The following is a 72089-nucleotide window of genomic DNA, read 5'->3' as shown; positions in this document are numbered from 1 at the left end:
TTTCACAAGCTCAAGTAAAACGTAAGCTTTTAGATTCATGGAGAAATTACCGAAGTCATTCACCTGTTCAGGTAAAACATGAACCCTTTAAACTTATAGTACAATTAATGAAATTGTTTTACTTGTTCAGTTGAAACGTTAACTATTTTATCTGTAACAGTCAGGGTTGGTATTGTTTCGGGTTTGGTTCGACTCAGTCACCAAAAAATGTATACAACACAAAGTTTTGTTTTGATAACGCAAGCTAACCCGCATTACTTGTTATTTGCGTCTCTTAATATAGAGTTAATGCATTTTACTGATAATGCAACTGAACTTGAATTACCAATAAAACTTTATTCCTTACCGAAACAATATCAACACTTTTGCTCACTCCAAAATCATATTCGCCACGAAAAAAAAAATGTAATAGTAAAATTCTACCATAACGTAAAGCAAATTTTAATAACTGAAACACTTTTTCTTTTGTTTCACAGGCAGTATACATTGCACACCTATGACCATTAAAATATGCTTTGTTTTTTGTTGGTTAAAATTTTTTTTCAGTATGCAACAATTTTGAACGTACAACAAGAATTGCTGTTTTTTTTCTTTTTAACTTTTCATTTCCTCCGGTCATTGTGCATATTGCATTAGTATTCACATTTGCTTTGATTCTACACTAGGGTGATAGCCCTAAATTCGAGTATGTTGGTACATTAACATTACATAAGGTTGGAGTCAAAATTATAATTTTAAGGGATAGGGTTAAGGCTACAAATACATAACTTTAGTTCAGTAGTGGAACGAACTCACCGCTTTAACCGCTGATGTTCGTTATCGCAATTGGAGTGCCTGCAGGCCTACATTCGCTGCACTGTGGTCGTCATTGCAGCTGGTTTATTGTAGCCCATCTGGTCGTAGCTGATACGGGTTGCGCTAGTAGTGTTGTTGCCGGTATGGACGCAGCCAATAAGGATGCGCTAGTAGTATTGTTGCCGGTATGGACGCAGCCAATAAGGATGCGCTAGTAGTATTATTTCCGGTAGGAACGCAGCTAATAAAGATGCGGCTAGTATTTGGGTCGGTGGTACCGCCTGTTGTTGGGGTTACCGTTAGTGGCCGCAAGCCTATGTACGTGGCCCCGCTACGTGCGTTGCAACTGGTGTGGCGGTACGTCTGATGGTTGTTGCGGTCGTGGTTGGCGCTTATGCAGGAGTTGGGGGAGGTACTACCGATGGTGATGCCCGTGGTAATAGTAGGCCCCTTTGGTGGTGGTTGGCGCTGTGGTCCGAGGTAACTAAATGACCCGGGTGGCGATAGAGCTTCGTGCTGGCCTTTACGCCGGAGGTAGTGTCCTCATTCGGTTAAGATTTATTACCACCCAAATTATTTTTCATTTGCTGCGCTGCATACAATTGCCACTTGAACATGCCTAATGTTTGAGAGGTTAAATGCAAATCTAATTCTGGCGTTGTTTCATTGATGGGAAAATGTTCACGTTGTGAGTTCCAATAATCATTTATAAATACAATGGGTAAATACGTTTTACCACCATCATCTTTTTGGTGACTATTTGGCCGGAAACTCGTGCGATTTTCTCGATTTTTTATTTCTTACCAATTTTTTATCTTTCTTCGTGTGTATACGGCCGAAAACTCAATGCCTTTCTTCCGCTAGTGATGGCCGGTCTGTCTTTTTCTTGTTGTTCGATATATTTTTATCGCAACTTTCGCCACATCACTAGGTGTGTTCGCGTGAACACGCTCCCAAGTGGATCGTAGCCGTAGACCGTAGCAGCAGACCGTAACAATTTTCATTCTCCCGCTACGCATACATATTTGCAAAAATACTAACAATTCAAGTCATTTATATTTGACTGTCATTTGCCCTCTACGCGTACACGCATTCATTGCACTGCAGAATCCGTATACCCTTCTCTACACAAACAACTCAGCGAACAATATTTTCATAGAGTTGTACATTTGCGCATTTTAGTAAGCAATCGTGACAATTATTTGCCTTCTACGAATAGCGTTACATACGTACATTTATAGAATTTGTTTTTTCCTCGCTCTGCAAGTACTGTAAACAACAACTACAAAAATGTCAGCCTCTGTGAAAACACGGGACTCTGCGTTGAACGCAATAAAAAGGTACATGACAAAAGGCATGGATGGTACATTTTTGTTAGATACCGACCAAGTTGAGAGTTATTTGAAACTCTTGGACGAACAATGGGTTCGATTCAACGCTGCATAGGATGAGGTGCACTTCGCTTGTGGTGCCGATAACGTTGCAGTGGAAGAGAGTACACGAACTCAAGCCGAGACTTGGTACGCTATGGCCTTAGCAAATTTTAGCCGTGCCAAAAAGTGTCACACCGAAGCCTCATCCCCGAATGTAACCCTACCAACAAATGTTTCTACAACCGTGTCTGCCTCCATTCTTTTACCCGAAATGGAGCTACCCACATTTTCAGGCGACTCAACTGAATGGGTAGGCTTTTACGACTCATTCTGTTCACTGGTTGACAGTAATACCGCGCTGTCGGACGGACAGAAAATGCACTATTTACGGAGTTGCTTAAAGGGCGAAGCTTTAAAATTCGTCAGCGGTTTCCAAATTTGTGATGCAAATTACAAGGAGGCATGGGACTTGCTTATGTCGCGTTTCAAGATCATGCACGTCATCGTCGAATCGCATTTCAAAGCTATGGCCGATATTCGCAAAGCAACAAGCGACACCGCCAGCTCAGTAAAAGGTGTCCTCAACCCATATCAGCAGCACATTCGTGAACTGAAAGCGTTAGGCCGACCCGTCGATTTCTGGGACGACTGGCTCGTTCATGAAGTAGTAGGTAAACTCGCCTTCGAAACCAGGAAGCAATGGGAGTTGTCAATTGTTAGCGACGAACCCCCAACTTTCGAGCAGCTAGTAACATTTTTAGAAATTAGGTGCAGAGCAAGCAAAGCTGCTACCAAGCCCACCAAATCTCTTCATGCCACATCCACCCAGCATACGACTAGTTGCCCTTTTTGCAAGGGGGATCATAAGATTTATAGCTGCGAAAAATTCAGTCGTCTGGACGCCACCGCTAAAACAAAATTTGTGAAGGACTCGAGTCTCTGTTTGAACTGTCTGAGTTCGGGACATTTTAAGCCTCGTTGCAATAGTTCGTCGTCGTGCCGCCTTTGTCGACAACGCCATCACACCTTACTCCATGGGACTCCAGCCGCATCCAACATCAGCAACTCCGCCGAAACCAAGCAAACCAGCTCGAACTACGCCGACGCAGGTACTACTTCAGGGAACGATACAACCGCTCTTTCTGCGACCACTTCTTCGGCAGTCAACCCCGCCCCTGAATCTGTATCTTCGTGCCTAAAAACCGATTCTGACCCATTATCTACGAGTAAGACAATTTTGCTGGCTACTGCTCTGGTAAGGATTCGAGACTGTGCTGGTCGCTTTCAGCAAGCTCGTCTGTTGTTTGACTCTGGGTCGCACGCTTCCTTCGTGACTGAGTCGTGTGTTCGTCGTCTGGGCTTACCGAGGAAATCGTCTGCTGCTATCATCACCGGTATTGGTTCGTCTCAAGGAGGGCGCGCTAAAGGTCAGGTTTCGCTTTCGCTTCTGTCCAACTTTTCGAATGATTGCTAGTCAGTAAATGCATTAATTTTGCCGAAAATTACGGGGGATTTGCCAACGCAAACTGTCGCCACAACTGCATGGCCACATATTAAAGGGTTGTCTCTAGCAGACCCACAGTTTATGAGGCCTGGTCGTATTGATTTGCTGATAGGAATGGATGTTATGGATCAGCTTATGTGCCCGGAAATTCGGAAGGGTCCTTGTGGAACGCCGGCGACTCAGCGTACAGTCTTCGGTTGGACGGTTTTCGGCAGTGTTGACAATCCATCTACCCCTTGTTTGCAAACGTATTTTTGTGATGTACAGCTTGAAAGAGCGTTGACTAGGCTGTGTGAATTGGAAGATGCACCGGAAAAAACGCATTTAACTAGGGAGGAACAATTTTGCGAACAGCATTTTCAGGAAACGCATAAAAGGTCTCCATATGGCCGTTTCGTCGTCGAATTGCCGTTAAAATTTGATGTACCGTTGGGAGAATCTAGGAACCAGGCCGTTCGTAATCTTTTGCGTATAGATAGGAAGCTTGCCGCCGATACTGATTTACGTTTGCAATACAACGACTTTATGCAGGAGCTCATCAGCATGAATCACATGGAAGCCGCATCCGCAACGACAAGTCCGACCTTCTACATGCCACACCATCCTGTTATAAAGGAGTCGAGTGTTACGACCAAATTGCGAGTCGTATTCAACGCGTCCGCTAAGACATCGACTGGGTACTCGCTCAACGATGCACTGTTTGTTGGTCCGCAACTGCAACAAACCTTGGTATCCATTCTTCTGCGCTTCCGTACCCACCCGTATGCCGTTACCGCTGACATTGCTAAGATGTACCGGCTGGTATGTGTTTCACCGAAGCACATCGACCTGCAACGGATTGTTTGGCGAAGTGATCCGTCACATCCAATCCAAGACTACAGAATGCTACGGGTGACGTACGGCGTCGCCGCCGCATCTCATTTGGCCGTCAAATCGGCGCAAGAAAGTATACGGTACTCATCAAGTAGTTGCGAAAAGGCTGCGGCTGTCATTCAACGCGATTTTTATATGGACGATTTGTTGACCGGTGCTTCAAGTAAGCATGAGCTGCAGTTGCTGCAAAAAAATTTCTCCGAAATACTTCTCGAAAGTGGGTTTGAACTTCGCAAGTGGGATTCAAATTGCGTGCCGCTAAGGAACGGGATATCCAGCTCTTCGGAAAATATTTCTCACTACCTTGTTGAAGGGAAAGATGTACACGCTTTAGGTCTCGTTTGGAATACGGATGAGGATTATTTCACTTTCGCAATCAACCTCAAGAAACCGCTTAAAATTTTGTCGAAGAGAGCATTTCTGTCGGACGATAGCACGCTTTTCGATCCGTTGGGCATGCTTGCCTCCACTACGATTAATTCTAAAATATGGTTTCAGGACATCTGGCGCGCCGAGTTTGGTTGGGATGAGCTCGTACCGGAAACTGAGCTACAAAGTTTAACCGAGCTGAAAGTGCCTCGTTGGGTAGGTTGCAACGCCTCTGAGTCATCAAGCGAACTGCACGTTTTTTCGGATGCGTCCGAACGAGCTTACGCCGCGGTTATCTATGCACGGAAAGTCCATAGGAACGGTCAAATCACAGTAGGCTTGCTTTCGGCCAAGACCAAGTTAGCGCCAATCAAGTCTACAACACTACCTCGTTTGGAGCTATGCGCTGCCCACCTCGCTTCTAAGTTAGTACGAAGTATTTCACAGAGCTGGAACGAACTCCGCTATCCTTTATACGCTTGGACTGATTCCACTATTACTTTGGCGTGGTTGCAAGCTCATCCCAGCAGATGGGAAACGTTCGTCGCAAATCGCGTGGCCGATATTCAAGGAGTTTTACCGTCTGAGTGCTGGCAACATGTACGCTCCGAACAGAACCCTGCAGACTGTGCATGAGGCATAACACCTCGAGAACTCGTTCAACATCAGTTGTGGTGGTCTGGTCCAGATTTTTTGCATGGCGAAGATCAATTTTGGAAGCAAGCTTCGCAAGAACCGCATTTAACTGACCTGGGCCTACGTAAAAGGGTCGCCGTTCATATTATAGTACCCGAGGACACTTGGTCAGTCATAATTAAATATTCTACGTTTTCAAAATTACGAAGGGTTATGGCTTATGTGCTAAGGTTTACACACAATACTCGCGCCAAAAGGAATCACACGCTTAAACGAACGAGTGGCACCCCTAACTGTCAGGAATTGGCCGAGGCCGAACTAAGATTGATTAAGTATACTCAACGTACTTATTTTGCTAACGAAATTTCTCATTGCAGGGAGCAAAAACCCATTCCCCTGCGAAGTAGCTTGTTGCGCCTGCAACCGTATCTTGATCCGTCTGGTGTTTTGATGGTTGGAGGTCGTCTAAAATCAGTAGACGTCTCGCTTGATGCAAGGCATCCTATCATTTTACCTAAAAACGCTCCGCTGTCGAAATTGATAATTTCTGACATACATACAGTATACCCTACACGCAGGGCCTCGCATAATGACAGTAGTTCTACAGCATCGCTATTGGGTGATTGGCGCCCGCAATCTAATTAGAAGCGTATATCATAAGTGTGTTAAATGTACTTGCTTGAACCGCAACACTTCCGTTCAGTCGATGGGCGACCTGCCGTCGTCTCGTACTACGTATGTTCGCTGCTTCACACCATAGTGTACAAGTACAAGTGTGTTGACTTCTTTCTGACAGGCACTCGCTTAAGTGGGCATAACGGGAAAATCTGGGTTGCCATTGTTGTTTCGGTTGAAAAAGGTCAATTAGGGTTCTGTGCAGAGACGTAAAAGATTGAAACAGGGTTTATGTAGTCACAAAAGTGTTGCTCCTGTTCCACAGCATTTTAATTTTATATCATGGCGAAAAGTGTTCAATTCAGAGTTATTGATTTTCATTAAAAGTTTAATTTATTACGGAGGGTTACTCCTTTAACTGTAAAAAGCAGAGAAAACGTAGAGTTTTTCAAATTATTGTGAAAAACTTTTTAATTTGAATTTCTGTACCCAAGTTCACTATGAAAACTGAAAAATGTACACTTATTGAAAACTCATTTGCACACACAATTTACACTTTGAATTTAATTGTGTTTTTATGCACAAAATTTTGAAACTAAAAACAAAATTTTCATTTGTCAGAAAAAATAAAGAAAAAACTGTCTAATGTCAAAAAACCCTATCGAACTACAAACTGGCTTGTTTGTTTTTAATGAAATACGTTGAATTTTTCTTGTATTACGTTAGTTTTTTCAAATATAGTTCACATACTTTCACCAGTATTGAAACCTTATTGGCTCCCTCGACAAAAAATATAAGAGAAAATACAAGAAAAATACATAGAAAATAAAGGCGGATTTAAACAGACGCTTTGGTTGTGTTGCATTCATAAATTCATCTGTCGGGCGAAGTATCGAAAAATTTACATAAATGCTTTGGTTGCGTGCCTACGCTAAACTATATTTCAAAAAACTAACGAAATACAAGAAAAATACAACCTTTCATTAAAAACAAACGAGCCAGTTTGTTTTTCGATAGGTTTTTTTGACATTTGGCCGTTTTTTCTTTATTTTTTTCAGACAAATGAAAGTTTTTTTTTTAGTTTGAAAATTTGGTGCATAAAAACACAATTAGAATCAAGTTTCTTGTGAAAAAAGTGAACCATTAGAGAAAGAAATAATTTGCGCGTGTTATTTGCATTTTTTTATACTCAGTTGAGCAGAGCTCACAGAGTATATTAAGTTTGATTGGATAACGGTTGGTTGTACATATATAAAGGAATCGAGATAGATATAGACTTCCATATATCAAAATAATCAGGATCGAAAAAAAATTTGATTGAGCCATGTCCGTCCGTCCGTCCGTCCGTTAACACGATAACTTGAGTAAATTTTGAGGTATCTTGATGAAATTTGGTATGTAGGTTCCTGAGCACTCATCTCAGATCGGTATTTAAAATGAACGATATCGGACTATAACCACGCCCACTTTTTCGATATCGAAAATTTCGAAAAACCGAAAAAGTGCGATAACTCATTACAAAAGACAGATAAAGCGACGAAACTTGGTAGATAGGTTGACGTTATGACGCAGAATAGAAAATTAGTAAGATTTTGGACAATGGGCGTGGCACCGCCCACTTTTACAAGAAGGTAATTTAAAAGTTTTGCAAGCTGTAATTTGGCAGTCGTTGAAGATATCATGATGAAATTTGGAAGGAACGTTACTACTATTACTCTATATGTGCTAAATAAAAATTAGCAAAATTGGATGAAGAACACGCCCACTTTTTAAAAAAAAATTTTTTTAAATTCAAATTTTAACAAAAAATTTAATATCTTTACTGTATATAAGTAAATTAAGTCAAAATTCAACTCCAGTAATGATATGATGCAACAAAATACAAAAATAAAAGAAAATTTCAAAATGGGCGTGGCTCCGCCCATTTTCATTTAGTTTGTCTAGAATACTTTTATTGCCATAAGTCGAACAAAAATTCACCAATCCTTCTCAAATTTGGTAGGAGCATAGATTCTATGACGGTAACTGTTCTCTGTGAAAATGGGCGAAATCGGTGAAAGCCACGCCCAGTTTTTATACACAGTCCACCGTCTGTCCTTCCGCTCGGCCATTAACACAATAACTTGAGCAAAATCCGATATATCTTTACTAAACTTAGCCCACGTACTTACCTGAGCTCACTTTTTCTTGGTATAAAAAATGGGCGAAATCTGACCATAACCACGCCCACTTTATCGATATCGAAAATTACGAAAAATGAAAAAAATGCCATAATTCTATACCAAATACGAAAAAAGGGATGAAACATGGTAACTGGATTGGTTTATTGACGCAAAATATAACTTTGGAAAAAACTTTGTAAAATGGGTGTGACACCTACCATATTAAGTAGAAGAAAATGAAAAAGTTCTACAAGGCGAAATCAACAGCCCTTGGAATCTTGGCAGGAATACTGTTAGTGGTATTGCATATATAAATAAATTAGCAGTACCCGACAGATGATTTTCTGGATCACCTGGTCCACATTTTGGTCGATATCGCGAGAACGCCTTCACATATACATCTAAGGGCCACTCGTTTTTAAAACCCTCATTAATACCTTTAATTTGATATCCATATCGTACAAAAACATACCAGAGTCACCCCTGTCCCACCCTAATGGCGATATCTCGAAAAGGCGTCCACCTATAGACCTAATGCCCCCTCCCTCTTAAAATGCTCAGTAACACCTTTCGTTTGATACCCATATCGTACAAACATTCTAGAGTCACCCCTGGCCCACCCTAATGGCGATATCTCGAAAAGGCGTCCACCTATAGACCTAGTGTCCACTCCCTCTTAAAATGCTCAGTAACACCTTTCGTTTGATACCCATATCGTACAAACATTCTAGAGTCACCCCTGGCCCACCCTAATGGCGATATCTCGAAAAGGCGTCCACCTATAGACCTAATGCCCACTCCCTCTTAAAATGCTCAGTAACAGCTTTCGTTTGATACCCATATCGTACAAACATTCTAGAGTCACACCTGGCCCACCCTAATGGCGATATTTCGAAAAGGCGTCCACCTATAGAACTAAGGATTACTCCCTTTTAAAATACTCATTACCACCTTTCATTTGATACCCATATCGTACAAACACATTCTAGAGTCACCCTGGCCCACCCTAATGGCGATATCTCGAAAAGGCGTCCAACTATAGACCTAATGTCCACTCCCTCTTAAAATGCTCAGTAACACCTTTCGTTTGATACCCATATCGTACAAACATTCTAGAGTCACCCCTGGCCCACCCTAATGGCGATATCTCGAAAAGGCGTCCACCTATAGACCTAATGTCCACTCCCTCTTAAAATGCTCAGTAACACCTTTCGTTTGATACCCATATCGTACAAACATTCTAGAGTCACCCCTGTCCCACCCTAATGGCGATATCTCGAAAAGGCGTCCACCTATAGACCTAATGCCCACTCCCTCTTAAAATGCTCAGTAACACCTTTCGGTTGATACCCATATCGTACAAACATTCTAGAGTCACACCTGGCCCACCCTAATGGCGATATCTCGAAAAGGCGTCCACCTATAGAACTAAGGATTACTCCCTTTTAAAATACTCATTACCACCTTTCATTTGATACCCATATCGTACAAACACATTCTAGAGTCACCCTGGCCCACCCTAATGGCGATATCTCGAAAAGGCGTCCACCTATAGACCTAATGCCCACTCCCTCTTAAAATGCTCAGTAACACCTTTCGTTTGATACCCATACCGTACAAACATTCTAGAGTCACCCTTGGTCCAGCTTTATGGCGATATCTCGAAAAGGCGTCCACCTATAGAACTAAGGATTACTGCCTTTTAAAATACTCATTACCACCTTTCATTTGATACCCATATCGTACAAACACATTCTAGAGTCACCCTGGCCCACCCTAATGGCGATATCTCGAAAAGGCGTCCACCTATAGACCTAATGCCCACTCCCTCTTAAAATGCTCAGTAACACCTTTCGTTTGATACCCATATCGTACAAACATTCTAGAGTCACCCTTGGTCCACCTTTATGGCGATATCTCGAAAAGGCGTCCACCTATAGAACTAAGGATTACTCCCTTTTAAAATACTCCTTACCACCTTTCATTTGATACCCATATCGTACAAACACATTCTAGAGTCACCCCTGGCCCACCCTAATGGCGATATCTCGAAAAGGCGTCCACCTATAGACCTAATGCCCACTCCCTCTTAAAATGCTCAGTAACACCTTTCGTTTGATGCACATATCGTACAAACACATTCTAGAGTCACCCCTGGCCCACCCTAATGACGATATCTCGAAAAGGCGTCCACCTATAGACCTCATGCCCACTCCCTCTTAAAATGCTCAGTAACACCTTTCGTTTGATACCCATACCGTACAAACATTCTAGAGTCACCCCTGGCCCACCCTAATGGCGATATCTCGAAAAGGCGGCCACCTATAGACCTAATGCCCACTTCCTCTTAAAATGCTCAGTAACACCTTTCATTTGATTCCCATATCGTACAAACACATTCTAGAGACACCCCTGGTCCACCTTTATGGCGATATCTCGAAACGGCGTCCACCTATGGAACTAAGGATCACTCCTTTTCAAAATACTCATTAACAGCTTTCATTTGATACCCATATCGTACAAACACATTATAGAATCACCCCTGGTCCACCTTAATGGGGGCATCTCGAAAAGGCGTCCACCGATAGACCTAAGGCCCACTCCCTCTTAAAATGCTCAGTAACACCTTTCATTTGATACCCATATCGTACAAACAAATTCTAGAGTCAGCCCTGGTCTACCTTTAGGCGATATCCCTAAATGGCGTTCATCCATAGAACTATGGCCTACTCTCTCTTAAAATACTCTTTAATACCTTTCATTTGATACACATGTTATATAACCACATTCCAGGGTTACCCCAGATTGATTTTCCTTATTTTGTCTCCATAGCTCTCAACTGAGTATGTTATGTTCGGTTACACCCGAACTTAGCCTTCCTTACTTGTTATTGTTAAAAATGTTAATGTAAAAATAAAATGTAAAACATAAACAAAAACATGACAAACTCGCTAATTATGGGGGAATAGTGGTCTCGCTTTTTCATGATAGACATTTTTTTTGTGTTTTGAAGTTCCGATACAGTTTCGTTAGTTTTTTTAGCTTGAAATCCAAGCAAAAATAAAGTAGTGTCATATATGCTTTTGAAGTGACCAAAGCGTTTTATATAATTTTGCCCTTATGCATTTGTGTAAACAGCCTTGGAAGTGAAATTTTTCCATGTTACACGTGTGTCGCTTTATATTTTGACTCTAATTTAAATAAATTTTGCTTTCCGTATGTTTCCGCATTGTTGCAGGGTACAAATCTAGTATTCTTATTTCCGCGGAAATATATGCAACTATTACATCTGTAAATACTACAAAGTTTTATTTAACTATTAAATGCAACTCAGCTTGAAGTACTCTTAGGTACCAAAAATGCAACTCTAGACCTGAGATTTGCATCAGGTGAGCGAGGCTGTTTGTAGTTTTAACGTTTATCGCTTAGTTGACACACTTGGTATAGGTACACTATGCTTCACACGAACTGCTGTAGATTTTGCTGGTCCATACACGTATAAATTTGCACAAGGTAGAGGGTCAAAGTCCACGAAAGGTTACATTTGCTCGTTGATCTGCATGTGTACTGGCGCAATGCACTTGGAATTTGTAGGCGATTTATCGACGACCGCCTTTCTCAATGCTTTCAAACGTTTTATCAGTCGTCGAGGGTATTGTAGTATTTAATTGGAACAAGTGCAGAATACATACATTTGTAAAAAAAAAAATAAAAAATTGAACTTTATAGAGATTTTTATGCTGATTCCAACGGTAATTCTGCGTAGAACATATTTCTGCATAGGCGGCTTTCGGCCGCGCTTATAAAAAATAACCCTGGGCTACGCCATGGCAAGTCCGGATGTGTGGTATAACCGTGGCTACCGCCACGGTGATGTCCTTCTGCGTAGTACACCCTTCTGCGCAGCACCCCAAATAATATTAGACTACAATTATTAAAATTGTTTTACAAAAACAAAATACATTAATAGTGTATGTTTGTTGGCATTTATATCGACGTGCCACCACCTTATAATGTTCTACCAAGATAAAAAGATATTGTTGCGGAGCTGGCAACACTATTCACCACCGTCATTTGTTTTCGTTTGTTTAATTGCAATAACGAAAAAAGCGACAATAGTACCGACGGGTTTTCCGCGAATAACTTTTAAACGAGATAAAAAATGTAGTTTCTGCTTTCGGATTCTGAATCTTGACGCAGATTCGCGTCTTTTGATACCGCTATCGACATGTGCGACCCGAATTTTAAGTGCAGGACTTAAGTTGAAATTTTACTAAATTTGGAAATTAAAAAGCTTATATTTCATAAACTAAGAGTTTCCTAGAGTTGCGGAATATAATTTTGTGATTTTTAGGACCCCCTCTACCCCTACAAATCAGCAAAACTTTGAAAATCGTGGCACCTTATATAAAATCCAACCCCGCTGATATGTTTACCTGTTGTTGTTGGAGTTATATCGACAAACAGACTCCCCGAAGGTTTTCGAAGTGTTATTGATGGTCTTTGCCAGATATTATTCCGGTACGTTCCGGTAACAAGCACGGGTTGTAGGGTTTTCTAACATTTTTCTCAATTGAAAACTGCATTTCAACAAATGAATTGGAGGCAAAATATGTAAGCAAGTATTTTCGTCGTATAGTGAGTGTTTATAACAGTCAAAAGGCGAATTCATACCAGGTGGTGGCAAAGGGAATTCAACCAATTCGCCGTGCAGAAGAATGTCAAGTCAAAAGAAAATTTTCACTGACTTCGATTAACTGACATGTTGTAGTACAAGACGTTGTATGGAAAATAATCAAGAAGAAGCAATCAGCTGGTACTGAAGTCGCAAAATTTTTGTATGTGAATGGGAAAGCCGGAATAAGTTTGAACCATTGTAAACTTTACCAAGTAGCTCAACTAACAGCTGATCGCTCAAAATTTGCACACAAACATCACTAATGGCCATATTACGGAAATCTTAGGGAAATTGAAGTTAAATTTTTAAACAGACATAAAATGTTATAAATTTGGAATATATAGCATCTAGGACACCTTAATTGCAGTAATTGAAAGAAAATGTTTGCTTATACTCAAGTATTTAATTATTTTTTCTAAATTTATCTTTAATATTGATGCAATGATTGATCCAATGCAACTCTGGTCTTCATACTGTTCTTCATTCCACTCCATTCGAGTGCCTATTTTCACGGCCTGCGAGTGCCTTCCACTCTATTCGCAACATAACCTCGAATTAAGCTGCCAAACTATATAGTAAACAATGGTTTGAACTTACATGCCAACCTAATAAAACCGCACTGCGTTTTTTTAGCGCACGCAAACAACTGGCATTTTTTGCCCTAACCCAAATAAGCATGCGTTGCGACAATGTAAAGCATGTGTGCAAACGTCAAATCTAAATGTCACCCAGAACAAAAATTCGAAATCGAGTTAGGTTTTCACGCAGCAAATTCAATTTGGGTTGCTCTCATACAAGTTGTATGTGCATGAGACATTTTTGGCAGAAAATGACTTGCGTGCGTTTATATTAGGTTGGCATGTTAGTGGCAGCCTTTGCGAATTTATACAAGTGAAAAATCTTTCTATTCTTTCATTGCCATAGCTGTCAAATAATAGCTGACAGCGAGAATGGCTGTCGCGAATGGCCAGATACCCTACAAGAAACGCTGATAGTTTTACTAATACACTCACACTTGTAATTGACAATGCTGATCCTGCGATGACGTAAACATTGATACTCAAATTTACGTATGTTCCTTTGTTCGCACACGCATGTCCGCATGTACCCAACGACAGCCTATAATCATGAAAAAGGACTCAAACTGGGAAAGCTTCGGACACCTGGTACAGAACAAAAGAACATAAAGCAGATACCATTATGCATGTGAGACAGATACATAATTCTCAAGGGAATTTTATGTATGCGATAACAGTTTATCCGATTTAATCATCTTGTCACTACTGACTGTCATATGACAATCAATTTATGTATGCGAGAACAGTTTATCCGATTTAATCATCTTGTCACTACTGAATGTCATATGACAATTTGCCCCAGCGGGTTAGGGGATCAGAATATACCCGCGGTAAGTATGCCTGTCGTAAGAGGCGACTAAAATACCAGATTCAAGGGGTTGTGTAACGCAACCCTTCGGGTTGCCAGCGCAATATATAGCTTCTCCGAACCCAATTGTCAACCTCACCTATCCGCGGCGAATCCTGTTTCACTAACAGACGAGGCTCTGGCGACCACAAGCTCCTCATGGAACTTGTAGGTGGGGAGGGGGGAATGGCCTGAAGGTTTAATGTGGCCACATAGATCGTTCCCGAGATGGTCGGGCTAGCACCTTAATGGTGCTGTGGTACCGGAGCCTACCGGATCTTTATCCGGCAAAGGACCATCACATCGATAACACTCCCCAAAGCCTTCAGGGAGCAACCTTATCGCTACAACAACAACAACATATGACAATCAAATGATTATCACGGTTGTTTTGTTATTTTTTAAATTCCGCCATTTTCAACTGACGAAGACCATATAAAAAATAAGGTTAAAAAATGAAAAAGAGAGCATTTCAAAGCTCAATGCTAAAAGAAAAAAAAAATCGAAAATAATATTAAAAAATACCAAAAGCTGTCGGAATGTGTGGGACGCACTAAAAAATTTACACGCGAAAAATAATAGTGGTTAGTGTTGATTCATTTTTAAATGTGTTTCCGCATGAGGAAAGCGCTCTTCTCGCAAACGCCATTAGTGCAATTGTACCAGAAAGTACTTCCATATTCGGGGAAGCAAGTTCCTGCAATCAATCTGCAAGTGCGTTTTCATCTGAGTTAAGCGTTCCATGTGCAAGGTATCTGAATTATGATCATATTCCGTTTTAAGTTTGTGATACAACTGCAACAGAAAGTGGCTTCTTGATTGAGGCAGGCGTTACTATTGCAAGTACTTTAAATTATGACGCAATTACATTAGAAAGTGAAGCTAACAATGCCAAGGAAATAAGGGCATGGGCCATTAGGAATAATGAGTCCCAAAATTCTGTTGATGATTTGCTTAAAACTTTGAACTGAATGAAAGTAAAAGGTTTACCATTTTCTGCTAAAACCCTTATGAAAAACTATAGGAAAACGTCGAATATTCGAACTATTCCTAATGGTGAATATCTATACATCGGTATTCAAAGTTATTTTAATTTTTACCATTTTACAAATCTTGAAGATGTTGATGAAGTCCTAGTTGACGTAGGTATTGATGGTTTGAGCCTTTTTAAAAGTTCCGACCGAGTTTTATGGCCAATCCTTGGCGCACTTTCTAATTTTCCCGATGTTGGCTCCATTTTAATTGCATGCTTTTCTGGTTTAAAAAAACCCGAAAGTCTTAATGATTTCATGGAAGATTACTGATTGGAAGTTCAGTGGTTAAGAGAAGCGGGAGTTAAAGTTGGTCCAACTGAAATCCTTAAACTTAATGATAGTAAACATTTCAAAAATCAATTTTATATATATTTTATGTTTTATTATTTTACAGACTACTAACATCCACAGTGTAAAAGGAGCCTCGACAGAGGTAGACAGTGTCTTGAGACACATTTTCGCAGACTCGCTTTTGGACGAGTTCAATTGGGACGGCAGGGGAGGGGTCAAAAGGACTAACCTAACATTGGTTGATCCAGTGTTAAGAGGTGAGTTTACTATAAATAATCAGTAACTTTTTAAACATTTATGTCTACTTACTAGGCGTTTTCGAAACAGGGGCCCTATTCGGTAACTGTGAGTTTTAAAGTGTACAAAAGAAATTACTTTTTTTTTCATGGCGTTTGATGAATATTTTCTCACTGTCATAAGACTTTTACATTCAGCGCTCATTCAGCAAAACAATGTGCACAATAATTTACAGAATCGCATGAAAATTTAAAGTGTAAATTATGTGTGCAAATGAGTTTAGATAGATAGATAGATAGATAGATAGATAGATAGATAGATAGATAGATTGATATTTATTATTAATATGTTTACATATTTTTTGATTTCACAATAAATTTTAAATATCACAAATTCATTTTCAATTCACAGACGTGTATGATATATATATATATTAAGTAATAAAAAGTAAAAAGTAATAAAAAATATTTTAGCCTCGAATAAGATCTATACATAGCCGTTTAAAATTCATAATATTATTCTCTCGTTTGATATAATCAGGTAACGAGTTAAATATGTTAAGGCCCTTATATAATAATGTGTTTTGGGCTGCAGTAGTCCGCTGTAATCCTAGTCGAAAGTCATTCGCATTCCGCACAGCATATTGGTGTGTATCTCTAACATATTGAATGCAACTTGTTAAATACATCGGCGCCCTGTTCTGTTTAATTTTAAAAATCATTATTAGTGTATTGAGCATCAGTTTTTGCTCAATATTTAGCCATTTCAATGTTTCAAGCATGTGACTTATTGGGGTGTATTTGTGGCATTTTATTATTGATCTCATACATTTGTTTTGTAATTTCTGTATCCTTCCTATTTGTGATTGGTTACAAGATGTGTACAGAATTGTGGAACAGTATTCAAAATGTGGCTTTATGATTGTATTGTATATTTTTATTGCTGTTAAAGTGTCTAATTTATTTCGTATTCTTCTAAAGAAGTAAATCGTGGATTTTATTTTTGTTTGCTGTCTACGATTTGTAAGGTAGTCCTTAAACCAAAGTAGCTCTTTTCCTCTTATTCCATACATATACAGATTTTTTATTAGAATACCTCTGTCTATTGTTTCAAATGCTCTTTTAAAATCAAGAAATAGAGCTGCTATTATTGTTTTTCGTGGACGCTTCTTCCACTCACTTACGACGAAGTTTATTGCACTTTCACATGAATGATTCTTACGAAAACCGGACTGGTTTAGAGACAGTATATTATTAGTTTCTAGGTACGTTTGTAGTTGATTTTTCATTTTTTCACAGTTAGGGAATTGACCACCAGGAGCCTTGCATTTTGAAAAAGACGTCAGGGCAGCGTTAGCGAAGAGCCACCACCGAACAACACAACAAAAATATGTTCAAAACAAAAAAAGTTTAGAGCGATTTTAACCAGTTTTGTTATTTTTTGAATTTAAATTGAACATTCTGAACTTGAATTCTTATAAAACTATTTATTTTAAACAAATAATAAACGCTTATGCTTTTATCACGTACAAAATTAAAAACGTAATGAAATAAAGTAAATAAAAGGCAAAAAGCATTGTTTCATTTTTGGCGGAATATAACAATGGTCATTTATGATAGTATAACAGTCAAACCTGATGTCTACAGTAAACTAGCATTTATGACACTTTTTGATAGTTAGAGTGTCAGCACTGATCCAGGAAAAGGAATGAGAGTGAGCAGTACGGCTATATACTTAATCAGTAGGCGATGTTGGTGTATAAGAAGGAGACATCACATTGTTTACATCACATTTGCGCAAGTCCCCTTGAGTTTGTAATAGAAAGTTTGTATGAGGCGCTGATCGTTAGGTTGACATTGCTGACAATCAGATGATAGTCATATGATAGTCAGTATTCTTGTAGGGTAATGGAAGATAGGTTTGTTGTTTCCTCGCGGTTAATAAATTGAAATGCCATTAAATGCCCATTTGTGTTTCAAATCAGCTTTTCTTTTAAATGTGCATACAGAAAATCAGACTACATATTAATATTAATTTCTAAAATCAAGTTAATACATTAAATTTGAGCAGCCAGTTATGCAAACAGTTTAAAATATGTAAATATTACAATGTACCAGTCGTCTACAAAAATGTCTAAAAAACACTAGGGGCCAATTAATGGTGACTTGTAACCATAACACCATAACCAGATAAAACAGCTGATCGAATCCACCGTATGGAAATCAATGTAATCGATTAATGATGCCATACCATAACGGTAACGCCATAACCATACCATAGCCAATCAATTGGTTTTTGGTTTCTCGCCATATCCATAACCTAAAAATATTTGAGTTGGTGAATTTACTACCTTTTTGTAGATTTTATTCATTGTTTAGGATACGTTAAGACTAAGAGACTTCCTTTAAGGAAGTTTAATTAATCCTTTAAGTAATCGAACAGGTGATCGGGGCTATTTACTGTTATTGTGAACGTTTTTATCAAACATTCCCACTTGTATGAATTCACAATGGTGGCACAATGGACTCCGACAACGGGCGTTAAGCTATTCACAATAGGCGATGTAAACAATGCAAAAAAAAATTGTAAACACGTAGAGGATCTCTTTAATTTCATTTCATTAATAATCGAACTGCGAAGGAAATAAATTTTTTCAAGTTTTTGATATTGCCTCACAACATGCTAAAATTACTTCCCAACTCTACATTTGTAAGCGGTGCGAATGCAAAATGTGGGGAGATTTATTGCCACAGTTCTACTGAATTTACCATTCTTTGCACGCACTGCGAGCTAAAGTCATTCGATTACGAAGATTTCATGCGGCACATTAAAAACGTACATTTCGAAAATGATTTGTTAAAAACTGAAGATGTACTTGTTGAGGTAACCCCGTATTTGACGACGACAACAAGTGTGAAGGGCGAAGTAAATTTTGAGGATGACAGTGTTGAACGGTATTCCTTTGTTATCCCTGACGATTATGATGATTATCCAGAGGAAGAGGAGCAAAGTGGATTACGTATAGTTAAATGGGAACAGAAAACGACCACTCCAGAGCCGCACAATGGTGGAGAACAAAATGAATTTGATGAATATGATGACGAGTATATACCAACTACGTTTAACAAGCAACAGGTAAGTGAGCTATATTACATTTGTGGATATTTTAAACATTTATGAATATTTTACCAAACACAGACAAAGGGCTTACAAAAGCTAATATTCAGTTGCGAAATCTGTTCACGCACATATAAAAGTCAAAATAACTTACGAATGCATTTGGAAAAATTCCACAAACCTGGTAAAACAGATGGTATAATACAAATGCATAAATGCGACGATTGTACGGATGAGTTTAAAACGTTGCGTAGCTTAGAAGAACATTGCCTCACTGTTCATGGTGGTATGAAATGCCCGTATTGTGATAAAAGATGTACATGTCGTACTAATCAGCAACGTCATATAGAACTACATACGCATGGAAATGAGCGTAAATTTGCCTGTGATTACGAAGATTGTACCAAACGCTTCTTCACGCGTCGGCAATATCAAGCACACAAACGTACCCATACAAGAGGCAAGGATTATATATGCGATCAATGTGGCTATACATGTCGTGCACCCGATATGCTGAAAGTACATTATCGTTCACATACGGGTGAGAGGCCATTCGCCTGTGATGTGTGTGGTAAAAATTTCATATCTAAATCTGCTGTAATAGAGCACAGAGTAGCACATGGCACGGAGCGACCGCATGTGTGCCAGGTATGCGGTCGCACTTTTGCGCGAGCTAAATCACTTTATCATCATAAATTTTTGCATCTTGATGAGAAAAAATTCAAATGTAAAATATGCGGGCAAGCATATGCACAGCTAGCAGGACTTGCAGGACATATGAGACGACACCGTGAGGATGGGCCACAAGTACGGTTAGATACTAGAAAAAGTAAAAGAGCTTCAGATGGATCAGACGAAACCTCACAAATAGCCGCTAAATAAATTCGCGTCCGCGGTTTTTGGAGTAAACTAAAAGCCCAAAAAACTCAGTAATTACAAAATTGTATAGTTTGCCAAGATAATAAAATTATTATAAGAAAATTTATTAAAATAAATTAATATATGTCCCGATAACCTCTTAAGAGTTTTTAGGTCGAACCTCTCCCAATTTGCGTTGTGCTTCTTTTAATTTTTCACACGAGTCGGCGGGACCGGATCTATGTACATGTTTTATGCTGACTACGAACGGCATTTGCAAGGCAGATAAGTTTGACTGAGAAATACACACGGAGTGGTTGCCAAATCACTGCCGAGGGCCGTCTGCGATTAAAAAACTTTATTTTTTTCATTTTAGCCGCCGTGGTGTGATGGAAACGTGCTCCGCCTACCATACCGATGATCATGGCCGGGTTCATGCCCAGGGCATGTTGCTTTGCTTTTAGAAACAACTTTTTTCAATTCGAAGAAAATGTTTCTAAGCGTGGCCACCCCGCCGCGGTGTTTGGCAAGCACTCCGAGTGTATTTCTGCCATGAAAAGCTCTCATTGAATACTCATCTGCCTTGCAGATGCCGTTCGGAGTCGGCATAAAACAAGTAGGTCCCATCCCGCCAATTTGTAGGAAAAATTTAAAGGAGCACGACGCAAATTGGAAGAGAAGCTCGGCATAAAACCTCTTCGGAGGTTATCGCGCCTTACATTTATTTTTATTTTAACTACGAACGATAAGCTTTTTGTAGCAGAGCGGTAGGATAAGGATATTGTCTTCCGTAGTTATTTCTGTCACTCCAGAAGGTTTAAGGGACTACTAATTTCGGGATCGTTTGGAAAGCCACATCGGGATATTCGGAGATTATTTCGTTCTTCCATGATCGTTTAGAGTCCAATTTGTGACAATTTCCTGATGATCTTGGGGACTATTTCAGGCTTCTCCCGAGGTCATTTAGAGATCACATCGGGACAATTTCGGGATGATTTTTGAGCTATTTCGGGGTCCTTCCGGGGTTGATTCGGAATCAATTTGTGATGATCTTTGATACTATTTCATGTTACTTTCAGGGTCATTTGTCCCTCACATAATACAGCAGCTGCTTTGTCAAACGGCTTTATTTTACCTACAATACTTATTTTTCCAACTTGCAGCATTAAAGGCTTTTTATATCAGAAGATATACGAGATTGCAATTACTTTCCACATGCTTCGCTAATTTGGATACTCAGGTTTTGACAATCCGAATACAGGTATATTGATGCTGCAGAGATGATCCAACCATATGGTATCATACGCATATTTAGCAGGCTAGGCTCTGGCGAGCCCAAGGTCCTCATAGAACTAGGGGGTGGGCGGGATGGCCTAGAAGGTATAATGGGGTCATGTTAATCGTTCCCGAGATGTTGTTTGTTACCCGATTTATATACGGCAAAGGACCATTAACATCGATAACACTCCCAAAAACCTTTGGAGAGTGTCTTTATAATTAATACAACAACAACCACAGCACGGGGCTTCGCTGTAAATGTTCTTTCTTTCTAAATCCTTCTCTGACCGGGAGTGATTTAAAAAATAGTCCCGAACATTTTTCTTGCATAACTGAATGAATATAAAACCAAATCATGAAAATGTAACAACATGAAAATGTGCCACGTTTTTTTTTTAATATCAATTGAACGACTTTTTCTAATTTACGTATTATTTTTGGACGTATTTTAGCAAACGACCACTGTTGCAGTTTATAAACCTAAACAAAATTTAATTACATTTTTGTTCACAGATGCATACTGCGCCTAAACATAAAATATGGCTTATATAATTTTTTGTTCGTACTAGTTAAATTTTTTCGACCCGTACTGTAAGGCCACTTCGGAAGTAAAAAAAGGTTTGACAGCGAAAAGGAAGGAAATGATTATAGAGGAGGTATTTATTTGAAATTTTTAATATAAATATAACATACGAGCGTCAAGAAACGGGATATTTTTACAGATAGAAATCTACAACATACTTGACTGCGAGCATGTGAAATTGAAATTTAAACAAAAGCATAGCAGTGTGTACATTGTACAAGGTAGCTACAATTGCCCAATACGACAAGCCGTTAGCACAGCACTTAAATTAATTTGTAGCGCTCAATATGCAAGCATTGAATCATTGACAAACTTTAAAAATCTACAAAAAGGATATGTTCGCGTAGTATTGCAGGTCAGAAAAGCAGAGATTGCAGCTGGTACGCACACCACCACCTCCAACGCCCCCTCCGAAACAACCGACGGGCAAGCAAGCAATGAAGCGCATAGTGATAGCGATAGTGAAGTGCCTTGTACATCACAACAGGCGCGCGATCGTGAACAGCGACAAAGACGACAACAACAACAACGACAACAACAACAACATCAACAACAACAACAACATAACCTGCAATCGTCTGATGGTGATGGTAGTCGTGAGGAGCCCTCTTTCCAAAGAATAGAAGCGTTACGTGACTTCCGTAAAAACACGGAAGTAATTGAATATACCATTGATAACGGTACTAAGCATAAATGCAGTTTATATGCGTTTCATGGCAAATTTCGCACAAATATTGATTATATCTTACGTCAACCACATTTATCGCGTAGTGCCTTTACTGGCAATTGGTTGCAATTTACCGCAACAAAATTGAATGGATGCATGAATAAAGAGTAAGGTGGTTTTCCTCTAGTTTTTTAAGCTTATGCAAATAAGGTATATTAACACCCATTTACTGGATCGCATTCATTGACAATTGTTTTGGTTCAGTTTTTATAGAACCACTAAAAATTGTACAAGGAGTGCAGAGTAGATCGTCCCAACGCGATATACACACGCTTTTAACGTAAACTACTCATAAAAGGTGCTATAAAGTTCTTAGAACTGGGCCAAACAATTTGACTTTTTAATATTACTAAATCGCCACCGTAGTCAAGGTGCGGGAGTATTTTTATCCTGCCTAAAAAGTATGTGCAGTCAGTAACTGAGTGTGACAGTATACAGGTGTTAATTTACAGATTGGAAAATTTAATTCTGTTCAGAGATATTTACAAAAAGAGGCGGATAATTTGCATGTGGATGTTGTAATATAAATGATTTTGTTGGTCACACATACAGAAAGGTATTGTGCGTGGATATAATTTTGATTTCCAAGCCGTTGGTGAAACCACACCGGGTAATTTTCTCTAAGCGCGGTCAAAGGCCTCCATTATGGAAAGGTGTTCTACGTCAAATGATCTATGAAACCAATTCGCGGTTCGGGGTAATTTTTTTTTGCAATTAAACACGTCCGTGGGCTAAATCTAAAATTTAAAAATCTTCTAAGTATATAAATATGTATGTACAACTCATTCAAACTTTGGTCCAGAAAAGCCATAAAAAATACTTTTTGCCACAGCATATATCTTTTATGGTTTAGGCAAAGTAGGACTCGGTGCACTACTAAATGTTATATGTCGGGTTTGATCCGACTCAGACTTCCTTACTTCTCTTCGTAATAAAAACCCTACTTTTTATTTTAGAGAGGAAATTTCAAAATTATTTGGCCAATTTGTAAAATTATTTTTAAAAAACCACTATACCGAATGTGATTTATTGTCTAAACTAACAACATGTTGCCTCATGGGACAGACTGCTTTAGATGTTATGTTAGCTACAGATGCTTTAAAAATATTCAACGATGTGCGTATAACATTTGAGTTTATAACATGCATGGAGTATACGGTGTGGTTTCTAATTCCATATAAAGGACGTTATGTGCCGATAAAAGAAGTGGTAAGGTTGCCATTAAATTTTGTATAAAGTATTTTTAAACTTTATTAATTATTATCACAGAGCATAGAGAATTTTAAAATCAATAATATATGCACATGCATTAAACTTAAGGATAATGCAAACGCAAGACTACACAGAGAATATGTATGGTCGAATGCTCAACATGCTGTACAAGATATGTTGCTTATTGCATTCCAGTTGGTAATGTCATTTCATCTACAACGTGGTATTGTATATTTGCAGGAAGAATTGAATACGGTAAGTGGTGTTTGTATTATCCAATCAAATTAAATTTTCACACTGTTCTGGCGTAGGATATTTATATAGAAAAATATATTTAGAAAACGCCTATGCATTACAGAAAGCTGAGTGTTTTTAGAATAGTATTTGGAAATTGCAATTGCATTTCGGGAAAAGCTATAATTAGTTCAGGCCTTTTTAACTTGGGGAAAAATAAATATATACGAAATATAATACCTTAACCTATGCTTCAGTTGACTCCTTTATAACTCCCAAGAAAAGTCTATTACCGCAACATACAGGAATTTTCAAGGCAAAGCATGTAGCTGTTGAACAGGCAATTATATAAGCGGCTGAAAGACAAGCAAACACATTGATCTATTCCGACAGCCAAAGTGTGATTAAATACATTGGCTCGACTAATTATAATGGACCGGAAACCCAAAGACCCGTGTAATATAAAGTAGGGTTCCACGCCATATAGGAAATGAACAAGCCGTGGACTGTGGAAATACCTTGCTATAGTAGTATTATAACAAAAACGGTCGTAAGTGGCGATTAAAATATCAAATAGATTCAAGGGATTGTGTAGCGCAACCCTTTCAGGTTGCCAGCGCAATATATAGCTTCTCCAAACCCAATTCTCAACCTCACCTACCCTGGCGAATCCTATCTCATTAACAGCCGTGGCTCTGGCGACCCCAAACTCCTCATGGATCTAGGGGGTGGGAGGGCGGTATGGACTATAAGGTCTCATGTGGTCTTAACAAATCGTTCCCGAGATGGTCGGGCTTGGTATCGGAATGTACCGGATTTGCATCCGGCAAGGGGCGGTCGGCATCGATAGCACTGCCCAGGGTCTTCCGGAGAAGCACAAATAGACCAAAATATAATATAAACTTTCCCCACTACATTGACCCCCCCAACACATGATGCAATTTTGTTCGTTGATGCAAGTATCTACCCCCATGGATGTCGCCCCAGACTGCAGTAAAATAGAAACAATAATTACTATCAATAACGTCTTAAAAAACCACAACGTTTACCACACTGCAGCAGCGAAAAATAATTACCCTTAAGTTAAGACAATATACAATTAGCTTGATTGCAGGAACTATATGGTCTCAGCAGATACCCTAATCAGAAATAGTTTGTGAATTTATTTGTAAACTAAGATCATAATAATACATTTATCCATTTATTGTGAAGGTAATTAGTACAATAAGATTTAGTTTATTTTATAGTATAGCCAAAACAACAATTTTTAATAATAATTAAATTATTTAAAGCAAGTACAAAATTTGTAAATTCTAAAAGCGAGACTGAACTCGTCTATGCTATTTTTGTTTTTTTTTTGGTTTCAGGTTAAGGATTATCAAACTATGCAATTTGTAGTTACAGCTTATATGCAAAATAACGAAAATACGAGACAAGTAAATATCTAGATCTAGAAAGTTAATGAATTTCTTAAAAATTTATATCTATTTCTAACTTTAGTTATGGCCACAAAAAAACTATTTGCAGCGTATTCTTGAGGCATGCAATAAGATGCACATTACAGCTATTATTGATTATCCGGGTGGTTTGCCAGTAGCACCAGTAAATGGCAACTTGATTAAATGTTTTAAAAATGGAACAAGTGGTAAATGGGAATTGAAAGTGGAGGAGAATGCCACAACATGCACTGTTGATAAATTTATTAGTGAGGTGGAGAAAGGTTTAAAAGATTATTAGTTAAAAAAAAAAAAACAGAAAATCGCAAATACTTGCTTGCTCTTCGAACATACAAAAATATTAATGTTTCATTTATTTATTTTAAACATTAAACACTTAATTTGCGTTAAAAATTGTTAGTTATACATACTTAAATGTAAAATATGTACTAATTGCTTGAAAATATAAAATTAAATTAGACAACATATCTATTGACAAAATTAATTATGATCAAGGACCAAAGCGGTAGCCCCCAGAGGGTTATACCCGCGGCAGGTATGCCTGTCGTAAGAGGCGACTAAAATCCCAAATTGGTTCAAAGGGTTGTGTAACGCAACCCTTTCAAGGGGTTTCCAGCGCAACTTATAGCTTCTGCAACCCAATTGTCAACCTTACCTACCCGCGACGAATCCTCTTTCTTTAGCAGCCGAGGCTCTGGCGGCCCAAAGTTTCTCATGAATCTAAGGGGTGGGAGAGCGGGATAGTCTAGAAAGTTCAATGTGGACATACTAAATTGTTCCCGAGATGATCGTGGTACTACACCTTAATGGTGCGTCTTACAGGAACGTACCGGATCTATATCTGACAGAGGACCATCAACATCGATAACATTCCTCAGCACCTTCGGGGAGTGTCGAGAACGGTAATGTCAAAACAATCCATATGTAAAATGGGTAAAAGTCTAGTTGAGGTGTCGACTGCTAATACCTATGCTACCAAAAATTTCGAGAGTGGTGTCAAAAGACGCATATTGACTTCGACAACAATAATCCGAAGGAGGAAAATAAAAATTATAACTCGTTCAAAAGATATTAACGAAAAACCGAAAAATGACGCCGCGGGTCCCTCCGGGGCGGAATCCATAGTATTTTTGCGCAGAACACTTTTCTGCATTGGCGGCCTTTGGCCGCGCTTATATAAAATTACCCTGGGTGGATCCAACATCTATTTGGAGACCACAACTATATCCGCGCAAAACACTTATGTTCACAAGTTTTTTGTGGGTTAAAAAAACCACATGAAAAGCGCCAACTTCAACTGCAAATATCTCCAGACAGAGATACAATTTTTCTCTTCCGTCTTTTGACACCTCTCTCGATATTTTTGGTAGCGTATTAGCAGTCGACCCCTTAACTAGACTGTTACCGTAAAATGTACCTTTGAATAATTAGCAAAGGAAAGTGGGTAATTCTTTACCTACTTTAGATTAGATTATTTATTTATTACGGCCAGAAGCCTAATTCGTAAATTTGAAAATATTACAGTTTTTTATCTTATAGCTAAGGTTTTACAATATTCATATAATTTTGTTTTAAATACTGTTATTTGGTTGCAACTTTTTATATCCATAGGCAGCTCATTGTAACTTTTCAGACCCTTGTAGAAAATGTTCTGTTGATCAATTTCAGTTCTAAAAAACGGCAATTTGAAATTATGTTTGCTCCTCGTATTTATGTTGTGAGTTTGCTCAACTAATGCTATATTTTTATTTAAATACTCAGGTACATTTCCATGTTTGATATTAAATATGAATTTCATGGAGTGGAAAAAAATCTTTTGTTTCACACTTAACCAGTCTAAAGTCTTCAACATGTCAGCCGTTCGTGTATCTCTAGGTTTCTGAAGAATAAATCTCATGCATCTATTTTGAAGCTTTTGGAGCTTGTCTACTTCTTTATCCGATATTATGAATAGAATGGACGGGCAGTACACGAAGTGTGGTTCTATAACTGATTTATTTAAGATTAGTTTGTACTTTTTCTGATAAATTTCGTTGTTCTCTGCATCACTCCTATTTTATTAGCAACTTTTTTAATTGTATAATTTATATGATCTTCAAATTTGAGTTTATTATCAATTATTATTCCTAAGTATTTTATACTGTTAACTCTTTGTATGATTTCATCATTTATTTTTAGCTAGGCTATATCTTCCTCATTGATATTTCTCCTTGTTATTATCATATATTTAGTTTTATTTATGTTTAGTTTCAGTCTATTACCACACAACCATTTATACAAGTTATTTATTTCATGTTGCATTTTGGCGAGTGCAGTATTAATATTATTTTCACTTATCATAATTAATGCATCATCCGCAAAAAGTCTAATTTCACAACCTTCGATAGCATTGACTATGTCATTTATGTATATAAGAAATAATATAAGTGCCAATAGTGAGCCTTGAGGTAACCCTATGGGTACCTCTAATTCATCCGACGTCACAGCATTTATAACTGTTTTCTGCTTTCTCTGCTTCAAATAGTTGCGGAACCATTTAAGTTCAATATCAATTATGCCAATCCGCTGTATTTTTTTTATTAATATCTCTCTGTCCACCGTTTCAAAAGCTCTTTTGAGGTCAAGGAAAACTGAAATCACAACTTTTTTGTTGTTTAGCTCTTCTTTCCAATCAGATATCACCAAGTTCAGCGCTGTCTCACAGGAGTGTTTTTTCCTAAATCCTGACTGTTGGTAGACTAGTATATTATTTACTTCAAGATGATTCACCAACTGATTCCCAACAACGACTTCGAGAATTTTAGCATCACTTGGCAGGGTATTTATGGGTCTAAGTTCTTCAGGTTGCATTGTCTTTTTAACTTTTTCCACAGGTATTATTGTTGACGTTTTCCACATTTCAGGTACTACACCATCTTCTAAGCTGTTATTAATTATTTGAGCATAGAAATATCCGGTATACGATATACAATCTTTTAGTACACCTTCGGATAGCAGTTTTCTTCCACCTATTTTATATTTAAAGTCTGTTAAGATATTAATAACATCATCGGTGGTAATTTCAGCAAACTTTAATTTTGAATGGACTTGTGTATCCTCTAGTGCTACCTGACAGGTTTCGATGTTATTATTAATTTCAATCACACTGTTTACAAAAAATCTATTTAGACCATTCGCCAGATCGGTTTCGTTTTCAACCAGTATGCCATCCAGTACCACCTTTTTTATCCCTTCGTTATCTTTAGTTTGGTTGACCGTTTGTTTGAGATATTTCCACATTTCTTTAGCATTATATTCATTCAAAATGATTTTATTCTCCATATACTTTTTTTTTTTTAATTTGACTAATTTTTTGTAAGACCTATTTATATTTTGAGGAGCACGACGCAAATTGGAAGAGAAGCTCGGCCTTAGATCTCTTCGGAGGTTATCGCGCCTTACATTTATTTTTTTATTTATATTTTTATATTCATCCCACTCTCCAGTTTGTAACACACGCGTGTACATATTGTATTTATATTTATTCATTTTTGCCAATTCTCTATCATACCATTTATTCATTAACTTGATATGTACTTCTTTCTCGTAGGTTAAACTTTCCATAGCCTTCTTCTTTAGCTCACAACTGCTAAAACTCTTCCAAAAATATTGGGAGAGGTGTCAAAAGACGCGCTTTGGACCCAGGATGACGAATACGAAATTGGAAATTTTATTTCTTTTCGGAGATATTTGCAAACAAAATTGAAAATTTTCATGTGGTTGTTGTAATTTCGATGATTTTGTGGTACCGTTCTGGAGCGCTCCGGGCCCATTTTTCGGTTTTTTGGACATATCTTTTTGTTTATTTTTTAATTTCCGCTTTCAGATTCGTGGTGCTGGGATCAAAACACGTCTTTTAACACCTCTCCCGATATTTTTGGTCAAGTTTTAGCAGTTGTGAGCTAAAGTAAAAAATTACCGGAAAGTGTTCTGCGCAAAACTACTATCGATCCCACCCCCGGTTTCGATGGGACCAGGGGTAATTTTTCGCTTTTTTGTCAATATTCTTTGAACAAGTTAAATTTTGTATTTTCCGCCTTAGGCTTATTGTTGTCGAGGTCAATACGAGTCTTTTGATGCCTCTCTCGATAGTTTTCGCCACTGATGACCTGATACGAAACTTTCATTCTCTCTCAATTTGTTTCCAGGAAAGGGGCTTGAAATCAGCTGTATGTTCATTCAATTGTAAATAAAAGTTCATTCGTTTCCAAGAATGGGGTCTGAAGTCAGATGGCTATAGAGTTGCCTAAAATACGCAAAAAAAATTCTCCAAGAAATCCGTTCGGTTTCATTATTTTCAAATAAATCAGCAAGTAAGCTGATAAAAACTTATTAAAATTTATAAAAAAGGTAAAGTTTTGTAGAAACATTTTGTGGTAGATAAGTGAAAAAATATGAAATAATATATTTCAATTGCGTTGCTTTGCTTTGTTGCTCTGGCACCGCCATAAGATAACAATAAGCGGCTAGTCCCTTTTTTCACTTTGATGCGACCAAAACGTTTATGTACATACATATGTATATCCACACACAATAAAAAACGCAAAAAATGTATAAGAAATTACGAAATTATATCACTTGGTGAAGTATTTGCGTTGTCGTCCGCAAAAGGCTGTTAATTAAAAATGTTGCGTTAACCTATACGTATACCTGCAATTTATCTCAGCTGTCAAAAATGGAATGTCGCAACGCTCCTCAAAAACATGGCCTTTATCCATCCACTTTAATCAATGCGAAGGCTAAGAAGCCAACTTGTTCACCAATCGAAAGCCACTACCAAAAACCGTTGCGAGTGCATCCCTTCGATGAAAGGTGTTGTCACATATAAATTTTCACGGTGAAAAAGAGTTATTTTTTTCTTCGGGTTTTTAATCCTGACATCAATTCGATTTTTTTTGATATTCCAATGGACAATTTTGAGCAAATTTTCGGTGAAAATCATAAATTAAACCTTTACCATGTAAAATACCCCAAAGTTATTCTGAAATGCCCAAATTTGATTTTGAGTATAATGGCATCTATGGCCAATGTTATAAAAAATGCACATTTTCACGCGCTCTCAGAGAGCGAGAAGTTTTATATCAGGTCATCAGTGCCATAGTGTACAAGTACAAGTGTGTTGACTTATCTGTCAAGCATTCTGACAGGCACTCGCTGGATTCGGAATGACAGCGAATTCAAAATGGATACCATTACCGAATGCGCCGAATGATTGAAAAATTGAAAAAGTCGAGACGATTGGTAGTCAAAAATGTTGTCGTTGAGACCAAAAATGCGACTCTAGACCTGAGATTTCCATCAGGTGAGCAAGGCTGTTTGTAGTTTTGACGTTTATCGCTTAGTGAACACACTTGTATAGGTACACTATGATCAGGGTTTTTCGCTAGCGACTGGCAGCTAAGGTTATAGCTGTATTTCGTTGCAAACTATTAATTACAATTAAAACACTAGGGGGACATCATATAAACTTATAAGGTGTAAAATTATATCCATTTACACACGCTGTTATATGAACGCACCTAGTAATACTATTGATAAATTTGATTGTTTATCAGCTGTATTATTGCCGAACAAAATTTTTTTGATTGTTATACAAATTAAAAAATGCTAAGATTAAGTGAAAAATCAAAACTAAAACGCATTTACTTGCTGTTGTTGGAGATTTTTGATGAAAATGCCTGCTGTAGTGTCTGCAAGGTTGCATTCCTTTGAGTTTACCGCGTTTACACAATGAAATGTGCGCGTAAATTTATACAAATTGTGTAAATGATTTTTCAAACAAAATTTGACAGTTCGTTTACGCACTAGATAAATTTATACGTTTACCCACTTTATAAGGCATTTATGCGGTTACATGAGTCCCCCTACTAGCTAGCTTACCGAATTGCATGGAAAGCAACAATAAAAAGTAATCGGTTGAGTTTCAACTGAAACCGCTTCGGTAATTGTCGACCTGATTAATAGTGTTGTATAGTGTTGCATATTCAAAAATAGGGCACTATTGTGAACGAGCGAATGAAATGAACATACGAATGTGCAGATAAATAAAAATAACAAAATAACAGCGTGGCGGGAGGGTGACATACATACAAACAAACACAGGCAATTCATGTATTTTGCTTTTGTAATTCTCTGGTTGAGTGTCAAAAACATACTGCGCTAGAAGTAGAAATGTCAAAGCAGCTAAAAAAAGTAACCATCTGTATGGTTTTGCCATAATGAAACTGTTCAGCTAGTTGAAGCGTTTTTTTCAAGCTCGCTTGCAAAAGAAAAACACCTTATAACATAACACTCATATCAAATTCACAGTGCACCAAATGAGTCATTTTGAAATTCGGCGCATTTCCTCATACTAATCGCATTTCTGAAATGACTCATCTATACGCATTTCCCCGCATTTGACAAATTTGTAATGAACAGATCCGATCCACACGCGCACACAAGAACACAATAGTTAAACGACGTATTATAATTTTAGTGCTGTACTAAAGCTATAAATAGCAGTTTCCACCTTTTCTTAAAGCAAAACTGTCAGTTATACCATAAACTGCTTTGTATTTTTAATATTCTTTATCGTACTCTTGTTTAATAAATTCCTTCGATACTTTTTCTTGCGTTGGATTGGTGCCCATGAAAGGAAGGTTAAGCGTAATGCGAATGAGGCCAATGTAGACGCATTAAAATGCATTGATGACCAATGATGACAACAACGTGCGCATTGTTTATCAAAGATGAATGGATTTGCAACTCTTTGTTTCGAGAGAGCGCTGTCAAAATGCACATTTTTTATAACATTTATCAATGATTCCACACCAAACAAAAATTAATAGATCTGAAAATAGGGATTTTTGACATAAATTTCGGCGATTATAGTTTCAATCATCTAATAAAATGATAGTTGTAAAATATTTATTTCTTTAGACTTATTTTACAATAATACGACTAGTTGGAGTTAATTATAAACAAATCTAAGTAAAATTAACATTTCAATTAAATTACTTAGTCAAATATTGTAACGCATTTAACTCGCAGTGAAAACCATATATTCTTTCGAAATTTCAGTAAATCGGACCTATGATATAACAGTTAACATTATTTAATGGATAGGGCTTATCCTACATGTCTGGCGTCCCAGGTTCTGTGATCAAAATGGACTGGTTGCATCGGGAGTTCATATTTACAAAACCTGTTTTTAGTGATAACTTTTGAATGGGAAATAATATTTACCCTCCGCCTTCGAACTAATAATATCTAGACTAAAATAAATAAATTCCCATAATTTTTGAATGCTATTCTACAGTTGTAGGTCAAACTAAAGTTTACCGAAATTTTTGGCCCGTTTTTCGTTTTGACTGGCACATTTTTTGTTCTGGCACCCGCTTCAGCTGGCGCGAGGGATTTATCTGTGATTGTTGCCAGCAACAACTAGAAGATAAATCCCTAGTGAGAGCGAAAATATGAGAGCGTAAGCAAAAGATTCGTATCAATCTAATCTATGTTGTTTATTATATAGTTTGGCACAATGATGACATGATATGAAACTTCTCGCTCTCTGAGAGCGCGTGAAAATGTGCATTTTTTATAACATTGACCATAGATGCCATGATCCTCAAAATCAAATTTGGGCATTTCGGAATAACTTTGGGGTATTTTACATGGTAAAGGTTTAATTTATGATTTTCACCGAAAACTTACTCAAGATTGTCAAATGGGATATCAAAAAACTCGAATTTTTTCAGGATCACAAATACAAAAAAAAGCTTATTTTACCCGTTAAAATTTTTTCCGTGACAACACGTGAAATTAAATTTTTTGATAGCTAAGATAAAATGTACTTATCTCTTTTCGTGCGTTAATATAAGAGCTCATTTAATTTTGTTATTTCTTGTACAGTTTTGCGTTTTTTATTTCGTGACAAAAAAAACTAATCATTACTACATATATTATAAATTATTTTTTTATTTAGCATTTCTATTTTGGACTTAAGCTACAATTTTATGTAAATTTTAAACTTTAGCACCCAACTGCTACTAAACGTCCAAAAAAAAGCCAAAAGCCGCATTTTGGGCCCAGGATCATGAATACGAAAGCGGAAATTACAAATTTTCCTCTGTCAAGACTACTTCGAGAAAAATTACCTGGCGCTGCTCCGAAAAATCGCGGCAAAAGCTTTCTGTACTGCTGGTAGGTCCAGCTACGTAATCCAAATTATTTTCTCGAAGAGCATCTTTCTGCATAACTGTGTTTGTGTTTTAGTACAAAAAATCATCTAAATTACAATTACCACATGCAAATTTTCAACTTCCACCGACGTCAAAACGCGTTCTCTTACACCTCCCGACGTAATTATCACATAAAACACTTTACGTACCTGGATTCGTCTTTCTCTCGACTGGGAAATTTGAAAAAATTCTGGCTACCCTCGCATCCCATGACACACTTTTTGTTTCTTGGCATTTTGCTAGCAATTAAACAAATTGTTATATTATTTCATATTTTTTCACTGCAGAAAACACTACTTACAACTTATTATAGTTTAAAACTAAATATTTTTCCGAAAATTCGCCTTTTTTACAAATTTTTGATCCGCTTATGTAGTTGAATACACTTGAAATGAAAAATAATGAAAACTCACCGATTTTCTTGGATTTTTTTTGCGCGGCTTACGCAACTCTGATCTTCAAGACCCATTCTTGGAAACGAATGAAGTTTGTTTACAATCGAATGAACCAATGTTTACAATTGAATGAACTTTAAGACCCATTCCTGGAAACGAATTGAGATAGAATGAATGTTTCGTATCATGTCATCATTGTTCAAATGACTCTTTGGAAGTATGCATTCGAGGCCAGTGAAAATATAATGGAAGTATAATCTGTGCAACTTGGCTGCACTGTTTGACATTCTGTTGTCAATCGATCGGATAACCCCCCTACAAGTTGAAGGTAACTAGTTCACCCACACATTCAAAGCTTTTTTCGCTCTCCACTAACACATCGACGTTTCTTGCTGTCATCGAAATGACAGCGTCATCTTAATACAACAATTTATTAATTATTCCGGGAAACATTTTAAAACGATGAAAAACTATACATGTGGTAATTAAACTAAAAAAGTGCTTGTGCTACGGGCTTTTAGGTGTGACGTGTGTTTAGGCACTTCTAAATTAACCTGGCGCATTAACTAGAGGCAGCCAAGTCCTCTTGCCACCAATTGGAATTGGAAGATTCGGATTCCAAAACCAAAAAAGGTAAAGTTTTCAATACAGTGCACAACCTAAACAAAGGTGGTATCAAAAGACGCGTGTCGAGATCCGTGTTTAGAATCTGAAAGTTGTATAGAATCGACGGGATGGCCTAGGTTTCAGGTGGTCATACTAAATCGCTCCCGGGGAGTGTGCTTATCGCTACAACCAAAGCAACATTATTTACTCTCTGCTTTTCATTCATACGTATGTATGTGTATTTTTAAATAATAAAAAAAATGTTATATTATTCTAATATACATCATCTCTGCCGGGGTGCGATTCAGCTCAGGATATGCCAAAACAACAAGAAACTTACAATTAAATGCAGATTCACGTGTCATTTGCCAAGGATTTACCGGTAAACAAGGTACTTTCCACAACCAACATGCTTTGGAATACGGTACAAAATTGGTTGGATGTATTTTCCCAAAAAAGGGTGGAACTACGCATCTTGGTTTGCCAGTATTTGCTTCGGTAATTTATATTGATTTGTATTGATTAAAAAATGCAATAGTAGATAATGTAATGTGAATTAAAATTGAATAGGTAGCCGAAGCAAAAAATGCAACTGATCCGCATGCAACTGTGGTTTATGTGCCGCCACCGGGAGCTGCTGCTGCTATCATAGCAGTATTACAAGCACGACATTTCTTTGATTGGTTGCATAATCGAAATTGTGCCCTAACATGATATGGTTCGCGTTAAGCACGCTATGTTAAAGCAAAATAAATCTCGTCTAGTCAGACCCGATTGTCCAAGATCATCGCACCAGAAAGGGTAAGTAAATTACCTACCATATTAAATATATAAACAACATGTACGAATTTGTTAGTGATAATTTGTCATGCTTTTGTTGATAATCAACTGAAGAAGGCAAATACCAAAGAGTTCGAAGTTCAATACCAATTGATTTCTTTAAATAGCGTTTCGAGAACAAAACCCCTATGTATGTATGCATACAACTGCATAGAAAGGGAGGGATTAATTAATTATGCTCAGTAGATTTATAGGATTTATATTATTTTCCCTGCGTCGCCGTTGCCATTACATTGCGTTAATGGAGGACATCAACACCTTACCCACAACCAGTTAAAATTTTAGTAAATTTTGCTCTTTTCATTTCGGATTTAAAACGTGGGAAGTTATATATGTAGCATTCCATGGAGAATGGTAAATTTTAGCAGAGTTTCGCATTGCGGTCATTATTAATATTCAATCCCTAGAAGGTTCAATGTAGTCATATCAATAGGTCCGGAGATGGTCGGGTTAGTACCTCAATGGTGCTTGTTACCGGAACGTAGATAGATAATTTATTGAGGATTGCACAGTGACTTGCACATCTCCTTGACAGCACCTCATCGTAGCCGACTTCTTTGATGAACCCTAGCAGAGTTCTGGGCTTGAGGGATTAAATGTGGGAATGCACTGGCCATGGTGAGCCCATAAACTGGGGGATTCAAGGGGTTGTGTAGCGCAATATTTAGCTTCTCCAACCCAATTGTCAACCTCACCTTCGTGCGGCGAATCCCGTTTCACTAACAGACGAGGCTCTGGCGACCCCAAGCTCCTCATGGAACTTGGGATGGGGAGGGAGGGGATGGCCTGAAGGTTTAATGTGGTCACATAAATCGTTCCCGAGATGGTCGGGCTAGCACCTTAATGGTGCTGTGGTACCGGAGCGTACCGGATCTGTATCCGGCAAAGGACCATCACATCGATAATACTCCTCAAAGCCTTCGGGGAGCAACCTTATCGCTACAACAACAACAACAACAATAGAGTTACTCCTACTCCAGAAAATGGTCAACATTTATAGTGCATACAAATAACATTCTTTTCACTTTTGAGTTTCAGTGATTAGCTGTTCATTGATAAGTGTATCAATTGTAGCCTCCTTTCGAATTAGGTTTTGTAAAGATCGCCATTGAATATAACATTTAATGTGATCTTCAGTATTTTCGTGTGATGGCAGTTTAGCGTATAGCTTCTTCCATACCTGGAATTTCGAATATTCGCCAGGACAACAAATTTTAGGTCGATTTAAAGTATTGGTGCTTATCAGACGACATGGTAGGCAATAAAAAGCATTGCTACTGGCACTCCACACCAACCAGTAACGCTCCACTTTCTCTCCATTTGGCAAGATTCTGTTTAACAACGAGGTAGGAAATGCCTCGTCATGACAATCACGTGGAAAAATAACAGGGCACTTTTGATGACCTCGACGAATTATTTCGTTGACTTCTTCAGATCGCAAAAACTCATTATTCACGGTACCGATATCGAAGTCGTTTAAATAATCACGACTTTGATACAGAGTTGGTGGTATTGTTGGAAGGCTTTTTGAAGATGAACCTTCATCAGTGTTACCACGAAAACTTTACGATTTCGGATTCATATAAACATATATTTTTGTTTGATTTTTTTATTGTCTCCTCACTGTTCGAGGGACCAGGTAAAAAATCATTATCAATATTCGTTGCTTTTGAAATTCGGCTTAAAATTTCCACATGGAACAACTAAAGACTCCTGAATTAAAAACAATGTCTTAGTACCTCTAAATCGCGGGCCCCCCGAGAAATACCGGGCCCCCTGAGAAATATCGTGCCCAGCGCTTGCCAGGCTAAGGCTCCAGCTATTAGGAGTGATAAAGCTGTCAGTTCTAGAAGCAGCAAGTGGCTTAAGTCCTAGGAAGCTTCTAGTATTTGTCAAGAGGACGGAGTTTTTTTATAACATAGGTCCTGGTTCTTGATAGGGTTTTCAGCTTGGTCGTTAAAACAAACTTCTGGTAACACTACGGACTCATTCAGTCTATGTGAGATCATCATGAACCGGCCACTTCAACCTAACCTATATTTTGTGTTTTTGTTTTTACTTTAGAATCTACCGGTTAAGTAAGCGATGTCAGCTAACTAAGCGCCTTCAAATGTAGAGCCATAAGGAACATGAGGTCGCCAGAGCCTCGGCTGTTAAAGAAACAGGATTCGCCACGGGTAGGTGGCGTTGACAATTGGGTTAGAGAGGCTATGTATCACAACAACAACAACAGAGGCTATATATTGCGCTGGCAACCCATTTAAAGGATTGCGCTACAAAACCCCTTGAATCAATTTGGTATTTTAGTCGCCTCTTACGACAGGCATAGCTACCACGGGTATACTCTAAGCCCACTAACCCGCTGGAGCCATGAGAAGCGTGAGTGCACGTTGGGTGTCGCAAGGCAAGTTCCGTCGTGCCTGGTGTTGTTGGGTGAGCGGCCAGGCAAGGCAGCAGGGTACACATGCACCATTCAGGAGGATACCCTCGCTGAGCCCAGAAAATCTGGGAAAATTAGATGTACTGCTCAGATCCAGAAAACGAGTATGTTCTGTACTGACATATGATAAACTTGCAGACAACCAAACGTTTACTTTCCTGTCCAAAACAGAACTGGTGTTCGGCACTGCTGCTAAAGAAGAATAGACGTAGTCTAATCAATTCATTCCCGGGTTACTCGGGGAAAGCAGTTTTAGCAGTACTTTGCCCGTTTCAATTTGCACATCCATTCAAAGAACTTCGCATAATGGATTAAACAGTCATCTGCATTTATTCGTTTTTGTTTTTGTAGCACGCCTAATTTACTATATTACCCCAACATCTATCAATTATCCCTTGTTATAATCTTCGGGTACCCCCGCTACCGGAAGATGCCTTGGCATGGTGGAGGTTCACTTGAATTTACTTTACAGGTCCTGATTCTGGTTATCTGAAATCCTCTTGAGTATCTTGTATTTATTAAGCACTTCCGGTTATATTAAAAACTTATCATCTATCCTTACTGATATTCGTTTCTTTTTCATTCTAGGTAATTCGATTTGACGATGTGGGCATAGCAATATTCCAGCTGTGGCTGTAAGAAGAACGTACATTTGCTCAAACTACAAGAAAACTGCGACAACTGTCCCTCGGCCTTTTTAGTATCACATATAAGGCCCTACCACGCATATTATGGGAAAGGGTCAAGTTCAAAGGCTCAACATCACCTGCAAATCGACTTTGATAGCACGAAATAGGGCTGCATATATTCCGGTATTATATCTACAACACTCATATCTATGCAAACTGATACTAACAACACCACCCGCGCAGGAAAAAGTGAGCACCATCAGTGTGAGCTTCGAAACTCAAAATGGTTTCAGAAAGGGCACGACTACAAATAAGTTTATGTCTTCATATGTAGTTTGTACATATAAATATGCACATATGTAAGGTTTAATATAAAATTAAGGATATTATTTGTAAAAACCATTGTATACATAATTTATTCATAATTAAATATTATTTAAACAAAAGGGGCGTTTCATTCATATAAAAAGCGAATTGACAGAAGGTAACTGGTACGGGTAACCGATAGGCCAGTTACCCGTGTTGTTGTTGTTGCATATATTTTGGTTAGCGATAACGAAAACATACCTAATGAAGTAACTTAAAAATGTAAATAACATCGAGCGAGAAGGAATGTCGAAAACACAATAGGTAAGAGCGAGAAAGCGAGTCACACGTACACTATTTTGAGAGAGCGCATGCGTTACCTTTTTCACGACAGCAATGTAAAAGTCATTAAGACGATAATTGGTGACCAAGTTATTGGTAACGATTAAGTAATCGATTAGGTATCGGGTACCTGTCTTGTAGGGCCATAGTGTACAAGTACTAGTGTGTTGACTTCTTTCTGACAGGCACTCGCTTAAGTGAGCATAACGGGAAAATTTGGGTTGCCATTGTTGTTTCGGTTGAAGACGGTTGATTAGGGTTCTGTGCAGAGACGTAAAAGATTGAAACAGGGTTTATGTAGTCACAAAAGTGTTGCTCCTGTTCCACAGCATTTTAATTTTATATCATGGCGAAAATTGTTTAGTTCAGAGTTATTGATTTTCATTAAAAGTTTAATTTATTATGGAGGGTTACTCCTTTAAATGTAAAAAGCAGAGAAAACGTAGAGTTTTTCAAATTATTGTGAAACACTTTTTAATTTGAATTTCTGTACCCAAGTTGACCATATTTGTGTAACACAAGAATCTGGAGGTCAACTCCTTAACTATGAAGAACTGAAAAATTTACACGTATGGAAAACTCATTTGCACACGCAATTTACACTTTGAATTTAGTTGTGTTTTTATGCACAAAATTTTTAAACTAAAAACTAAATTTTCATTTGTCATAAAAAATAAAGAAAAAACGGCCCAATGTCAAAAAACTTAATCGAAATACAAACTGGCTGTTTTGTTTTTAATGAACTACGTTGTATTTTTCTTGTATTTCGTTAGTTTTTTTTAAATATAGTTCACACACTTACACCAGTACTGAAACCTTATTGGCTCCCTCGACAAAAAATATAAGAGAAAATACAAGAAAAATACATAGAAAATAAAGTACTGTCATATAGGAGTTTGATTTGTTTGCATTTACAGCACCATTTTATTTGCAGGAGACCTTCACAGCTACAAAAATTAAGGCGGATTTACACAGACGCTTTGGTTGTGTTGCATTCATTAATTCATCTGTCGGGCGAAGTATCGAAAAATTTACATAAATGCTTTGGTTGCGTGCCTACGCTTTGACAACGCCAGACGAAAAACAATGAAACGCCGTACGTTATCTTTGCTTTGAAGCGACCAAAGCGTTTATATAATTTTGCCCTTATGCATTTGTGTAAACAGCCTTAGAAGTAAATTTTTTCCATGTTACACGTGTGGCGCTTTATATTTTGTTTCTAATTTAAATAAAATGTCTCTAAGAGTTGCTTTTTTGTTTATATTCCTACATGTCAAACATGTCCTAGTAACCATCGCCGTTTGTAAACATACAATTTTTCTCTAATATCAATTACAAAAACCATTGTATAAAGCAATATGAGCAAAGCTCGCTAATTAAATGCATTAAATAAATTTTGCTTTCCGTATGTTTCCCCATAGTTGCAGGCTACAAATCTTCTAGTATTCTTATTTCCGCGGAAATATATGCAACTATTTCATCTGTAAATACTACAAAGTTATATTAAACTAACAAATGCAACTCAGGTTGAAGTACTCTTGCGTACCAAAAATGCAACTCTAGACCTGAGATTTGCATCAGGTGAGCGAGGCTGTTTGTAGTTTTGACGTTTATCGCTTAGCTGACACACTTATATAGGTACACTATGGGATAACCAAAAAAAAAATTGGTTTATCAACAGATCCAATTGTAATGAAAAATTTGTATCCGAAAGAAAGATGCTACGAAATTGTATTCTGCCTACAAGTTATGGGCAAGCCAAAAACAGCGTAAGGTGCGGAGAAATTGTTTGCTACGATAACGTAAATTTTACCATAATATGTGTGCTTTGCGAAATGAAACTTTTCGAGTTTGACGATTTTATGCTACACTACCAAAATGTACACCTGAGAGGCAATGCTATTGATAGTGATAATATAAATGATGGTGAATTGGAGGCATGCATCAAAGATGAAGAGTTCGAAAATGTTGAATATTTGGCTGAATTGAATGATAATGGTGCCATAAATGCAGTGCGTATCCTGGATGGGTTGGTAACAATTGAAAATATTACTACAGCCACCAAAGAGTCGAATGCAGCGGCAGCTAATACTGATAACAGTATTGAATACGAAAATGAGGCCCTCAATGTTGCGACGAATTTAAATGATGATGAATTTAATAACGATGATGATGCTGATAGTATGAAGGGAGATAGTGATTGGAAGCCAATAGTGGATGAGGATGAAGATAATTACATATTGAAAAAAGTAAGTTAAAAACTTTATATTTGTTAATTAGTGTTTATCATTTGTCTCTTCCAGCCACGAAAACCCAAATCTTACCAATGTGAATATTGTCAAAAATTTTACACAACTGACCGCATCCTTAAAATGCATATACAACTGAAGCATCTACGTCCGAAGGATTTTAAATGTGAGCAATGTGGTGCAGAATACGCTGAACAACGTTCATTAGATTCACATATACGTAAAAATCATATAGGCTTCCCTTGTACACAGTGTGCACGTACCTATAAGAGCGCGCGTTCATTGCGTGTACATATGCTATCACATAAAGCTATTAAAGAGCATGTTTGTGATTATGAAAATTGTGGGAAAGGATTCGTTTCGGCAACACGTTTAAAGGTGCATCAAAAAATCCATACGGAAGAACGTAATTATGTATGTGAAACATGTGGATATCGTACTCGGCAAAAAGATGCTTTGGTTGTGCATAAACGCACACATACTGGTGAAAAACCATTCGGTTGCGACATATGTGGACGCCGATTTATGTCATCCTCACTACTCACCGAGCACAAGCCTATGCATTCTTCAGAGCGTCCACATAGGTGTGGTGTTTGCGGTGCAGCATTTTCACGTGCTAAAGCTTTATATCATCATAAATATTTGCATTTGGGTGTGAAAAAGTTTGTATGCAAGTTATGTGGACGTGCTTATGCACAAATGGCAGGGCTGGCTGGTCATATGCGTCAACACAGATCGGAGGCTCAAAATTTACAAAGTGAATGGAAGAGTAATATGTAGATATCATCTAGTATTTAACTTATAACTTATATGCATATTATATATGTAATTAAATCAATTATGTTAAATAATTTAAACAAGATTTTTTTTTTTTTCAGTTTATAATTTTAACATTTAAGAATTTGAATGACTACAATATAATAACTTCCATTTAAAGCACAACAATAAATACATACACATACAAATATCCTATTTATAAATATGTCTAACCTCTTTTCTTGTGGTGGAAGTATAATATGAAATATTAGTTGAATTTGCCTTAGAATATAAAAACCTGACAAACGCAGGGGTCACCTCTTTATGCAGCTCTATACTGGGTATATGATATCACTTAGTTCTTAACACCGAAAAAATATTCGGAGAAGCACAAGGAACTAAGAAAACTGTGAACAGTTTTTAAAGTGCTAAGATAAGATTTGCACCGAATTTTAAACAAAAGTAAAGAGAGCTTTCACATATGCAGTATATGGCGCGGGCCAATTATAAAGCATAGCATATCGCGATTGCACTTTCGTTTTGTCGAAGTCGTAATAAAATACGGCATGACAGCCCTATTTACGAAGGCTTCGCTCAAACTGAAGCACAGAACAATTTGAAACAGTATTCAGCATCCTAACGAAATCTCAAAGCCGACCAACTACTGAAAATATCTCATTCCAGTTGGAAGCGAAAAAGATAACAACATCAGGGAGAGAAACGAGATGCTGACCAAACAGTTCCTGTTGATTACCCAGAAACCTGAGCATCCCAACAGACATCTGATTGATGAGCCAGCACCGCCTCAGGGCTTAAGGAGTCATCTCCGTAAGCATTTTGAGGAAATACGGCACCTGAGAACCCAGCCGTATGAAGCGAAAAAACACAAGCAGGTTCTTGGTGAACTCCACAAACATGCGTCGGACCTTTATGCCGGGAATTGCCCGGTGAATCCAGTACTCAAAGAAAAGTATCCAAAACTCGCGGAAGAGGAACTCATACTCCCCAGGGAAACGCGTGTCACTCTTGCTCAACTTCGTTCTGGATACTGTAACAGGTTAAACTCTACCTATCTAGAATCAACCCCGACATACAAAATGTATGCCCCGCCTGCAATGTGTCCCCACATGACACCAACCATCTATTTAATTGTAATGTGGAACCAACGCCTCTAACACCCCTTTCCTTATGGTCCACCCCTTTAGAAACAGCAAGTTTCCTTGGACTTCCGTTATAGGATATTGATGACAATTTGTGATCGGTCGCGGCTGTTAGGTGGGGGAGAATCACTGCTACAACAACAACAACAACAACAATGTGGGTCAAAATTTGTTTAGCACTTAACCCTATTGGGACGAATTTAACGTATAAAATCAGTATACCAGCATATGATTATACCCTCTTATAATGATATAGGTGCAATCCTTAAAAAATTTTATAGCTTCATCCTTTTATGCCCAAACTCGTATAGTGTAATCCCAGCTGCCTGTAGACAAAGCTGTTCCATCTGGTGATACTTGAACGCATGATACCTTATTTTCATGACCATACAAAAGACAAATACGCTCCGATTTTAACGTATCCCAAAGATTCACTGTATAATCATTATAGCCTGCAAATAATAGGCGTCCACTTACAGAGAAATCAACCGAATTAACACCAAAAATAATGCTCTCCTTTGAAAATACGGCCACCTCACGATCGGCGCGCATGTCAAACAACCGACAACTACTATCATCTGACCCTGTGGCTATAGCATCACCACAAGGATGAAATTTAACGCTATTCACATCCGATTGGTGACCCTCAAAAGATTGTACAACATGGCCTGAACGCATATCCCAAATGAAAGCCATGCGATCGCAGCTGCCAGACACAAATGTATTGCCGGTTTCATTTGGCGCTAAATCAATGGCCATCACATCACCAGAATGTCCATGAAAACTTTGTAAGAGCTGACCGCTTTCTACGTCCCATAAAGCACAAGTTGAGTCCCCGCTACCAGTTAGTATTTGTTGATCGGAGTTGGGATAAATACAGCAAGACATGTAGCTAGTGTGTGTACCAACTGTACGTTTTTTGGCTGCCATTTCATCATCTGATGTTATGGGATAAACTGTAACCTTATTATCCAAACCACCACAAGCGACATAGTTGCCGGAGGGTGAGTATGCGCAGGCCATTATCCATGTGGTGGGCATTGTTATGAAATGTTCTTTATTTGTGGTGAAGGCATCCCAAATAATTAGACGTCCATCCTGTGATGAGGAGATTATGTGACGCTTATCTGGACTCCAATCTGTGCACAACACTTTGGCCTGATGACCTTTAAGTACTTTACGTGGTTTTATATTTACAAAAGCGATTTGTTCGAGACGCTCTGCCACAGCGGAGAGGCTGACATCATTCAATTTTGCACGTTCCTCTTCAAGTTTTATTTTCAAATTTTCTGCTTCCTTTAGTAAAGTCGCCATCTTATCACTAGCATTCACCGTTCTAGATGAATCTGCCATTGCTTTCTAGATCATATGACTAAAATCGGACATAAATGTATTCCAAAGTATTTTTTTATTTGGTTCGCCGTTTACCAAGTCTCAAGTATAATTTTATTAATATGGGCTGATAAAGTTTTCCAGCATACCCTCTGTATATAGAATAGAATACACAAAAATCGATATTTGTTTGTAAATATAAAAGACAACACACTGTCATTTATCTCTACATGGCAGCATTGTTCCAAAAATCAAGGACCGCGAAACCGAATCCGTAACCGTAACCGTTAAAAACAGTCTTAAGCGGTAGTCATTGGTGCCGTATGTCGTATCGCTGTAGTCGTATCCCTAACGTAATCAGCTGTTTATCGTTACGACGGTAAACCAAAAGCCAATTGGTTGGCTACGATAGGGTTACGACCTTAGGGGCACCAATAATCGATTGCATTGATTCCCATAAGGTTGGTCGAATCACCTGTTATAAGGTTACCGATACGGTTACCGATAAAGCACCAATGTCCCAATGACCGTATAACAGCTGATTCGACCACTCAATGCAATCGATTATTGGTGCCCCTAAGGTCGTAACCGTATCGTAGCCAACCAATTGGTTTTTGTCTTACCGTCGTAACGATAAACAGCTGATTACGTTAGGGATACGACTACAGCGATACGACATACGGCACCAATGACTCCCGCTTAAAGCGTGAATTAATGCTGACTTATAACCATAAAGCCATAACCAGATAAAACAGCTGATCGAACCTACCTTATGGGAAATAATATAATCGATTAATGGTGACGTACCATAACGCTAACTCGATTACATTAATTTCCTTAAGGTAGGTTCGATCAGCTGTTTTATCTGGTTATGGCTTTATGGTTATAAGTCACCATTAATTCGCCCTTAAAGCTTAAACCTCTCTCGATATTTTTGGACGCGTATTAGCAGTGTCATGCTGTCGTAAAGAATTACCATAATTAGTATTATTATATTTTTAATAAGTATTATATTCAATTGGTATAGTTAATTAATAAATTAGTACTATGATATTATTACACACACTATCCTGACTATGTAGACGTAGACAAAAAACCGGCCGCCACCAAAAAACAAAGCATACGATGCTCATGTTGCAATGGACAGCAACAACAACAACAACAACATTTGATTCATATGGACGCTTGCAGCAAAAGTTGAAATTTGCTAGTTTTTGTGTTTCAAATGGCGCTAGTGTTGCTCCGCCGTCCTCCGTAAAAAAACATGCATCTTCTCATCATGCATAAGTTTGCATTGAACGCATCTCTATGAAAAAGGTGATTGTAACGCGGACATTAGTATAGAACCTAACCAACCATGATACAAGCAGCGCAGGGTTAAACGGTTGAGCAACAAAGGTAAAATTTTTGATGTTGGTTAATCAAAAATTCTCTCAGATTGGTTATGGTTGTGTGCTCTGCTTTATTTGTTTGCAATAAAAAGTCATAATAAAAAATAAAAAGGTTTAACAAAAATATTGAATTCAGAATACTGAAATACATACAAATATGTAGTAATCATGCCGCGAATGCAACTCTTTGCCATTCTTTAATGTTTTCCGCGGCCAACTACAATACAATATGAACATATTCGCTTTTTTGTTTTATTGTCGCTTAACCGTTTAGACCGTTTTTGACGACCAACAAAACTCTCAAGTCGCTTCTTCCCAGAGTAAACTGGCGCCCATTATATATCGTATTTTGGGAAACTGGAAAAACTTTATGTTTGTTTCCCTACACATTATTTTCTCAGACAGCCAGGCCACATTAAAGGCCCTGGACTCATTCGTCGACAACGAAAGTCGGTCACTGAATGCCGCAGATCTCTTAACGAGATGGCTCAGCACTTCAGTATCTGCCTTATATTGATACCTGGGCACAGGGATATTGAAGGCAACTGCAGAGTAGACGAGCTGACCAGAAGAGGCACCACCGACCATATCCTTCCGCGAAATGATTCGGTAGGTGTACCCATGCCACTTTCAGGCTTCGTGTGAACACAAGCACTATAAGAATTGCAAATGGACTATGGTCAGCCATATCCTCGTGTGAGACATGCAGGCTAACCTGGCCCTCATGTGACAAGGGGCGCACAAGAGCGCTTCTTATTTTAAACAAATCAGTTCTATCCTCCCTGATAAGGGTTCTAACAGGGCATTGTTTAATAGACACGCATGGTGCTAGAATGGGGGTAACGACCTTCGAATATTGTCGCAGCTGCAGATGTACAGAAGAGGAGTGTCCAGCACCTTCTCTGTCATTGTCCAGTGCTTAGTAGGCGTAGGTTGGCCATCCTTGGTAAACCTTTTCTACATGACCTTGCTGAGGTCTCTAGCTATGACGTCAAGGCTCTAGCAAAATACATAAATTCCACGAAGTGGTTTGACCCGCTTTAGGTAGGGTAGGGGTCCTCTTTGAGACCGTATAGGGTATTACAATGGGCCCATTGGTAGTGAGCTGTTACCATAGTGTCCAGCTCAGCCCATCGCAACCCAACCTAACCTTCCATCATGTTTCCACATCCATGAAAACAGCAACTCATTAAAATTGTTTCGAAACCAATTAATTTTTTAATTTATAAAGCTTTTTCTTCGGGAATATGAGTATTTATTACGTCGAATTTTTTTTATGTAATGGCCGACGCAAACAGAGAACGGTTTTACCTTACGCTATTTGTATCATCTAACCATGGTTCAACTATATACAGGTTGGCTCATCTGTAAAGCAACAAATATGTCTGTTCAAATTGTCAAAATCTGTGTATTGGTGTTGGTGCGAATGGTATGGAATGGAAACATACAACTTAGCAGTTTTTGTATGTGTAGGTATAATGTTGCCAATGTGCTGGTTTCATTTTGAGTTTGCCATCTCCTTTTGACAATCCCTTCGACCATGCAATGACATAAATAAAATCAGCTGATGAGATGAGCCAACCTGTACATAATTGATCCATGCATTTAACCAACAAATAAAAAAAGTATTGGCAGCACTATGCTGCATCACAATGGTAATTTGGCAACACTTTGACAAATTTTTTACCATTGTTTACTATATAGTTTGGCAGCTTAAGTAGAGGTTATGTTGCGAATAGAGTGGAAGGCAGTGGACTAGGCAGCCGAATGTCATATAATGAAGGAATGGTGCTCGGAGTTTTTTCAAAGTTAAAAAAAAAATGATAAAAGCTTTAATAAAAACAAAACTATTGTTTTAATAACAACAAAAACGCCTTATATATTCTATGTACATAAATTGGTAAGGATTATCTCACTTTAAAATTTGAGTTAAATAATCTAAAGTTTTTGTTTGAAACTGAGTCGAGAACTGTGCGTGTGAATGTGCGAATTTTCACCGATCAGCTGTTAGTTGCGCTACTTGGTAAAATTTACAATGTTTTTTACATTTGATATTAAAACAACCAATTTCTTTTTATGATTGTCGTGGGTTTTGCTTTTCGTTAGAGAATTTTATATTTATTACCAATATAAAAGCATAAATTGCACATAAACCAACACAAAAATGTTAAAACTCTTGCCGCCGGATACGAACAAATTTCACAATTTCAAATGCGGTGAGATCTATTGCGTGAGCTCCAACAATTACAATGTAGCATGTTGTTTGTGTGGAGTAAATGTGGAATTCGATCAATTCCCGCAGCATTTTCAAACTGAACATTTAACCCCAAAACTTGAGAAAAATACAGTAGATGATACAATTAAAACCGATGTAGACCCCATAAAAAGCGAAGAAGAATATATCAGTGACGATGGAGGCGATTCAGTGGGGTTTGATGCACCTGATTCGGATCATGAAAAGGATGAAGGTGTAGATAATGAAAAACCATTTGATTTTGTTGATTTACAGAATATGGATGTAAATATTGTTGAAACTGATGTGAAGCCTAGTAAGTCTACAACATCTATCAAACCCAAGAAAATTTCAAAAGTCGCAAAAGCAGAGCAGGCGCATGATGTTGATGATGCTGATGTCAGTGACAACAATTCAGTAGGTTTCAACGAAGATGCGAACGATGACAATTGGAATCCAGATCATTCATCCGATGATGAGGTTAGTATGCACTTAGAATTTTGATGTATTAAAAAAAGTGTTCGCTGTAATTACTGAACGTTTAACGGAAGTATGATGCTGAAGTAGTAGCCATTGACTTAAAGGTAGAATACTTAGTTTCTGTAAGATGCAGTTTCCACATTGAAATAGAAAACGGGATTGCATATAGGGCTCTACTTCCTACTTCTAATCGATCAACAATGGCATTGGAGATCCGAAGGGTGCAGTCTGTGTTTTAGGCGTGCGTTGCATCCAGGTATCATCGCATTTCTTCTATATCATATATAGCGTGGTTGATCAACTAATACGTGTCGATAGAAGCGGGAAGCATTCAGTTTCTTTTAAATCCTCTGAAATCTAGGCATCCTGACAGATATCTGATTTAAGAGGCTCCGACTTCCAGGGACATAAGAAATCATCTTCGTAACTAGTATGGAGAAATCTGGTACAACAAATTAAATGGGGTAATGGATGAATTAGTTTCTAAAAGTAATATTATTACTAAATAAATACTTAAATCAATCAATCAGAAGCAATAGCTGTCTCCCCGGCCTTTCTATTTCATCGCCTCGCGCAACCTGGCATTATCACCGACAAATCCACGGACGTGAAATAAGTAGATGACGCAGCACATGCCACCGAAATTGTATCTAAAGTACAAAGCCGCAACAAAATCCCCAAGTTGCTTTCCTGCAGCACGTGGGGAAAATATAAAGAAATGTTGCTAACCATGTACAAAGCAATTGTCCTGCCGCTCATCTGCTACGCGGAACCAGTTTGGTCGCCTGGTCTTAAAAAGACGGCCTACAGCCACGGGATGTCTCCTTAAGGCGCCTTGAACGCAATCTCTACGTAGGGCAAAAGAGCACAACGAACTACTGAAAATGCAGTTTTTGCTAAACTGTCACAAACCAGGACATCGTGGCAAACAACTGTTTGATTTAGCCCCGCCTCCAAGGGGGTTAAGGGAACATATCTATAACCACTATGATGAGATCCGACACCTTCCAACACGGCCGTTTGATACAGACAAGCATAAGCCCGGTGAAACCTGTTATCAATATACAATATCCTACTCTTGTACAAAAAAAAGCACACTACCAAGGGAGACACGAGGCACCCTGGCCCAGCATCGTTCTGGATACTGTAAAAGGTAAAACTCTTACTTGCAATGTATTTCCTGTGGATCCAACACCTCTAACACCCATCCATCTTTGGTCCAACCTTGTTAATACTGCAAGTTTCCTCGAACTTCCGTTAGAGAATATCGATAACTATTTGTGAGTGTCCGCACCTATAAGATGTTGGTGTTGGATGAGGCGAAGCACTGCTGCCACTACTTTTATGCCGAATATAATACATTTAGTAGGATTACTTATGTTCACAGATGTTACTGTTCGACACCTATTTTGAAGCCATCAATTAGTTGTTCACTAGGTCATGACATGCTGACTTGTGTTGTAACAGTATCTCGTCCAACTCAAATTAAACGCCATTTTTGAATGGAGCTTGATGGATTAAAAGGCAAAGTGGAAATAGCAAGCCTTGGTTGGGTAAAGACCGAGTTGTTGTATTAACAATAGATACTCCCCGATGGTTTTGGGTAGTGTTATCGATGTTGAGGGTCCTTTGTTCCGGTAACAAAGCACCATTAAGGTACTAGGTTGACCATCTCGAGAAGGATTAATATGACCACATTAAACCTTCTAGGCCATACCGACCTAAGACCCGTAAATACAGAAGGTTCATTTCTTGGTGACCCATACATGAGGACTTTACACTCTATACATCTCAACAGGCAGCAGTTAATTATGAAGCTAGTATTTCATTTAGAAGCTTTTCTCTCTTTTTTTTCAGAAAGTAAAATCCACAGATGACCTTGATCCACTTCCATATCCATGCCCGGATTGTATGCGTTCTTATAAAACAAGACGGAGCATGTTAACCCATCATCGACAAAGCCATAACCCGAAAAAGAAAGAAGAGAAAAAACCTGAACTGAAATTTAAATGTGACGAATGTGGTGAATTATTTAAGGCCGAAAGAAATCTACGCGCTCACATGTGGAAGCATACTGGCATTATATGTGATATTTGTGGCAAAAAATTCTCACAAACTGGTAACCTGCAGCGACATAAAATACGCCATACCGGCATTAAGGCGCACAAATGTGCAGAATGTGGCAATGATTTCTTTACTGACAAAGAATTGAAAGCTCATATGTTACGTCATACCGGTGAAAGACCCGTCATATGCGAGATATGTGGAAAACGTTGCCGTGATCATGGCGTCTATAAGGCACATATGCGCCGACACACCGGTGAAAGGCCCGCAAAATGTGATGTTTGTGGCAAAGCATTTTATAGTTTCCACGATTTGAATGTACATGCGGTAACACATCGGCCTGAAAGGCCATTCGCATGCGATCAATGTGGGTCAACGTTTCAGCGTAAAAAGTCCTTGCGTGTACATAAAAAGTTACATTCTAAGGATCGTAAACATGAATGTAAAGTCTGTGGTAAAGCCTTTGCCCAAACGGGTGGTTTGAATGCACATATGCGAAGTCATGATGCAGCATTGAGTCGTTGTATTATGGGTACTAATAGTACAATACCAATACCGATTACAGAGAATATGGGTAGTAGCATTAATATGGGAATACCAAGTTCACTCATCGGTAATTCAGTTAATGTTGTTAATACAGTCGAAGCCATAAATTCAGTTAATTGCATTACTGAGAATTTGCTAGAAGTAACTGTGCTGGATTCTGTAACTAATTAGACTAACTAGATTTATTGATAATTTGTATCACATTATGTGTTTTATGTACGGATATACATACTACATAGGCAATATGTATTACGCATGCATATCCGTGTTTGTGTGCATGTGATTTGGTCTAATTTTAAAATTTACCTTTTCATGTTAGTTTAAGATCATCAATATAGAAATACCTTGCTCACAGCTTAGACCTCAATAATGTGTGTTGAAAATATAAAAAACACAATCCCGCGCACTCAAACAAAAAAATAAACAAAAACACAATCTAAAAAAGGTTTATAATGCTCATGATCAAGGCGAATTTAGTACCAAGGCAAGTAGATTCGCCTTGCTAATGCTTTCAATTATGTTCTTGTTGAGTGTTAATGCCTCTCACCGGGCAAGAGTTTGGATTATTTTCAACACATTTCTTTTATTCCTTCTCAATTCTGTTATCAATTTTTGAATTATATGGGCTTCATAAACCTTTTTTATATTTTATTGTTTTGTGTGGAAGTATACAATAATTTCAGTTAGTTTCCTACTTTGTATTGTTTAAATTTCTCCCATAACAAATAAATAAAATCCATAAATATTCATACGACTTTTTTTAAAAGAGTAATGTAATGGCAAATACGGATGTGTTCGAGCTGCAGTTGTTGCAGCATTGTTACTTTCTATGACAGAGCATCACGTTCTTCGGTAAAGTTTAAGCAGCTGTGGTAACGTCGCGCGTTTCTTGAACGAAATATTGACAATCCATTGATCATCACTAGCAAATCAACCTCCCATCAATTAACACTTTAGCAATACTGCTTTTATTATTTGGCGGCCCGAACACACCCTGCTTCATGCCACTTATTATGCATCCTATGCAAGGAAGCTATAACTTTTCTGAATCATGGTCTCTAGGGTATGACCTACATATGAAAGTAGTAAAATTGTGCTAAAGGTTTTTTAAGTGGTAAGGCATACCAGCCTTTGGAGAGAATTATCAGTTGATCAACCACCAGGAGTTGTTGAGGCAACATGCAAAACAAGTGTGAAATAACTATCTGATAATGTTCGAAGATTTGACCAGACAGGTAGACTGTTGAAAACCTGAATAGCTTGAAGGTTACAGTGGTTGCGCCTACTGAATGGGGGGAAGCGCTGCTACAACAACAAAAAGTTAAAAGCGTCTAGGGATCGATGCGGAAAGGATAACAAAAAAACATCTTCATTACTAAATACTAAACTTTTTCTATAAGCTGTTTGTTTTCAGAATGTTTATCAAAAACACACCTAATAAATTAGAGTATAATTATGTACGAACGTTTTTTTTTAAATGTTGCTGTATATAAGTTTTTTTCTCACAAGAAATTGTTTTATTTTCCTCTTGTAAGCCAACCTTGAAATTTTTTTAGTTGAATATATGTATGTATATATTTTCCTAGGTAGGAAATTTAAAAGTAAAGTCCTCTCTCAGAAAATCATACTCTACAAGTCACTTATCGTACCCGTCCTGCTATATGGTGCAGAAGCATGGACCATGACATCAGATAAAGCGGCTCAGGAAGTGTTCCAGAGAAAAGTTCTTCGAAAGATTTATGGACCTCTACGCGTTGGTGATGGCGAGTACCGAAGAAGCTTTAACGATGAGCTGTACGAGCTCTACGCAGACATCAACATCGTCCAGCGAATGAAAACGCAGCGGCTGCGCTGGCTACGCCATGTTTTGCGAATGAAAGGTGACGCTCCGGCCAAGAAAGTGTTTCTATCGGAACCCGCCTATGGAAGCATAGGTAGAGGGCGGCCCCCACTCCGCAGGAACGACCAGGTGCAAAACGATTTAAAATCCCTTGGTGTGACGAATTGGCGCCGGTTGGCAGAAACAAAAAAACGACTGGCGCGTCTTGTAGGACGGCCATAACCATTTAAACGGTTAGGCGCTAATTAAGTAAGTAATATGTATGTATTTTCCTTTCTATAATAGCAATTTCTGTACGTCACTATGCCACCTGTAACAAATGGTGGACAACAACAACGTAATCAGATGAAACAGTAAACAATCCCACATACACATAGCGATTCAAGGTTTTGAAAAACGCAATTCATAGCTTACGCAATCCAATTGTCGACCTCACCTACGCGAGGTTACAAATATGCATGTATTATACACATATTTAGCAAACGAGCTCTGGCGACCCCAAGTTCCTCATGGAACCTGAGGTGCGGCGATAGCATAGCCTAGAAGGTTCAATGTGGTCATATTAAATCGCTCCCGAGATGGTCGGATTTGTATCTTAATATTGTACCACAACGTACCGGATCTATATCCGGCAAAGGACCATCAACATCGATAATACTCCGCAAAACCTTCTGGGAGTGTTATCGAAGAAATAGGCGAACGAGACAACTGAGAGTATAGAGGCAGGGCAAGCTGAGGAAAAGTTAATTAGTTTGATTTTAACACGCTATAAGTAAAGTACGCGAATGCATTAAATTGGAAGATATACTACCCTAGTAATGCTTTCCTTAATTCTATATATGTACAAGGAATTGGTGTTTATTTATTCGTTAGTTTAGTGATTCGAACGATAACAGAAGACGCAACGCAGAATTATCGATAATTCTTAAAATTCGCAACGGTATCGTTGAACTCGAATCGGCCACCAATCGCGCTTAAGGTAATTTAAAATTTTCAAAATTTCGAAATAAACTCAATAAACTAAAATAATAAATTTAAATTTTTTATTAACTTTACTGTGTATAAATGTATGTCAAATATTAATATATATCTTATAAATGCTATATATTTGTTAAGCAAATACTTTTAGTATTGCTTATTTTCTTGTGTAAATGTTTGAGCGATTAAATGTGCCTTACAAAAACCCAAAAAGGGCAATATTCCATCTAAAATTGTTGCGTGTTAGTAATGAAGAATGTGGGTATCTACATTTCAACTGCTACAACAACAACAAGAACAAATTTTCAACTGAAACTGAGATATTGAACATAACGTGTTTGCATCTACATTTTCAACATACATACGTAGTTTTTTTTCGCAACAGCCTTTCTCTCGGCAATAGAGGAATCGAAAGGCTCTTCACTTGTAGGAATTCACAATGGTTTAATTTTAAAATTTCGGTGAGTCGCTCATTTCTTTCTGCGAGTAGCAAGTTGCAAATAACAATAGGGCCTCACAATTCAAATTTAAAAAAGTTCGATTTTAAAAAATCAGAAAGGGTTTATCGTTTATTTTACAATTTTTTTTCAGTCGTGAACTTCGTTTTGAAAATTGATCAACACTTTGGAAAATAGTACACTAAAATTCTTTAATATCTATTTAAGTACATACATACATGGCCATATTAAGTATTTTTTTAATTTCCTTTGATTATAAATGATTATTATTATTTTTTTACTGCTAAAGAGTTTTTATTTGTTAAGAGCCGTCACTCGATACTTTGGCAGCTCGAGGTAGTCGCTTCTTTTTTTGTCAGATACATTTATAAAAATGCTTCCTATACATTTTCGTACGGTATTTGTGTTTATTTTAATGACTCCAATAAATTAATTTTCAAAAATTGCAATTACGCAAGACTACGCTGCATTGATATATAGAATGCAGTTAACCAAACCTAACCGCTTCCCAAGGCAGTCGGTTCTATGTACCGGAGCGACTCGGGATTTTTCCCGACAAAGGACTATCATTTCAGTGTGACCCCATTTAATTTGTTGCGTCCCTCCCACAAATTGTCATCCTCCCAGCAGCTCCTTGCAGCAGGACTGCTCCATATTCTCTTTCTCCGGCAAGGCATCGAATCCAATCCGGGTCCGTCTCCTGACCCCGTTCCTGAGAAATGGTTTTGCTGCATCTGCCGGAAAAGAATCTTTAGGACGGTCATACTCTGTTCAGTGTGTCTCGTGTAAGAGATGGTTGCATCGGACAGGTTGTTCTGGGCTTGATCCCAAAACCCGACGTCCACGTAACTTTTATAAATCTTTTGTGGCTCCTTGCTGTTCACGCCCAAGGGCGTCTCGTAGTCTACGCCTAAGTGGCTCCCACTACCTTCCAGCAGCCCCGCTGCTCAGCAAGCCACAACAAGTACCGCTGCTGCTCGCGCCCCACGGCGCCAACAACTCAAACAGCTGCTACCGCTCATAACTACTACCTTCGTAGTAGAGTCGGTAGCAATGCTGAGCATCAGCCCCTGTCCTCGTCTTCTCTCCCCCCCCCCCCCCCCACTCTACCCCCCTCTTTTCCGGCAGCAATCGTGTAGGTCAGGGAAACAGACTCCTAGTCCCTACCTTTGCACAGCACAGAATATATATGTTTGCGACATCCGCCCAATGCAGCTCCTGCCTTGGGTGGTGCCACTTTCCTAGATGTTCTGGTCTCCGCGACGGCAACCCCCGACGGGTTTCATCGCGCCATGTTGTCACGTCGCAAACCCAAATCATCCGGGTACCCCAATGCTTGCCCAAGGATGCTCAGTCACAGGGCCACAACAGCAATTGCGTCCTGGCCTTCCACAACCCAGGCGTAGTCACCCGTCACTTACCCCCAGAGTGGCGGCGTCTCCCCTTATGCACTTCAGAATTCTGCAGTTAAACTGTAATGGACTAACTGGAGGTTATGGAGATAGTCGATTTCATGAAGCGGCACAACATCCGCATTGCTGCGATTCAAGAGACTAAACTCACAGCAAGATCTGCATTGCAGACCTGCTCTGGGTATAATGTCCACAGGAAAGACCGCGAGAGCGGAAACGGAGGCGGCCTCGCGTTTATCATACACCACTCTGTGCAATATTATATATTTGATCCTGGCATCGACCGCAGGGACAATGTCTTAGAACGTCAAGGCCTATCTGTCCGGTCAGGCGATGCAAACCTAGAAATCATCAACATCTACATCCTCCTGCCACCTGTTGCCCCAGTGGATACCGCCCTAATATCAGAGCCTTACTCACTGGCAACAATCGCATTATCTTAGACGATCTATGGCACTCAAACTTGCGGGCGGACAGTAGGGGTCAGATGTTGGCGGATCAAATAGAAGAAACGACGTTCTGCACAATAAACGGAGACTCCCCCACACGTATGGTAGGAAGCTGTCACAGTTCGCCAGATATCTCCATCGCGAGCGCAGAACTCGTAAACTGCGTCAACTGGCAGCCGATGGTAACATTGGCATCCGACCACTTGCCTATACTTATTTCGCTCGAGCGTACCGCCGACTTCATCGTCACCGAAAAACGCACTTTCATAAACTTCAAAAAAGGAAAGTGGGAAGAATATAAATCTTTTACTGGCAACCGCTTTGCTGCCCTACCTATCCCGAATGATGCCCGCCAAGGGGAGCGTGCCTTCCGTAAGGTCATTGAATCCCCCTCGGCACGTTTCATTCCCGCCGGGAGAATTCCCGAAATCCGGCCCCACTTCCCGGCGGAGGCCGCAAACTTAGCGAGAGAACGTGACCTTATAAGACAGCTTGATCCAGGCGACCCCCAAATAAGGGATATAAACCAACGCATCAGATTGCTTCTGGACGAACACAAGCGGGCGAAACGGGAGGAGCACCTAAGAGGTTGTAACCTTTCTACCGGTGTGGGTAAACTTTGGTCCACCGTAAAGTCCCTATCGAATCCGACTAAGCACAAAGACAAAGTTTCCATCGCCATTGGTCGCGCTAAACCATCCAAAGCAGTGGGCCCAGACGGCATAGCCATGCCGATGCTTAAAAGCCTAGGGAAAGAGGGTTTCAAATATTTAGCGCATGTCTTCAGCCTGTCTCTTTCCACCTTTGTCATACCCGAGAAATGGAAAATGGCCAAGGTGGTCCCGCTACTAAAGCCTGGGAAACCAGCTAACATAGGAGAGTCGTATCGTCCTACGTATCTCTACTATCGCCAGTAGCAAAGACGCTTGGAGCCACTTTGCTCCCTTATTTCCAAGCAAATTTGCAGCTAGCCTCATTAGCATTAGCACCCAGATAAATTGCGGTTTAAATCAATACCCCCACCATAGAACAGTACTCGTAGCGCTAGACCTATCAAAACCTTTTGATACGGTCAACCATGGCTCGTTACTGCAAGACCTGGAAGGGTCTACCCTTCCCCCATGTCTTAAAAGGTGGACCGCAAATTATCTGGGTGGTCGGCAGGCATCGGTGCAATTTAGAAACGAAACATCAAAACCAAGGAGAATTAAACAAGGGGTGCCACAGGGTGGTGTCCTATGCCCACTTTTGTTTAATTTCTACATATCTAAGCTACCTTCACCACCGGAAGGAGTCACAATCGTTTCCTACGCCGATGACTGCACAATAATGGCCACAGACCCAGGCTCAAAGATCGATGAGCTATGCAATAAAATAAACGGCTACCTCCCTGATCTCTCCAGTTTTTTCGCCTCGCGAAACCTGGCATTATCACCGACTAAATCTTCCGCGACCTTATATACAACATGGACGTCCCAAATGGCCACCATTTTGACCACCACGTCGATGGCACTACGCTACCGACTGTCCTACACCCCAAAATCTTGGGTGTGACGTTTGATCAGGATCTACATTTTGGTGAGCACGCAGCCGCAATTGTTCCGAGAATTCAGAGCCGTAACAAAATCCTCAAATCCCTCGCTGGCAGTACCTGGGGAAAAGATAAAGAAACGCTCATGACTACATACAAAGCAATTAGCCAGCCGATTACGTGCTACGCATCACCCATATGGTCGCCAAGCCTAAAAATTACCCACTGGAAGAAACTACAGGCCTGCCAAAATACTGCTCTCAGAATCGCCACGGGCAGTCTTCTTATGTCCCCAGAACACCATCTGCATAATGAGGCGAGAATACTCCCCATCAGGGAGAGAAATGAGATGCTGACCAAACAGTTCCTGTTGAGTACCCAGAAATCTGAGCATCCCAACAGACATCCGATTGATGAACCAGCACCGCCTAGGGGCTTAAGAAGTCATCTCCACAAGCATTTTGAGGAAATACGGCACCTGAGAACCCAACCGGATGAAGCGAAAAAACACAAGCAGGTCCTTGGTGAACTCCATAAACAGGCGTCGGTCCTTTATGCCGTGAATTGCCCGGTGAATCCAGTACTTAAAGAAAAGTATCCAAAACTCGCGAAAGAGGAACGCATACTCCCCAGGGAAACGCGTGTCACTCTTGCTCAACTTCGTTCTGGATACTGTAACAGGTTAAACTCTTGCCTATCCAGAATCAACCCCGGCATACAAATGCCCCGCTTGCAATGTGTCCCCACATGACACCAACCATCTCTTTAATTGTAACGTGGAACCAACGCCTCTAACACCTCTTTCCTTATGGTCCACCCCTGTTGAAACGGCAAGTTTCTTTGGACTCCCGTTAGAGGATATTGATGACAATTTGTGATCGGTCGCGGCTGTTGGGTGGGGCGAAGCATTGCTACAACAACAACAACAACCAAACCTAACCAAAACTTCCTTGAGAAAACATTCAATATGAATTGCTTGCTTTGTTGTTGCCAAAGTATCGAGTTACGGCTCTTAACAAATAAAAACTCGTTGTTACTGCAAAGAGGATAAATTATGATAAGAGCCACCAGTTTGCTACGAGTAGCGAGTAACTCCTAACCAAGGAGAATTAAACAAGGGGTGCCACAGGATGGTGTCCTATCCCCACTTTTGTTTAATTTCTACATATCTAGGCTACCTTCACCACCGGAAGGAGTCACAATCGTTTCCTACGCCGATGACTGCACAATAATGGCCACAGGCCCAGGCCCAAAGATCGATGCGCTATGCAATAAAATAAACGGCTACCTCCCTGATCTCTCCAGTTTTTTCGCCGCGCGAAACCTGGCATTATCACCGACTAAATCTTCCGCGACCTTATTTACAACACGGACGTCCCAAATGTCGACCATTTTGAACATCCACGTCGATGGCACTACGCTACCGACTGTCCTACACCCAAAAATCTTGGGTGTGACGCTTGATCAGGATCTACATTTTGGTGAGCACGCAGCCGCAATTGTTCCGAGAATTCAGAGCCGTAACAAAATCCTCAAATCCCTCGCTGGCAGTACCTGGGGAAAAGATAAAGAAACGCTCATGACTTCATACAAAGCAATTAGCCAGCCGATTACGTGCTATGCGTCACCCAAATGGTCGCCAAGCCTAAAAATTACCCACTGGAAGAAACTACAGGCCTGCCAAAATACTGCTCTCAGAATCGCCACGGGCAGTCTTCTTATGTCCCCAGAACACCATCTGCGTAATGAGGCGAGAATACTCCCCATCAGGGAGAGAAATGAGATGCTGACCAAACAGTTCCTGTTGAATACTCAGAAACCTGGGCATCCCAACAGACATCTGATTGATGAACCAGCACCGCCTAGGGGCTTAAGGAGTCATCTCCGTAAGCATTTTGAGGAAATACGGCACCTGAGAACCCAGCCGTATGAAGCGAAAAAACACAAGCAGGTCCTTGGTGAACTCCATAAACAGGCGTCGGACCTTTATGCCGGGAATTGCCCGGTGAATCCAGTACTTAAAGAAAAGTATCCAAAACTCGCGGAAGAGGAACGCATACTCCCCAGGGAAACGCGTGTCACTCTTGCTCAACTTCGTTCTGGATACTGTAACAGGTTAAACTCTTACCTATCCAGAATCAACACCGACATACAAAATGTATGCCCCGCTTGCAATGTCATCTCTTTAATTGTAATGTGGAACCAACGCCTCTAACATCCCTTTCCTTATGGTCCACCCCTGTTGAAACGGCAAGTTTCCTTGGACTCCCGTTAGAGGATATTGATGACAATTTGTGATCGGTCGCGGCTATTAGGTGGGGCGAGCATTGCTACTACAACAACAACAACAACATTGCATTTTATGCACATCTCTTTAATTGTAATGTGGAACCAACGCCTCTAACACCCCTTTCCTTATGGCCCACCCCTGTTGAAACGGCAAGTTTCCTTAGACTACCGTTAGAGGGTATTGATGACAATTTGTGATCGGTCGCGGCTATTAGGTGGGGCGAGCATTGCTACAACAACAACAACAACAACATTTTATGCACATCTCGCCCAAAAAAATTCAGCGACTACCTCATAGAAAACATGGAGCAAATGGCTACGAGTAACGAGTGACGGCCCTTATTATAATTTATCCTCTTTGGTTACTGTATAAATACTTATGTGTACTAATATATTTTTAAGCTCTGTGAGAATCGCATTACCAACTGTTATGACCTAGATAGACAAGATGCTAGTTGCTAACTGTAACCTGGATATTGTAATTAAGGCAAATATTTTCAGTGTGAATTTAAAACATAACTAGAGCTAAACTTAGTTCTTTGCTATGCATGTATAAAATCAAAGGCCCCATATTCCTTTGAGCAAACCAGTCGATATAGTGAGCCAATTTCCTAATTCAGGTCTTAAATTGATATATGTCTGGCCCAGATTTACATACCTAGTATTTTTTAAGGATAATTTTAATAAAACCTTGTTCAACTTTACAACAGGGCCTAGCCGCTTGCCATGCAACCTTTTATGGAGAAAAAAAAAACAAGTGAAACGTTGTTGGCGAAGGGGAGAGACTTGAAGAAGAAAGGAGAGAAGAGTAGTGTATAAATATGAGAATTCACCATACGTTACAACTAAAGTAGCTTTTCCAAAAAATACCAATTCCTGAATTTAGTTTTTCTACGACAGCAAAGCACCGCACTATGTGGAAAATAGGAAAAAGTTGTCTCAAAATAAAATTTCTGTAACGGTATAGGCTAGATTTATCACACAAAAAAGAAAGCTTAATGTGTATAGCGTTAACTATTATAATAAAATATTATACTTTGTTCTTTATACTTTAATTATACTCAGCGTGCTTTGCACAAAGAGTATATTAACTTTGATTGGATAAAGGTTGGTTGTACAGGTATAAAGGAATCGAGATAGATATAGACTTCCATATATCCAAATCATCAGTATCGAGAAAAAATTTGATTGAGCCATATCCGTCCGTCCGTTAACACGATAACTTGAGTAAATATTGAGATATCTTCACCAAATTTGGTACACGAGCTCAGAATAGATTGGTATTGAAAATGAGCGAAATCGGATGATATCCACGCCCACTTTTTATATATATAATATTTTGGAAAACACAAAAAACAAGATTATTTAGTAAATAATACACCTAGAATGTTGAAGTTTGACATGTGGACTTATATTGAGACTCTTGAAAAGAATTTCAATTTTTTTTTTAATGGTCGTGGCACCGCTCACTTGTGCTAAAATCAATTTTACAAATATTATTAATCATAAATCAAAAATCGTTAAACCTATCGTAACAAAATTCGGCAGAAAGGTTGCCTTTACTATAAGGAATGCTTTGAGGAAAAATTAACGAAATCGGTAGTGGACGAATTAAATAAGATTTATCTTTGCAAAAAGAGCTTTATATCAATGGTATTTCATTTCCCAAGTGGATTTATAACAATAAATAGGAAAAACTTCAAATTTAAAAAAATGGTCGTGGCACCGCCCCTTTTATGACTAAGCAATTCTCTATGTTTCGGGAGCCATAACTCGAAGAAAAATTAACAAGTAATGAAATTGTGTACACATATTTTCCTTATAGCAGAAAATATTTCTAGTAAAAATGGACGGGATTGGTTAAAGACCACGGTAACTTAGATATAAAACAAGTTTAAAAGGGTCGTAGACTAGAATAATGAGCTATAACTTAGCAAAAAATAGTTTTGAATCAATGATATTTCACTAATCAAGTAAGTATTGTAAGAGAAATGGGGAGACATTTTTTAAACGGGCGGTGCCACGTGTTATGTAGAAAGGTTATTTATCTGAAATGAAATGTACAATTGAAGCTCACGCTGAGTATATAATGTTCGGTTACACCCGAACTTACACGCCTTTACTTGTTTTTAAATAATTTTTTTATTGAGTTGTATTTTGAAAATGAAAATTTGTATATTACATCAAAAAAGAAAATTCTAATTAGTTTAAAATAAATACTTCAAATGAATAAAGTAAATTTAAAAAATTAATAAATATTTTTATTATTTGGTTTATCACCAAAATAGGCCAATTCTTAGTCGATATGAGAAAAATTTTTATATTAATTTTAAAAATAAAAAATGAAAAACGTTTTCAAAAAAAAAAAATTGTTTAACATTTTTACCATTTTATAATTATTAAAAATAAACTAAAAGCTTCTTTTTCTTTAATTTGTAAAAAAAAGTATGGTTATAAGCGAAATTTTCACTTTAATGGTCTCCAAAATCAGAGATTACATGTGTAATCGATTGCAACTCGGATTACGATTTCAATAATTTCAACTTTTTCAAAATTACGATTACTGTAATTGTAATCGTATTTCAGTCAGTTATGATTATGGCAATTATAATTTAAAAATTTTAATTGTAAAATAATTACGATAACTGCAATCGTAATTACAGACGCCTAGATTACGATTACCGTAACGTAATTTAAACGTTTTTAAAATTACGATTACAGCCATCGTTAATTTGCATATATAAATTAGTATAAATATAGTGTTTAAATGTAACGTTTTTCGTTTTACTTTTCACTGCCACATGAATACCTTGATGATGGTGACGCCCCAAGGTTATTTTTCCTTTGCTGGCATAATTAACAATCAACGAACCTTTTTTTAATTTTTCTTTTGAAAATTAGTTTTGCTTAAGGCCAATGCTGATATTCGTAATTTAAAAAAAGCTGAAATTACGTTTACTGTAATCGTAATCCTTATCGCTCAGCTCTGGCCAAAATGTGTGCAATTAGATAGGTTTTTGGTCCATTTTATATGAGCGAACATTTAACTCGGTACAAATTAATCACAAAATCGAATGCATTTTCGCTCAAATAAATAGTACCTAAAACAATGACATACACTTTGTTGGTAGTTTTCGCAGAAATTATTGTTCGAACATACATATATATGTATTTTTTTATATATTCGAGTTTAGCATCCCAAATTACTGCTTGCAAAAATTTTAAATTACCATCTTATAAAAGTGGACGGTGCCACGCCCATTGTCCAAAATTTTAAAAATTTTCTATTCTGCGTCATAAGATCAAACCATCTACCAAGTTTCATCGCTTTATCCGTCTTTGGTAATGAATTATCGCACTTTTTCGGTTTTTCGAAATTTTCTATGTCGAAAAAGTGGGCGTGGTTATAGTCCGATTTCGTTCTTTCTAAATAGCGATCTGAGATGAGTGCCCAGGAACCTGCATACCAAATTTCATTAATATACCTCAAAATTTACTCAAGTTATCGTGTTTACGGACAGACGGACGGACGAACATGGCTAAATGAATTTCTTTTTTCGCCCAGATCATTTTGATAATTAACTTATTGACTGCTGTATTGCCCCTATTATTTTTCTTAAGCCGTGCTGTTTTTCTTATAAAAATCTAAACTATATTTATTTGTATTTTAATTACTACCTTATCCTCTGCGCAAAAGCCTTTATGCATAATATCAGCGATTTTAGCATATTCCAAATAACCAAAACCACGCGTACTTATACGCTCTTGCGGTTTATGAAAAGCTAACCATTTTGGATTTGTCATAATTGTATCATATTGCGAGTTACTAGCATCCTGTGGATGTATCAAACCCAATCGTATGCGTCCTTTGAAAGGCCAATCTAAATGGAAATCATTTTCAGACTTCATCAAATGCACATGTAAACTTAGAAAGTTAGCATGTTCTGGTTGTATATTGAGACGCGCACAAAAACGATAGCCGTACGGTGTGGTGTAGAAGTCATTTGAGTATAGCAAATTATTAGCATCCGAACGTAACTGTTCTATTACAGTACGAAAATTTCTTATTTCCCAAACGATAGTTCCATTGCTGTAACGTGGATCGATTTGATTGTGTTGAACGAGTTGCTTTGCTAGATTATCCAATTTTACATCCTGTTCACGTACGCGCTGCTCCAATACGACAATACGTTGATACATTGTTTGTATGAGCTGTTCGTCAGCTTCATTTGCATATTGTGGCGGTGGTGGTGGTAAAACACCATTAATTTTGTGTCCAGTGCCCGGAACACCACCAGTTGCTAATGGTGTTGCCTTTTGCGGATTCCATGTGGATATGGCAGTATGTTGGAATGCTTGAAGCAATAATTGCATATGATGTGGCATATCCTCTTTGAGATGTTCTTCCAAAGCATTCGTTTCAGGACGTCCCACGAAATCACATTTCACACTTGCAAATGGACATTTCTCTTCGGCATTTTCTAGCCTCCTATATGGACAGGTGGGCAAATGACGATCCACTTCTATTGGTGATGCCACTACTGCACAACCTAACGGTGAATTGGGGCACTTGTGTTTCAGTTGTTCGATTTCGCGTCTAGTAAAATTATCAGGAAATATATCTTGTTCTGTAGTTAGTTTAGTATTGTCCAATGGACAACATTGATTATGATTGTTAAGCCATTCTGTGAGGCAAGATTTACAAAACCGATGACCGCATGTTGTGATCACGGGTTCATTAAGCCAATGTATACAAATTGCACATTCATACCTGGCATCTGATTCGTGAAAGTCTGTATCTTCGGATGTGGTTGAAGCTGGCGCGGGTAAATAAGATGATTTTGGTATTGCTAATGAATTGGGCGGTAAACTTGTTGGAGATTTATCGTTTTCCATGTAATGATGATGATGCGAGTGCCCTTGTTGAAATGATTGGTGCTGTTGCTGTCTAGCATGTCTGCCTGTGCTATTTTGTGAATTTTGCATCTCGCACAGCAAACAGAAAAACAAGAACGTGCAGTGAAATTGCTTTATGTGCACTTTATAAAATCACAGATAGGAATTGTATTTAATCGCAGAATGTACTAAATAAAATATCAGGATAATAGCAAATAGGCTAAAGAAATATTGTGAGAATTATCGATTTTCGTTTTATCCTTTAATTTGACATTTTCCATTTTCGTACAGGAAAATAGCATGTCAGGGTTGTATTATTAAGTAGTATGACCTCAGCAGATACAATTCGTCTGCCGCTTGGCGCACTTTGCTTTGGACTGACACAATGGACGCGGCGTTATGTGAACACTTTAATTTAAATTGCACAAAATTTTCAAAAAAGTCTACAGCAATAGGAAAAAATAGAATGTAACATATTTGACGTCGTCGACATGCTTCACAGGTAGAAAAAGGAGGAGTAATTCAGAATACGTGAAGTTTTCAAATTGAAAAAAAAAAAAACGGTATTGGAATCGATAGATATTAGCCATTAAGGCATCGTGTCCCGGAATTCCCGGAACTCCCGAGGCATATTGCCATCCCGATATTCCAGGATTACATTTATTAAAATCCCTATTCTGTTTTTATTTTTGTCAGTTTCAATTTAAACCACAGGAAATCCTCTTTTACTGGCAAAATACAGCCCTCTTTAGATGTTACAAATCCCATAGATCCGATTTCAAAGGAAACATATTTTCTATTCGAAGGATCTCGTGGTGTAATTTAAGAATTTCCTCAACTGTGGGTTATATTACATACACATATACCAAGTAAAGATGTAGTCTTTCAGATGTTACTTTCGATGATCTCATAGATATTTTTTTATATAACGAATTATTTTGAATTGGTTAGAATTTTTATGGAACTCATATGTTAAAGTGAACACCCCGAATTATTTATTATATAATAAATCGAAACTAATATTTAATTTTTTATAAAACTTGTTCACGAATTCAGTTTTAGACCATAGGACTGAAATAAATGTTTTCTGGTATGACCCAGTTTACATATAACGAGATCATCTTCATTATAGTACTGAACTCCTAATCGTTAATTATATAACTAGATTTCATATAAATTTTCCCGTCGATAATCAATAATTATGAACAAATTTTAGATATGCGTATTTTTTTATAGAACAAGTTCAACCTCTACAGTATAATCTCTTATTGGAAGCACAAAATAAAAACGAAACGTGAAAATTTGACAAAATATAACCTAGTTTCCAGGGATGGAACATATGTAAACGCGTTGATTACCTATTAACGATTTAAACTAAGTTACGTAAGATAATTTTTTTTTAATCAATGATCTCTGAAAGGTAACACTCTCTGAATGATCCCGAAAAATCCCGGGATTGCAAAAGATCTTCGGGATTCGATTAGCCATTATCCAGTGAGCTTTCTAGCTCCACTCAATTCCCACGGGAATGGTTTGGATCATTGGGAGACTTGAGAAGCAGAGCTCGTGATATTTTTGTACATATGACTTGTGATAGGCAGATGTGACCGTTGCGTTTCATTTAACTCATATGGCATATGCACAATAGATCTTCACAAAGGTCGCAGTGCTTCCAGGCCTAGTAGTAATAATAACTCATACGGCATCTATTTTTGAAAACGTACGCTTATTAAAGGCAGCATTGCCAAACTAAAGATAAGAAATTAACAAATTAGCCATCATCCGGTGGCAAAGATCCGGAGCCAGATAAATAATTTTGCATGTAAATGCAACAACAACGATTTCAGCCAGATAAATCCAGATAGAAGTAATTTGTGAGACAGATACTTTGTTAAGTACTTGTCTTTAGTTTGGCAACGCTGCCTTTAATTTTTTACTTTTTCAAAAAATAGATGTCGAAATGAAAAACAGCGGCGACATCTACCTATCACATTTCACGTGTGCGAAAATATCACGACCTCTGCTTCTCAAGTCTCTCAATGATCCAGAGCATTCCCGTGAGAATTGAGCGTGATCCGGAGCTGTTAAACTCACTGGATGACGGCTATTATCTGGCTCACAAATTGAATCAGAATTAAGGGACTGACAAAGTTGACATAGACATAACGCCATAGTCATGACCATATTTTTACCTATCCATATCAATTGGCATCAATTATTGGTGCCTTAACCTAAAAATCGTAAAATTTTCATAAAAATTAAGAAAACGCAGAGAATTACGAACATATTCGACGAACAATAAGTCTCTTAGTCAAAACATATCCAAAACAATAAATAAAATATATAAAAAGCTAATAAATTCACCAACTCAAATATTTTTAGGTTATGGATATGGCGAAAAACCAAAAACTAATTGGTTGGCTATGGTATAGTTATGGCTAGGGCGTTATGGTATGACACCATTAACCAATTACATTGATTTCCATAAGGTTGGGTGGATCAGCTGTTTTATATGGATATGGATACGTCAAGTTTAAACGGCCCTTTATATCTGTATTAATCTGACTCACGACGTTATTTATCTGGCTCAGGATCTTTTCGATGGGATGATGGCTATTATTAAGGTGAAAATACCCATATAATTTTTGTTTGGGGGAAATGTTGGACCCTTTCAGGACTGCTGACCAGACGTTTAGCGTTAACTTTTTGACTGCACCATTGAGTATTTTTTATTCACTCTACGGTTGAAATTTTCGTTTAATTTGGGAAGTATTTTGGTAATAGTCTAGTTGAGGGGCCGACTGCTAATACGCTACCAAAAATATCGAGATAGGTGTCAAACGGCGCGTCTTGACATCAGTATTAATAACCCGAAGGCGGAAAATAAAAATTTTAACGCGTTCAAAAGATATTAACGAAAAACCGAAAAAAGACCCGCGGGTACCTCCGAAACCGGGGGTCGGATCCATAGTATTTTTGCGCAGAACACCTTTTTGCGTTGGCGGCCTTCGGCCGCGCTTATAAAAAATAACCCTGGGCTACGTCATGCCAAGTCCGGGTGTTTGGTATAACCGTGGCTACCGCCACGGTGATGCAACATTTTTTTTGTGGGTACGAACACAACAACAACCACATGGAAATCGCAAACTTCAACTGCAAATATCTCCGGACAGAGATACAAATTTTTCTTTTCCGCCTTCGGATTATTGTTCTCGAGGTTAATACGCGTCTTTTGACACCTCACTCGATATTTTTGGTAGCGTATTAGCAGTCGACCCCTCAACTAGACTATTATCAGTTAGGGCTCTTGGTATTCGGTTAGTCGATTAACCGAATTATTCGAATATGTCATTAGTCGACTACTAAAAGTCGACTACCAGTATTCGAGGAATCAAAACATTTATACTATTCGGTTAACCGCCCATTTACGGTTAGTCGATTAACCGCACACTAGGGGTTAGTCGGTTAATGTATATTTCGGTTACAAAGGCATCACGTATAATTAGTATCTGTGATATTTGCCAATTCGTTTGATTGGTTTCTTTTAAATATTCAATAAAATATATCAGGAGCTCAGAATTTTCGTGTAAGTAATTGTGAACGAAATTCAATGACAATTTTCTTTACAGTTTTGTGGAATAAAGTAAGACCCCAAATTAAAACTTATTAAATTTCGCCCATTTAATCAAAATTCGATTTATAGCAATCCCTTATGTTATTGAGCAGTTAAACACGAGTCCATTTCTCTGGTCGAGTCTCTGACGTTCAGCCACCAATTGCCTTATAATTTTGGTTGAACGTCAAAATCGAATGACTCTTGCAAAAGAAACTTTAGAAATAATTTTATTTACCTGTATGGTGATAGTTTAAAAACAAGTATCAAAATAAAGTGGATAAGATATCATTGACCTGTAACAATACTTCAAAAGGGAAATCTTCGTCATAACTTTTGCAAAAATTTTTCTTTTCATTTCTCGTACTGTTTCTAATTTGTTTGAATATCTATCCTACTTCCTTTTCCAGTTTAGGGAAGAGGTAAAATATACATATGCATGTATATCCTCCCTTCTTAATTTCATTTTCGTACAAAGCAGCATTCTTCTCCCTGTATTATCGTCATACACGTTTCAATAATAATTTGAAGAGCTGGGAATATTGTAAACGAACTCACATACAATTACAAACGCGGCTTTTCTTACTCTAGATCCTAAGGATTGCCTCGCGACATATGGTATATTTGTACAGATTTTATTACTTTAATTATTTTATAATAATCTTTTAAAACGTTATCTGTAGCAGCAGGAGCAAGGGGATATAAAACTAAACCGCTGTAAAATAATCAACATACAAAAACAGAAACAAGTTGAACGTACAGGGTCAAAGCATATATTGTTTTTTCACACAATGCTGTAAAATTCAAATGACACGAAAAAAAGCCTTGTATTCAGGAAAATATATTAGGAGCACAGAAATAAAATGTAGGTAATTCTGTATATAAAAATATGAAATCAAATTTCAAATGTCTGACAAATATTGGTTGGTATGTGCATAAATATGTACGGGCGTTTTATGAATGGGGGGAGGAGGGTTGTGGCAGCTGGTGGCCCTTTCTGAATAGTGCGACGATAGGTATATCTTAAAAACTTGCACCTCATTCAAAGTTTATTAATCTATGCATAAATTTCCTTACATATAAAATCTAATTCAATTAATAAAACATATACATTTATATACGTCCATTCCCCTTCATATAACCTCTGTTTTGATACAAGAAAGTAAGAAGATTTATATTTCTTGGTAACAAACAACTTCTACGTTGTGAGGCAATGTTCCCAGCAATGGAAAACGTTCGCTCGGACTCAGCCGAAGTGGCTGGTATACACAATGTTGAAAATATCGGGATACATTTCGCTATGGGATTTCCACCACAATATGGTATCGATGTTGTGACCAACTTGTGGTTCTGCAATGTATAAATCCATTTGCGATTTTCAGATATGTTCGGTTTATTTCAGACTCAAATAGGAAGTCAAGATCAGTATTTTTTTCTGTGGTCACCGTATCATCCACAGAAGTTCCATCTTTTGAATTACATCTAACAAAATCACGGAGTTTCATTTTTGTTTCTGTGTTTTCATATTGCAAACTTTTGTATCTTGGATCTAAAAAAACGGATACAATAGCAACTGAAATGTTACTGCTACCATTGTCCATATCAAATCGTTTCAAAAGAGATTTCTTAGTATTTTCTTTAAATACATTTTCGTTTGTGTGTTCATTAAGTGCAGGACACATATGATTTTCAATTAGGCGATTTATTAACGGACGGACCAAAACAATGTTACCGACTTTGCACTGCACAATACAGTTGTGGCCTTTTCGAAAGGCAGCAATAGCTTCACTAGTGTTGCCATCCCACTCCATTCAGTTTCGCTTAACTCCAACTTAAGCGCGTCGCACGGTTTTGCGATGGTTCTGTTAAAACTAAACATATAGCATTTCGGTTCAAAAGTAAACTTTCACACATATGAAGCTTAGAAGTCCAACGAAATTCACATGTCTGAACTAAGCAATTTTCCTTAATGCCAAGTTGTACTTGGCGTGTTGAAAGCGCAGACTTGGCTACATTTGATCGATGGAAGAATGATGCTATATTTTTTCCTTTTGTGCATAAGTTGGCATAATCCGAAACAGATCCAAGTGCATCTTTGACCACAAGCTGCAAAATATGAGCACTACACTTAACAATATCTGGTATATTTAAAAGTTTTTTTGCAGTCGCATTCATCACGCTTGCACTATCATGAGTTATCGCTTGTATTTTTCTATATATATTCCAGTCCTCTAAGCAGGTCTCGACAGTTGCAGCAATATTTTCAGCATTTGGCCTTCCTGAATAGAAACTCAGATTAAACAAGTAAGGATGGCTAAGTTCGGGCGAAGCCGAACATTATATACCTAGCTTTATAGTATCATATAAATATTGGGAATACATTAAAGGATAAATATCGAGAAATGTAGCACTTCCTCGAGTCAATGCGGAAAAAAGGATTTACATAAACCCTTTGGTATCAAAGCGAAGAAAGCGACAAAGCATTCCATTGTTACTTATACTAGGTTCAAACACACACCAAATTGGCAATTTATACTGTTTGGGCAATTTATTACGCAATTTGTCATATAATAAATTGTAGTAATAAATTGCCAATTTTAAAAAAAATTGCGTAATAAATTGTTTCAACCTGCAAATGCAACATTGTAAAGTGTGTTTATTGAGTATATTTAAACGTCACTTACGCATGGCTGAACTATATGGTTGGCTCATTTCATCAGCTGATTTTATGTCTTTCATTTCACTGGAGTAGAGACTGTCAAAAGAAGATGGCAAAAACAAAATGAAACCAAAACATTGAACACATTTTCTTACAACACACAAAATCTAATCTGATATCAACATTCTTTTAATTGGTTACGCAAATGACAAGCAACGTCTCGTATTCGGATTGCGGATAATAACGCTACCAGGTGTTATCGTCTTGTTAACACGCAAAATTACACGTATTTGCTAAATATTTGTTTAAACAAAATGACAAAAAAAAAAAAACGGGATCCATGTTAATGTGCAAGAATTTCTAAACAATATTAATAATTTCTAACATAAAATGTAGTTCACATTTTCATTTTATTCTCACTTGCTCATTGTTGTGAACTGATAACAATTTTCGGTTTCATAATATTCCGATAACAG

At 38.2% G+C, this 72089-nt stretch overlaps 5 protein-coding genes and 1 long non-coding RNA gene across 9 annotated transcripts; 4 read left to right on the top strand and 2 right to left on the bottom strand.

Annotated features, from left to right (window-relative positions):
- The first annotated feature begins 18563 nt into the window (after positions 1 to 18563).
- Positions 18564 to 42498, top strand: LOC137247559 (zinc finger protein 234-like). The gene is made up of 5 exons (XM_067778542.1): positions 18564 to 19127; positions 19191 to 19988; positions 40804 to 40858; positions 40901 to 41526; positions 41581 to 42498. The coding sequence occupies exons 1-5, from the start codon at positions 18672 to 18674 to the stop codon at positions 42304 to 42306; spliced, it is 2661 nt and encodes an 886-aa protein (XP_067634643.1). The 5' UTR covers positions 18564 to 18671; the 3' UTR covers positions 42307 to 42498.
- Positions 21825 to 25913, top strand: ord (orientation disruptor). The gene is made up of 6 exons (XM_067780908.1): positions 21825 to 21901; positions 21968 to 22662; positions 23512 to 23764; positions 23825 to 24022; positions 25369 to 25437; positions 25502 to 25913. Exons 1-6 carry the CDS (start codon positions 21887 to 21889, stop codon positions 25736 to 25738), a joined length of 1467 nt encoding a protein of 488 aa, XP_067637009.1. The 5' UTR covers positions 21825 to 21886; the 3' UTR covers positions 25739 to 25913.
- On the top strand, positions 34473 to 39075 carry LOC137249434 (uncharacterized). 3 transcript variants are annotated; one of them, XR_010952375.1, is made up of 4 exons: positions 34473 to 34948; positions 35029 to 35218; positions 35295 to 35521; positions 38589 to 39075. It is a non-coding gene; the product is annotated as an uncharacterized lncRNA (long non-coding RNA). The 3 variants fall into 3 exon arrangements; XR_010952374.1 differs by having other exon boundaries at positions 34473 to 34952; positions 35291 to 35521; XR_010952373.1 differs by having other exon boundaries at positions 34476 to 34948; positions 35291 to 35521.
- Gbeta5 (guanine nucleotide-binding protein subunit beta-5) lies at positions 42392 to 45004 on the bottom strand. Its single transcript, XM_067780917.1, has one exon. The coding sequence runs from the start codon at positions 44793 to 44795 to the stop codon at positions 43734 to 43736; it is 1062 nt and encodes a 353-aa protein (XP_067637018.1). The 5' UTR covers positions 44796 to 45004; the 3' UTR covers positions 42392 to 43733.
- Positions 45005 to 48179: 3175 nt separating this feature from the next.
- On the top strand, positions 48180 to 52944 carry LOC137249424 (zinc finger protein 391). The gene is made up of 2 exons (XM_067780907.1): positions 48180 to 48878; positions 50736 to 52944. The coding sequence occupies exons 1-2, from the start codon at positions 48330 to 48332 to the stop codon at positions 51657 to 51659; spliced, it is 1473 nt and encodes a 490-aa protein (XP_067637008.1). The 5' UTR covers positions 48180 to 48329; the 3' UTR covers positions 51660 to 52944.
- Positions 52945 to 55884: 2940 nt separating this feature from the next.
- Positions 55885 to 65588, bottom strand: Traf6 (TNF-receptor-associated factor 6). 2 transcript variants are annotated; one of them, XM_067780902.1, is made up of 3 exons: positions 65217 to 65588; positions 58307 to 65042; positions 55885 to 58276 (listed from the first exon to the last, which is right to left on the bottom strand). In XM_067780902.1, exons 1-2 carry the CDS (start codon positions 65429 to 65431, stop codon positions 64091 to 64093), a joined length of 1167 nt encoding a protein of 388 aa, XP_067637003.1. In that variant the 5' UTR covers positions 65432 to 65588; the 3' UTR covers positions 55885 to 58276; positions 58307 to 64090. The 2 variants fall into 2 exon arrangements, with proteins under 2 accessions (XP_067637003.1, XP_067637001.1); XM_067780900.1 differs by having other exon boundaries at positions 58307 to 65588.
- Positions 65589 to 72089: the final 6501 nt, after the last annotated feature.

Source organism: Eurosta solidaginis, chromosome 4 (genome assembly GCF_040869045.1).
Source record: "Eurosta solidaginis isolate ZX-2024a chromosome 4, ASM4086904v1, whole genome shotgun sequence".
NCBI lineage: Eukaryota > Metazoa > Arthropoda > Insecta > Diptera > Tephritidae > Eurosta > Eurosta solidaginis.
Note: the sequence above shows the minus strand (reverse complement) of the source record. Positions and strands in the feature narration are given on the sequence as shown.

Excerpts from the sequence above, each read along its gene's own strand:
- LOC137247559 (XM_067778542.1), top strand. The coding sequence starts at position 18,672 with ATGCTAAAATTACTTCCCAACTCTACATTTGTAAGCGGTGCGAATGCA. Across the intron at positions 40,859-40,900 it reads AGACCTGAGATTTGCATCAG|GACACACTTATATAGGTACA; the intron begins GTGAGCGAGGCT and ends TATCGCTTAGCT. Across the intron at positions 41,527-41,580 it reads ATAATTACATATTGAAAAAA|CCACGAAAACCCAAATCTTA; the intron begins GTAAGTTAAAAA and ends TGTCTCTTCCAG.
- ord (XM_067780908.1), top strand. Across the intron at positions 23,765-23,824 it reads ATGTGCCGATAAAAGAAGTG|AGCATAGAGAATTTTAAAAT; the intron begins GTAAGGTTGCCA and ends TTATTATCACAG. Across the intron at positions 24,023-25,368 it reads TGCAGGAAGAATTGAATACG|GTTAAGGATTATCAAACTAT; the intron begins GTAAGTGGTGTT and ends TTTTGGTTTCAG.
- Gbeta5 (XM_067780917.1), bottom strand. The coding sequence starts at position 44,795 with ATGGCAGATTCATCTAGAACGGTGAATGCTAGTGATAAGATGGCGACT.
- LOC137249424 (XM_067780907.1), top strand. The coding sequence starts at position 48,330 with ATGTTAAAACTCTTGCCGCCGGATACGAACAAATTTCACAATTTCAAA. Across the intron at positions 48,879-50,735 it reads ATCATTCATCCGATGATGAG|AAAGTAAAATCCACAGATGA; the intron begins GTTAGTATGCAC and ends CTTTTTTTTCAG.
- Traf6 (XM_067780900.1), bottom strand. The coding sequence starts at position 65,431 with ATGCAAAATTCACAAAATAGCACAGGCAGACATGCTAGACAGCAACAG.